The 72,089-nt window shown below is 46.1% G+C and overlaps 1 protein-coding gene across 1 annotated transcript; it reads left to right on the plus strand.

The window, feature by feature from the left end:
• Nucleotides 1-13,394: 13,394 nt before the first annotated feature.
• On the plus strand, nucleotides 13,395-25,243 carry LOC138521708 (trypsin-like). The gene is made up of 4 exons (XM_069634730.1): nucleotides 13,395-13,652; nucleotides 15,907-16,166; nucleotides 17,735-17,871; nucleotides 24,513-25,243. The coding sequence occupies exons 1-4, from the start codon at nucleotides 13,471-13,473 to the stop codon at nucleotides 24,660-24,662; spliced, it is 729 nt and encodes a 242-aa protein (XP_069490831.1). The 5' UTR covers nucleotides 13,395-13,470; the 3' UTR covers nucleotides 24,663-25,243.
• Nucleotides 25,244-72,089: the final 46,846 nt, after the last annotated feature.

Consider the following 72,089-nt stretch of genomic DNA (forward strand, 5'->3'; position numbering starts at 1 on the left):
CATTGCGCAGGGGGCCGAATGTAGATAGCAAATATATGTGGACCGAGAAAAGTTCTCTAGTTACTGGAAATAGACTTGATTTCTGAAACGCTTTGCTGTTGTTTCCATGAGAACTTCCAGTGCACCAAATTAAATACCTTTTCTCATCTAGGAATATACAAAAGAGTTGAAAACTATCCCAGAAAGGAACCTCAAGTAAGGCCTGCACTAGACTGCCATGATTCACTAAAGCCTTTACTGGTAAAAAAGCAGGTAGAAATTCCCTTATAATCCGATGAATAACTCCTGCCACTCCTACTAGCTATGAACTAGAAAATAGTATTCCCATGTAAAGCAGTTGAGGTTTAGTTGAGAACTTATTCAGCATTACAGAATGCCATGAGATTTAATCATCTAATTCATCGTATACATGGAATATATACAAATGTGTGATATACTTGGGAAAAAATATATATTAAGTCGGTACACCATGAGTTGAATCACATGGATTTTTTGTATTTATTATTTTACAGGAGTAAAAAAATGAATATTTGAACATTTCCAGTTGTACAGAATGAAAGTAACAACTTAAACTAGACATAATACAGAGAATGAACAATGCCCATACTTTCAGCAGTCAATTTAAGGAAAAAACTCAAAGAAAAAAAAAAAGAAAAAAGATATCTGATATACATGAGGGCTGAAAATGAAAACATGAAGTTTTTAAAACATAGATGGCGATTTTAAATTTGAAACACAAATAGCAATTTGAATGCTCACACTCTTACACAGTTGCTAGCTTTCCCTGACTAACACGAATATATATGCATACGTTTACATCTTGTTTCCTCCAATCGCCATAAATCGGACAATTTTGGATTATGTTAAACGTGTTAACGGGGGCTGGAACGTAAAACCAAATGAAAGCATCATCAATATTCGATATTGTGTTGCCGGCATGATGCCGGAAGGAGGCTGGAGAATCAGACCAAATTGAAGAGTCATCTACACCAACCACTGTTGTCGAGAAATAGATTAATGGTTTAACGTTAGCGTGATGCGCCAACCGCTATTATAGTAACACAAATATACCAGGAATAGAACAAAAGCATGAGCGGCACAATTGGCCTTTCGGTGGAGTATGTAGTAGGCAAACACCTTCATCAGGAAGAACTGTCTCTGTTCAGCCCCTATAAGAATGCAAAATATGGTACAACATGATGTATTGGGACCAACCGTGGGCCAATTGTCTAATGAATAAATAATTTAGTGCATGTACCATGTATCGAACAACATGTGGATTGCTATCATAGGGTGTGGAGCGAGGGATTTCAGAGTGGGCTACCATAGGGACATGCTCGGTTGCCCGAAACACCCACCTCTGATATGTTTAAAAGAAATAAAGGAATAGAAAGCAAGCCACCGGAATGTGAGTGCTGAGAGTTTAGAATGGGTCTGTTGTGAACAGATCTCTGTGCCGAGTTATGCATAATGTAGTAGTAAAATATTGTGTAGAGAGAAAGAGAACCCGGAATATCTTATCTATTTGGAAACTGACGAATTACATGAACTCGGTCCTTCACTCATTGCAATGGGCCAGGATGATTGGAGTTGGTATTTCAATGGGAGCACAGAAGTGAGAGATGAAAGGACACATTTATGACGAGGAAAGCCCAGGTTAGCTTCCCTACTATGCTCGAATTAATGTCCAAACTCGCCAATGAAATGACCTATTGCTTAGAAAAGCCTAATGAGGGGAGAGGACAAGATGCACCCCAGTAGCGTGTTCCAGGTAGTACACACAGATCACTGCAGCGCTGTAGGTTAAAAGGAAAAACAAATGCTTCAAATGAGATATTGTCGCTGCATTGCCCGGTGCCGTAAAACGAGCGAGTACAGGTGAGAGCGTATCTCTGCTTAGCCCGAATGATGCTGCTAAAAGGCTCACCTGTGCTGCACCCTTCAATGAGGCATCACAGAGAGCACGGATGTGCGTGATCTGTTTGGCCATTCCACATCTAAAGAACTACAGGTCCAGCCGAGCACTAATCAGGATGCAACCACCATCTTGGTAAAGAAAGGGAATGTGGAATGAAGATTGAGACCCCGCTGCTGGTCAGGGGTGAAACCAAAAAAGTATAAAAAAAAAACCCGGGTGGGAATATACTCGCACTCGCCAGTGGGTTAGAATCTCCACAGTCCGAATTCTGCCGCCAGAGAAGGACGTGGTCACTCGTTGAAAGACGGAAGCATGATTGGAACCGGCAGTTCTGCAGCTGTAAAATACAGCGAGAGGAAGGCTTGCGGTCGTGCGTAGCGTGTAGAGCAGCTAGCTAGCTAGCTATGGCCTTTGCATCGCATTTGCTGTGCATATTTAAAAAGGAATTTGGCACTAAGAGCTCCGTTTTGCCTTTCCCTTTCTCATGAAGCACTAACATGGTGGCTGCGCCCCATGAGGGCTGCACAGGCCGCCCTTCCCTATCGCAGCCAACAACTGGTGGTTGATTGGAGACCTGCAATGCCAAAAGTGGGATAAACATCAGAGGAATAACATCAGGACCAGCTGCTTTTTGGATGGTAAAGTTTTAGCAGCATTTCTAAGCCCCAGATTCTGAATGGGGCATGGGAGAACCTCAATTGCATACCCTGGGTGTCGGGTGAGAAATCATTTATGAAAAAGACCCATCAATAGGCCCCAGGTCTACCCAGGAGTCCTGATGGCATAAGACATATCAGCCCCGCCCGCCTTCCATTTCGATGGCAATCGTGAATCTCTCCAGCCGCTGCTCCGAACAAAGTTATTTTTTTAATTACTATTATCACCTTGAGAGTCTGTCTCGGGGTGCTAATGGTAATAATAAGACATTGGTGGGCTTCACCGGCCCCCCCGGTAGCCCCTTACTTCATCAGGCCTATAAATTGGGCCCCTGGGCCATTACCGGCCGGTGAAGCCCACCGAACGCACTATTATTTCCATATTAGCACATAGAATCCACTACAGAGCTTCTCTCAGCCAATCAGAATGCTCAAAATACCGTCTATAATCCATGGTGTAGGCCTCATTCCAAACATTCTGACTTCAGCAGCAGCAGCCTCAAGCATCACAGAAACAATTGTTGTCAGCTGTGTAAAGGCAGAGTGAGACATGTGCGGTTCAATTCCCCAAACTAACAAACAGCAATGACGGACACAATGTGAAATGTTTATTGCTACTAGCTCCATGGTCGTTAATGTCACACTGCAGTTGCACAACCCCATGGGCAAGAATGAACATCTGCACAAGGCAGAACACAATAATGTAACACAAATACAGCTAACATCTCAAGATGCACTTCACAACTAATGCCAATGTGCTTGTGGTCCAAGTATGCAAATCAAAGCATGCTTTAAGGACCAAACAAGACCACAGGCATTTAAGGGGGTAACAGACATAGTCAACAACCGGTATTTGCACATAAAGTAGATCAACGCCAACCTGCAGCAGGACAGCTGAGGTGGAACGACCATGTTTTATTTGCTTAACCGTCCAGCAATGTACCAAGGACACGTCAGCAAAGTGGACTTCGACAACTTGAAAGGCGACCTGGCGAACGGATACATCCCTTTCCTGTTTAAAAGCCTATTTAGGAACATTTCTTTAAAGCTTTACCAAAAGCCCAGTGATGAAGGCGTTCTCGTAGAAAAGGACCAGCCATCCACTTCTGGGCCCAACTATATTGCATGGAATACTAAATCTGAGTCCATGTTGTGCGCTCATTTTCACATGGGGCAGAATATACACAGAAAGGAGTCATGTGTGTGTGATGCTAACCTGCAACACATGCCACCTTTTCCAACTGTGGTGGCAATTTGGCGCATTATGCCGCTGGTAGGCTAGAATAACAAAGCAGCAGAAAGTCTCCATCAACACTACCCTGCATGTATCGTCTCCCCTCTCTGGAAATTGTGTATGTTTGGAGAAAAGTAATGATAATGATGTGTTATTTATATAGCACCTTAAATCCAAAGCGCTTTACAGAGCAGATATTTACATACAATACCACCCAACCGAAATTGGTACTCATTTATCGACCTCGGAAGAATGAAAGGCTGAGTTGGCCTTGCCGGGATTCGAACCTGCGACCTGCAGATCACGCTCAGATCGCAGCAGCGAGCCCTAAACCCACTGAGCAGGGGCGTTGCTAGGGGGTGGCTGAGGGGGCTATAGCCACTGAACTTTTGGTTGTAGCCCCGGATAGCATCTCAGGAGCTACAGCCAAAAGACTAGCTAGCCCCCAGTCCCAACATCAGCTTAGCCCCGGGTCTTTTCCAGACCTAGCAACTCCCCTGCCACTGAGCTATTTTACCGGCGTAAATACTGCAGCAGCATAGCATAGAATGGCATGTGAGTATGTGCCCAGAGGCGCAAGCAAGAATATCACAGTGAAAGTCAGAGGGCATGGACGTGGGTTTGTGGTTCCCAGAAAAAGAAAAGTAGAAAAACTCCCTAAAAACTGATAATGGAGAGGCCACCGGGTGGGGAGCGCGGATGAGCGCACCTTGAAACTAAGCTCCAGTCCACCCTTGAGCCAAAGGGTTTTGAGTCCCCCTCTTGCCCCTGACCTGATCTGACTGCAAGGCTCACTGCACCCCTGGACGAGGCACCTGGTGGCCACTTTCCATCCACATCGGCAAGCAGTCACAACATGGGCGAGACGCAGAGCGGAGGAAGGTTATGGCAGGCCCCAATGCAGAGCTCCACCAACCCCAGGTTGCCGGCGCACGGAAGGCCATGGCTCCACCTGGGCCTTGATCAGCTGGGCAAACAGGTCCGGTCCCAACAAAGAAGCCACCGAGGCTCCGGGCGGGAGCAGTGGGGAGGCCCCCTTGCAGACCCCCATCAACCCCTGGAGGAGGGGACCGCTGAGCTCCTGACCCGGTGAGTGGATTGCCTCCCCCCACCCCCAGCATCAGGATCCCTTCCAGAGGCCTCTCCGCTCTGGCACCGGGGTGGGGGAGTGCAGCCGTCCTGACGGGGCCCTCATCAGTGTGGCTGGTCCGAGAGGACCCCTGATCTTGATAATTCCACGCTGCCAGCTACAAGGATGCCTGCTCAAGGTGCCCATGAGCGGTACCCACCAGGTCCATGGAGCTGGGCAGAGCGGAGCCCTCTGAAGACTATTTTGTGCTGACTGATTGGGTCCTGGCTGGGCCCCTCCTTCCAGTCCCTCCATGGATGGCCTGCACCTGAGGCATTTTTGGTGCACCCTGCAGAGTACAATGTGGTGAAGAGTGCCCCCCCCATTCAAACACTGAAGAGCCCAGTGGGGGGGGGGGGAAATAGCTGGAAGGGGTTACCTGGTGCTGCACACGGCTGTCCACCGATCTAAGGCCAGATATGTTGCAGAGCCCTGGAGGGCGTTAAGTGGGAAACAAAGAAATAACTGGAGCCCTACTGAGGGATGTGATGGAGAACCAGGACCTTGCATAATATGATGCGCTGGGGGTGACCGTGAAGCGCCAGGGCACACACTGCATTTGAAACCTGGGGCAGGCTGAACCCTGACAGACAGTACTTTATTATCAGCCCAGCTCTCCCTGGGTGGTACAGGGAGCACTTGGCCACGCATTTATTTATTTATTTGCTTGTTTATAGTGCGCAGAGCCAGCAGGTATCAAGGTGCAGAAACAAAAGAAGAAGGATGAGGAAGCTGGGTCTAGGTCAAGGATCTAAATATTCAAGTAAGTACCTTTTCAGACGCTTTGTAAAACTCAGGAGGTACGGGTTTGCACGAAGATCTTTAGGCAGTTTATTCCAGGCTCTGTTGGCCTCGGCAGTGAAAGATCTTCCCAAGCCCCTAGTCTGGTTACTTCTAGGAACCACCATACAAATGCCCTTGCTGGATCTGGTGTCTCTCTTCGGAGTGAGGGCTTTTATAATGGTTTTTAGATATGCTGGGACCTGTCCATAATGACATTTATGCACAATGGTGAGTGCCTTAAAGAGGGTCCTGGCTTCAACTGCAAGCCAATGTAGGCTTTTTCTGTGCGCTGATACTGGTTCATGTCTGCACACATTTTTCACGATGCAGACTGCATAATTTTGTAGCACCTGCAGGTGTCCTAAGCCTGCCTTACTAGTGCCAATATGTAAAGCACTACAGTAATCTATCCTAGGCATGATCAATGCCCTCACCAGGGTAGTGCAGTTGGCCACTGAGACGCAGTAGTCTAAGATGATATTGGGTTTTATTGACCACATTTTGAATATGAGCTTCTGAACTCAATGATGCTTCAAAGATAACTCCCAATGTTTTGACCTTGGCAATGATAGGAATAGAATGATTATCGATGATCAAGGCAATATATAACGATCCCCGAGCTTCCCTGGGGCCTGAGAGGAGCAACTCGGTTTTGGCTGCATTTGGGAACATACCGTTATTGGCCATCCAGTTCTGAATTGAATTATATATCAGTGATACTCTCTCTGCATCTTGCCCTTGTACGCCACACAGCTCAATCACCAGCTGTGTGTCATAAGCATAATTCATAAAACTTACTCTCGGTTCATCCAGCAGGATACATAGGGGTTGACAAAAATATTGAACAGGGATGGGGAGAAACATGAATTCTAAGACACACCCACTGGAGGTCTTCCCTACAGCAGATTCACTACTCGCAGACTCCACCCTCAATGTCACAGACCCGTGATAGAACCATGGCGACATAAGTCAGTGACCAAATGTCCACCAAAAGAGACATAGCGTCCTTGATGGAGGAAATAAGGGGCATGAGAGCAGACATAGGGGGAAAGTTGGACAAATTGAACCAACGAGTGGACAATATGGACGGCAGGTTACAACAAATGGAGAACAAACAATCCTCCTTAGATACTCTAGAGACACAAATGGTCATGTGACTAGAGGAGTTGGAAAGGAGAGAGTCAGAAATAAATTTGAAAATGTATGATTTTGAAAACAGAGAAAGGAAAAACAATCTGCGCTTCTTCTGGATGCCGGGAAAGGAGGGTGAAACAGAGAGAGACCTCAGGAGAGCAATATACGAAGTGGCAAAAACACTGTTTGAGGATGATTCAATAGACAAACCTAGAATAGACAGGATACATAGAGCCGGGGGAGCAGCTAGGGGCCCAAGGTCAGTGCTGGTTCACGTTCACCACTACCCTGAGAAAATGAAAATCGTGCACAAGGCACAACAGAAAAGGGCAGTGACCCAGGGAGAAGCAAGGATCACAGTCTTCCAAGACTTCTCATCATACACTCTGACGAGGCGCAGGGCGGGCATCCCACTGACTAAATGGTTCAATGAAAAGGGTATTCGCTACAGATGGGGCTTCCCTCTATTTCGATTTCATTTGAGAATGATGGGTATAAGTATCAGTTGATCACTGAAGAGGACATACAAAGAGTTACAGAGTAATTGGTGGGGTCCAGGAGAAGAGGCCAGATGAGACGGAAAACCAAACCAAGGAAGAGCAGTGGCACATAAAACAATCCAACAAGCATTGCATCCCAGCCTCACACAAGTTTAGGAAGCTCAACAGCGCTCTGAAGGGAACTTCCTGATTACTTAGGGGGTTTGGTTGTTGTTCTTAGCCCTCAGGGTCCTCCATTTTTTCCGATGGGAGGGTGGTGACCCCTCGGCAGAGCCCAACTCATTGTGGGGCAAGAGTCATGGTCGCCTGGCCTGGGTGGGTGGGGGGAGAAGGTAAAGATGATGTCGCTCTAAAGATGATGTTGCTCCACTGAGGGTGCATACCATTATCAATGAGGGGTGCGGGAGGAGGTGGGGTTTTGGGGGTGATGAAGTGCTACCCTGATTAACAAGGGAGGCTTTGGAAGGGGGTGAGTTTGAAACTAAGAAGTGTCAAGTGGTTAACACAGGGATTGTTCTATAATTGTTTTGGTAATAGGAATGTGTCGATTCTAGTTATAGGTAGGGGGGCTCAGAAGTTGAGAGGTGTCCTTGTAAAAGGGGGAACGCCAGGAGCATTGCTGGTGGTCCAGTCGAATCTTGCTTTGTTGGTTGACCTAGCCTGGATGCTTATGCAGAGGGGATCAGAGGGGAAAGAGGGAGTGTAAAGTGATAAAAGTTCAAAGGTGTTATTTTTTAAAAAGTCTCAAGCACCGAGGTGGAGACCATGGGGTTATACAATTGTTATGTTTGATTACAAGGCACTGTCAATGAAGCTTTATGAAGGGAGTTACCAATTACCACAAGAGGACATGCAACGGTTCAGTCATGGATACTGACATAACGATTGTCTCCCTTAATGTACGGGGGGCCAATTATTCCTCTTGCTGAGGGAATTTCAAAGGTCACAGTTAGATGTCATGATGATCCAGAAGACGCATTGGGTATTGGGGGAGGAACCGGCTTTGAAAGCAAATGTTGTGGCGAAGGTCTACAGAGCATCAACAACTGTTAAAAAATGGCGGTGCCGATTGTTCTTTCCAGCCACCTTGATTTTGAGGTGGTGAGGTGGTGGGACAGATGATTGATGAGGGTCTCCTGCCCGAACGTGGGCAAATACAGTTCTGGGAGTGACTCAGAGATAGGATGAAGATCTTTGTGGAGTGTTCCTTCATGGTCGGGGGAGACTTCAATATGGTCCTTGACCCAGTAAGGGATCGCTGCAGATCAGAGACGGAGGAGTGGATCCGGTCGGGTGGGAGGGTCTCAGAAAGATTCCAAAGAGTGAATGAGGAACTAGGGGTGTCTGATTCGCTGATGGAAACTAAGGGGGGTTAAGACCATTTACATACTACTCCCCGATTTATCATTCATATTCAAGAATTGATTTAGTGTTGATTGACGTCACCTTTAAAGGTCAGATCTCTCGTTTGGAGGTTGAAACGGTTCCATGGTCAGACCATGACCTAGTGAAAGTGGTGGTTGGGAACTGAGCAGCTGGGAAACCAAGGGGCAGCTGGATGTGCAATGACTTCCTCCTTAAGGATAAAGAAATAGCGCAAACCCAGGTCTCCAAAGTCAAGGACTACTTTGAATATAAAGATAAGGGGGAAGTAGGGGTCCAATCTCTTTGGGAAGGATTCATGGCTACTATACGGGGTGTACTCATAAAATTGGGTTCCTGTAAGAAGAAGGAACGGTCCCAACAAGAACAGAAACTAAGGGTGAAGATAGCGGGAATTTGGCGAAGAAGCTTAGACGGTATGAAGCCCCATTGAAAATATTACTGGTTTAAGACACTGAAAGTAAATTACTGTTTCTCAAACAGAAATATTATGAGAAAGGTGATAAAGATGATAAAATCTTAGCCTGGTAATTACAGGAGGGATGGAAGAACAGATTGGTGACCAATATTGAGACCAATGGGGGCTGGAGGGTTTACGACACAGGGAGGTTTGGGGAGTAGTTTAGGACCTTTTTTGAATCCATATACACCTCATAATACCAAGGAGATGGCTCCTCTATAACAGAGTTCCTGAGCCAACTGCCCATCCCAAGCCTCCGAGAGGAGACAGCAATTACTCTAGAGGACCTGGTAGATAAAGAGGAGGTGGTGAGAACGATCAAGGTAATGAAGGGGGCACAGCCCCGGGAAGCGATGGATTCTCAGTACGATTCTGTTAAAAATATAGGTCAGTTTTGGTCCCGCACCTGGCGAGAGTATTTAATGCAGCCCTGGTGGGTGGCTCCCTCCCAGAGACAATGATGGGAGCAATTATAGTTGTTCTCCCCAAGGAAGGCAGGGATGTGAAAATCCTAGCCAAACTATTGGGGATTAGATTAGAGGGGGTGTTACAACCCTAATTCACTGGGCTCAAGTGGGCTTTATTAAAAGGAGGGCTAGGCACAGATAACATCAGGAAAACCATAGATCTAATGCATTATGCAGAACAGGGTAGTGGTGAGCTGGGCATAGTTACCATTGACTCTGAGAAAGCCTTTGATTGGGTTGAGTGGCAGTACATGATGGAGTTGTTAAAGAAAGTGGGACTTGGAGCGAACTTTAGAAATTGGGTGGTTGCCCTGTACGGGGCCCCATCGGCTCCCATACAGGTTAATGGGAGGCTGACGGAATTCTTCTGATTGTTTATGGGTACCCGCTAGGACTGCCCCCTCTCCCCATTGTTGTATGCCTTGCCCATGGAGCAATTGGCCATTTCCATTAGGGCAAATCCGAAGATTTAAGGGATCACTCGAAGAGGAACGGAATTCAAACTATCACTCTTCGCACATCACATTTTCGCTTACCTATCTGATATATATACCTCCCTATCTGAACTGGTCTCAAAGATCTCCCAATTTGGAGCCTTGTCAGGCATTAAAATCAATGCGGGCAAATCAAAGGTGATGCCGGCGGGCAAGAGGCAGTCAAGCCTAGACTCAGAGGCTAGGATATGTGGGATGAAGGTGGAGGGAGAAGCATTAAGTACCTGGGGTACACTTAACTAAACATCTGTTGAGCCTATTCTAGTTCAATTACACCCCCATGATGGAAATAATCAAGGCAGATTTGAAATGGTGGGAGCCTTCAGTCCTGTCGTATTATGGTTGAATGACCTCGATAAAAATGAATGTCTTACCCCACCTTCTTTATCTCTTTATAGCGCTCCCGGTCATTCTCCCAGAGGGATTCTTTAAGGCGCTCAATGCAGCAGTGTCCAGGTTCATTTGGGGAAACAACAAAGCGAGACTTAAAATATCGACTCTGACACTTCCAAGGAACAAGGGTGGATTTGTCCTCCCGGACCTCCAGGGATATTACCGGGCTTCAAAGCTGAGGGCTATGTTTGAGCACATGAGAAGTATCAGAGGACTTTCTGGACATTCCTGGAATAACGAGAGGTGCACCCTAGGAAGGTGAGAGATTATCTCTGGGCCCCACCAAGAGAAATCCCACCTAGTCTGAGGAACCATCCGTCCCTGGGGGCCCTTTGGGAAACATGGCAGAGAGGGAAAGCAACTGCCGCCCTGTCTACATGGCCCTCACTGCTGACCTTGGTCTGGGGCCCACAAATAGGCCTTGATGGGCAGAACTTTAAATTCCAGCAGCAATGGTCAGACAGGGGGTTGGAGTGCATGGACCAGCTTTTCAATCTGTGTCTCTTCAAGCCCATAGAGGATCCGCTGGAGGAAATGCTGGTGGTACGGATTTCGATCTTTCATTACCTGAGGTTTAAGGGGATACTAACAGATCCCAAGTGGATGGAACTATTATCTAGGAATCTCACATCTTTTCAGAGGGCACTAAACTCAGCTACAAGTAGGAAAGGGATGGTATCATGACTCTATAAGGTGCTAATTAGGGGGGATTTAGAGGGGAGGCAAATATTTAAGAAACCTTGTGAAGAACTTGCAGATAGGGAAATAGAGCGAGGCAGAATGGGATTGGATATACAAGGCAGCCTTTCACATGAACTTGTTCACAGCAACAATGGAACATAACTTCAAGCTTCTCCCAGGGTGGTATAGGGATGCCCTTAAATTGTCAAAGATGTTCCCTCAGACTTCTCCCAAATGTCCTCGAAGGTGTGGACGGGTGGGGACTTTCTCACACATGTGGTGGGGTTTTCTGAGAGTCAAGGTGATTTGGGCGCTGGTCCTGAGCTGGATCAAAGAGGTTTCTGTGGAACATTTAGATCTGGAGCCCCTTGAGATACTTCTGGGGCTCCTTATTGCTGTCAGGTCAAAATCCAGATTGACAAGACCTCTAGAGACAATGATGAGAGCCACCCAAGAGACAGTGGCTCAGAGATGGAAGGGAGAGTCCACCCCGACAAGACTAGACTGGGAAAAGAAATTTCATGATATGGTAATCATGGAAAAATGACGGCCATAATGAATGATCGGTTGGGGGGTTTTCAGGAGGAATGGGGAGTATGGATGGCCATATGGGAGGCAGAAGGTAGTGGGGAAGGAGACAGGTAAAAGTAACAGGCAACGACTCAGATGTGTGTGGGGGTACTATTCCCCAGGCACACGCTAGCGGTTTTGGGGCGTTGGGTTCCGCTGAGTCCACGATTGACTTTAGGGTATGAAATGGACGTATGAAGAACTCCTGTCAATTCAATCTAAACCGGATATTGACGTTTCTTGTAACCAGTGCTATGAGGCATTGGGCCTCATTACGACCCTGGCGGTAAGGGGTTAACGCCAGCGTTAGCTGCGCCGACCCCTTACCGCCAATTACGAGGTCCCCTAGCGCCATGGTGCTTTTAACACCTGCTTTTAGCAGGTGTTAAAATCCATGGCGCTAAGGGACCATGGAGTTAATTACGCCACCGTAATTTACGGTGGCGTAATTAACGCCTTCCCCACTCCCATTATGCCCTATGGGGCAAAAATGGGAATGGGGAAGGGTAAATGGGGATTGGGGACTTACCGCCCCGCCAAGGTCGGAATGGGGCGGTAAGTCCGCCAACCACCATGGCGTAAACGTAGTTTACGCCATGGTGGTAAAGTCACGGCCCAGGCGGTAACTTACCGCCTGGGTCGTGTAAAGGGGGAGTGTTGTGGAGGGCGATTTAAAAATGGTTGTTGAGATTATGAAGGTTTGTGGTTTGTTTTAAGCTTTAAAAAATGTCAATCAAGAGCACTGTTTAAAAAAAAGACAGATAATGGTTTTTGCTTTCCAAAACGTAAGTGCGCCCAATAGGTATGGCCTTGTAAATACAGAGGGTTACATTTGTTTAAATCCCCAAACAGAGCAAGTCGTACCCTCTACATTTGGAAAGCCACAGCTATTGGCTTTGTGTGTGCTTGTTATTGCAGACACCCACCTGTGGTATGTATATGGATTAAGTCATTATCCTCAGGTTTTGCATTGGAGAAGGTGTTATTGTGTAACCAGGACCCTGGATTTGAATATATATGGAGGCCATGCATTTATTTCTTGCAGGATGTGTATGGTTGTTGAAAGCAGTGGCCGGCTATGATGGAGTAGAGCTGTGTCTGTATCTCACACTGTTTATGCAGACGGTGTGCCTGTATCATTCAGCACCGGGTCATGGTAGTGACCTTTTCTCTGTCCATGGAGTGTGTTTGTACCCCCTCATCAGTTCTTAAGTCGTTTCCATGTCTCTGCAAACGCCCAGTCTTTCCACTGATGACGGTATGTAAGACACCGGTGACAGGAACTACTGAGTGTGACACATGTGGTTCAGTACTTGTGTGCCAGGGACCCAGCTGCCAGCCCAGGTGCCCACCTCCCACTGAGAACCTTGCCATCTCTGGCTGGGAAGGCACAGGTGGCCCTGCAGGGCTGTTTACCCAAGTGTAGGAACACATCCAGCTTGACTCTTGTAAATAGCAGAGTACATCGGTTTCATGATAAGATAAAACACTTAAAGTTACATATTTGTATTATTATGCCAGCTGTCCTCATAGTGCTCCATCCACTGGTAGGAGATGCAGCCCTTCTGGTTCTTCACACTCTTAGGAGCTGCGGGTATGGCCCGGATCCCTCTGGTACCATTACATCTTCGTTGCTAGCAGGGAGGCTGTTTCCAGGGTTACACATGAATGCTCTTTTCTTGTTTTACAGCATCTGCTCCATGGGACGATGATCGGATCATTGGGGGCTATGATTGCACCCCACATTCCCAGCCATGGCAGGTCTACTTCACTTATAATGGGCAGCGTTGGTGTGGAGGAACCCTGATAAATGAGTACTGGATCATATCAGCAGCCCATTGCTACAAACAGTGAGTGGAACAATCTCCTCAAACCTAATCCTCAAACACCAGCAGACCTCATCCTCATAGCCTTCCAAACCTCAGCCTCACACACACCAAATATCTCATCCTCCCTGAACCTCGTCCTAACACCCTCCTGAACGCTCAACCTGGCAGTCCTCACAGACCTCCGATCATATCCTCCCTAAGACTCTTCATTATACCCTACTGCAAACTCACGCCCGCCCTACATCTCATCCTCACGCCTTTCCTTCGTTTCTCATCCCACTCTTCCTAAACCCCATCCAGCGTTAACTGTCTGCCTCTAAGGTGCGTGGAAACATCTTGCATTGCAGCCCTGTTTTTTAGAAAGCAGTTTCTATTGTGAACTGTGAAGCACAATCACTGCTGTTTTAAATAATCTAAGGCTTCCCCCAATTCAACATACACAACAGGAATGCAAGAAAAATCACATAACAAAATTGGAATTGCAGCCAATCAGTCCTTTTTTTCATTTATCATGTTATCACTGGGCCCAAAGCAAATAATGTGACAGCTGTAAGTATTAAGTTACATCATTTCTCTTCCTCATTCACCATAATACAATGCATTGTGTTGTATGTGCATTTTAAATCAATGTTTTTAAAAACTATTGATTTAAACGCTTTGTCCATGATCATAATTCCCTCTGTACGGACATGTTTTGGGACAGATTAATATCTGTTAATGAAGCCTTTCTTACATATGAAGTTATACTGGAGTGCAATTTGTTGGGTACTGGGCCCATTCCGAAGCCCTGGCCATAATTTGAGGTCCATGTTTCCTTCGTATGGTTTTAGTTATGTATTACCTGTGCTCTGTGTTATGCTCTGACTTTTCTTTTCCTTTTTTCTCTTTTTCTTTTTTCTTTCTTTTTCATTCTTGGTGATGATTCTGTATTGATGCGTATTCTTTGTTTTTTTCTCTTCTCTGTTGATGTGTTCTTGTTGATGTTTACTTCTTTGATATATTTGCCTTCGTTTATACTTGGACTGTGTAAAAAGTAATATTTTGGCTAATGCACAATAAAATAAAAAAATATAAAAATAAACTATTTATTAATGGGGGAACTCACAAATCAAATGTTTGCCTCCTCCCCATTTGAATCCCCTTCACCCCCTTGTCATTAATTACATTTTTGAGGGTTTTATTGCTTCACACTTTCCCTTTTTATGTTTTCCACCTTACTATTTATTTTAAGCAAATGTTCCTTTTAGTGTGAATATGCTCCTTTATTTAAGTACAATATATCTTTGTCAATTCAGGGAGTTTGATAAATAGCTCAACGAAGCCTTAATCACATAATCAGGGCAATGAACCTGTGTTGAGTTTGGGTTTTTCATTGGGTTGTAGTTCATTGGAATGCAGTTCAATTACATACATGATTTAGCAGGCGGGATACCAGGATGCATCTGGAATGTAATGTAAATAAGTTAAAGAGAGAAAGAAAGCCCAACTCTAGAGCGCGTTATCCAGTCCAACTACCAATTACGCATTTATGCCAAGAGCTTAGCTATGCATAGTGAGGAAGGTCACATGTCTTTGTATCGATGTCATTTATAACGAATACCCATATATCGAATCTTTTCTCTTGAAAACGTTTACAGTAAATCCATTCTTTTTTTTCCCACCCCCAAAAACCCATCCCACCCGTTATTTAACCCTTTACCCGACCCTAAATACATTCACTATAAAGGTTTTCAAGATAAAAGATTTGATATATGGGTATTCATTATATATTATTCAATATAAACACTGCGTGTTGGTCAGGAAATGATAAAAATGCAGCATTTCGGATAGTGTGTGTTTCGCGCTTATTTTCCGACAGCATTTTTTTCGAAGACATTTCTGACATCGGAATTACTTTGAAAACACTCATCAAAATGTATGGTGGTGAGGGCAAAAATGGGTGGGGATGGGGTTGTGGTAGGAGTCAAACAATAGAGAAAGGTGGGGTTGGTGGCGGACAGCCCAAAATAAAAAGAATTACAAAGTTGACGGTTTTAAAAAACAGTAATTCCAATGTCAGAACGCACTTCGAAAAAAAGTCAGCCTGCAAATGAACATAGAACCATACATTTTACTACCTTGAGGAAGGTTTAGGAGTGCTTACTAGTGAGTATCTCCGTTCTGCACCGTTTTGAAGACACCGGCAATGTCTTGAAGTGGGTGGGTGGAGGCAGAGCTACGCAGCTGACTGACAGTTTCCTTGTTTTACCCATCATGCATTCCATCATGGCGGCAGACCCAAGACACTGGTGGCGCACCTGGGGGAGCACAACGTCCTGGAAGAGGAAGGGACAGAGCAGCACATTCAGGTGGACAAGGCCTACCAGCATTTCTACTACAACGAATACTACATGGACAATGACTTCATGATGGTGAAATTGGACACACCTGCCAAGTTCAACCAGTATGTCCAGCCCATCAAGATGGCCAGCCGGTGCCCCGCAGAGGGAAGCCAGTGCCTGGTCTCTGACTGGGGCAATCTTCTCTCTACAGATGGTGAGAAGCTAAACCAGGGTCTCTAACAAACATGTGGAAATACTTTCAAGTCTAATGATTCATGCCTCGTCATACTCTATATCCACATGTACCTCTCAGACATTCAGTATCCTACAGTATTTATAATGGCCCTGGCACCCATGATCGCCTCTTAATAACCCTATAGCTTCCCGCCCAATGTCTCAAATCCTAAATCCCCGATCATCAAATATGTCAGCAAAGTCCTTCAACAAGCCCCACTAAAGCCTCACACACTTTCAAGTGAATGTCAACATAATGTACTGAATCTCAGAGCTGGGAAGTCATCTCCAGTAAATGGCAATTACCTATTATTTATTTATGTATTTATTTGTGTTTAGTTCGTAGGAACTTTTCACAAAATTATTTCACAATTTCAATTACACATATTACAAAATTGTATCACAAATACAATTAAAATCAATCAAATAAGATATTGCAATACATCAAATACCTAAAAAAAAGTATCAAAACATGATATAATTATGGAATTATTTAAACCATCCACAGACCATTTTAAAACGCATTTAGTTTTTCTATCAATTTCCAAACATTCTACCAAATTCGAAAAAGTGCTATTGTAGGGACAGGGATTCACTGTTGAGGCAGTATGTCCAAAAAGTGGTAGTTTTAATGGAATTGAGATCATTTACATACTTTCCCAAGTTATTCATATGCAGTGGTGGCAATTTCACACATTCAGTGAGCACATGCTTTGCCATCGCTGTCCTCTGCTTCACCCTGCAGTTACCTATTGATATTTGTTCTTCTCCATGGAGAAGAGTCAAGGGCATTTTGTAGTCAATACTGAAGAAATAGGGTGGTTGAAAATGTTTCTGAAAATCCAATCCCCCTATCCCCGACTCATTTTCAGGTACGCCGCAGGCCAGAGCTTGCTCTTCTAGTAAAGGGTTCAATCTGGGATACGCAGTTTAATCCAGTGTACAATGGATTGTACCAATGATCCCCTTTTTGCAACACAAACCATGGTCATGCAGGTCACGATGGGCCTATTAAGTCATGATGGAGGTGTGAGCAGGAAGGAAGCAGGTGTGCCGGTCATCTCATGGAGGCGGGCGCAGTTAGATCTTCTCGTTTTATGCTTGCACTATCTCCATACCTGGAGTGATAGAGCATCTCGTGAGTAACCAATCTAGTATTGTCTGTGGATCACTGTCCGCTTAGACTTTAATCCTCAACATCCAGACTTTTAACTCGTCAAGCATTCAGCATTATTGCACCACTTCCCTTTTGAAGGAGCATGAGGATTGGGGGCTATTTTTTTAGGCCGACCACAGAGAAACTTTGCCCTACTACCAGTTGGTATTGGGAGGGTGGAAGCAAGCAACTCACAGCGGAATACCCTGAACACTGCACACCACACACAGAAAGGAAACCTGCCTTATATGGGAGGGCTAGGTCTGTAACGAGCAGCGCTGAATACAATGATTTCTAAATCCTTTGAATGTTTTGATTGGTCCAGTTCATGGTAAAATCGCCAAGGCTCATTCAACGTACAATCTTTCTGATATTCTTGGTTGCCCCCAAAGTCCAGTATCCAGCGGTCCTCCAGTGCCTGGGTGTTCCTGTCCTGTCTGAAGCCATCTGCAAGGCCTCGTACCCAAGCCAGATCACCAAGAACATGTTCTGCGCTGGATATTTGGAGGGAGGGAAAGACTCTTGCCAGGTAAGGAGAGGTAGCAGAACCCCAATCCCAATGGCCTAATCATTCTCACCATAATGAAGCCTCAGGTGGATGAACACAGCAAATGCAAAGAGCGAGTGTGTGCTTGAGTGGACAGAAGAGTGCGGTTAATCTCACAAATGCAATCTCAGCAACAGATAAGAATTCCCCTCCTTGTGCCAGCGCAAGAACAAAGTTAGACCTTGGTGGCAATATTAATATTAGTATTGTTAATACTTTGTAAAGGGTCAATGTGAGGGGAGCTGTTGTAACTGTAAACTGTAACTGTAATTGGTTATTTATAATGCGCTTGATCTTAATACCCACAGGTTTCTAAGCGCAGACCCGGGGATCGAACCTGTGCTGCTCTGTGTCGTCTTGCTTCCATGACTAGCGTTGCCCTTAAACTATCCTCCCAAAACGATGGTGAGGTACCTCTTCCCTAAAGATGGGCGGCCCAGGTTGGCCTTCTCAACAGAGGCCACAGATGTAATTTTTCCAGTTTGTGAGCGGCACTACAGATGTGCTCACTCCAGCTAAAAGCTCGGGCAGGTCAACGTAGATTCATAGGGAAAAAATACAATCTTCTGTCCCATGCGGACAGCCCTGCTGAGGTGCTGAACCCAAAGAAGTCAAGTCAATTGACCAGCATGTGTTAGAGAAAGGTTGACCAGTCGGGCATTCACAATTTCCTGGCAAATGCTTTGTTCTAGAAAGTTCAATCCCAGATCAGAACATAGGCCCGCAGACATAGAGGTGCGAGGGGAGCAGGTCGTACTTGAGAGCCGTGTGGGATGCCAAACTACCATTGCATGTTAGAAAAATGGACTCCTGTATCCCGAACCGGGTCGCAAAATATCACTCCTTCTGGGGTGTCAAAACGTGCTCTGGCCCTGGTCGGGAGGACTGAGCAGCCGTGGGGTGTGAAGGGATCTCTTTTAAGCATTGGCCCATGAACAAAGCGCAAGCGCATTGATGGGCACGAGTGAGAGAATGGCTGCACGGTCCCTGAGGATGAACACCCCTTCAGCAAACCACGGGGCAGTGCCCAGGCACTTTAAAAGGATCGAACGGCCATGGACTGGGGGTGGAGTTGCACATGTATTCATCCAAGTTCCGTTCACACATACATGCATAGAGAGGAGTCAGGATTGATTGACTATTCTCCGGAGAATAGCTCAGGGGCAACGTACTCGCCTTGGAAGCAAAATGATGCGTAGCCCCCGGGCCGCGCTTAAAAACCACAGGTTCGATCCGCGGCCCGCGCTTAGAAACCTCTGGGTATTAAGCGCATTATAAATAACCTATCACATTAAAGGGTCCTGCAGCCACGTGCTCATGGCAGGGTGTCATTCACAGAGGACACATCAAGTGGTCATGGATTGTGGCTGGCCCTCCACAAGTGCTAGGTCTCAGGCGCATTGAAGGATGGGGGCGAGGGAATGGTTGCGGGGTATGGGTGATGCCCCACAGGTGGCAGAGATCAGGCACATTGACAGAGGAGTGGGGTGGAAGCATCAAGTGGTCATGGGGTGCTAGAGCTCAGGCCTATTGATGGAGGGATCTGAGAGAATTATGGAAGGGCCATGGAGTGAGGTTGGCCCTCCCCAGAGGCTCAAGGGCAGATTGGTGGAGAGGTATGGTGGAATAGTTCTGGACGCCCCGGCTCCCCTGCAGAGTGGCCCCACAGGTCTGGCGGCCGCACAGCTGAGGCACATTCTCAATGACAAGCAGGCATGAGAACACGTGACGCTGATGCTGCCAGTGAGTCAGCCATCTCAGTGGGCCGCCATTAACATACTCACGCTTAAACACATGCATAGGTGAGCACAGCAGCAAGGGATTATTTGAGGACGGTATTGTGTAGTACTGTTCATAAAGGTATTCCATATGAGTGCATGGTATTCAAAATAATTTTATTTGATATTTTCGGGTTATGTGTTAAATTATGTGGTCCTGTTTTATGAAAGTTCATGTTAATTGATGGTTTACATTTTTATGCTATTTCAATGTATTGTATTCTACCATCTCATATTATTTTAAAAGAAAAGGAATATATCAAGTTATGTCTGCTAATGGGATGCTATGTTATATTATCCAGTCCCTTGCATGATCACTGCATGCTGTTCAGTTCTATTAGCTACAACATTATAATATCTCATTGTGGTTCACCATTTTATTTTAGGCCATCTAGTTTGCCGAGATCTCAATAAATATCAATTTTTCTATGGCTTCCAATTATATGTGTCATGTTATGCCATCTCCTAGTGGATTGCCATAGAATGCTAAGTCTCATGTTTTGCCTTTCTATGAAATAGCTGCTCAGTCTATGCCTAGCCCTAGGATAGGCATTCCCAGGGTATGGTATGCCATTTTATGATGGGCCTTGTCATGGTGGGCTTTGCCATGGCTGATCGCTTCCATGTTATGGGAGATAGCTTGTGAGTTGAGTGCTCCCCTTAGACCTAGGGCCAGGCCACGTTTCATGAATTTGAATTCTGCAGCATGGCCAAGGCAGCCCTTCACACTTCCAAGGTAGTTACACTGAGTACTAGTAAATGGGGTAATAGTAACAACACCTGTTATGACAGTGCCTAGAACGTGTAATCCTGCACCATTGCACAAGATCACACATAATTGCAGCACTGTGCATGGTAGGCTTTAGCATGGTAGAACGTTCCATTTGGCTTCTCATGGTATGACTGCTGCCTATAATGCTTTGTTATGGTCAACCTTTTCATAGTATGCCTGCTCTGTGCCTTCCCACAGCAAGCCTTTCTGCCATATTGCCCATCATGTTAGGGTTTTCTATAAGAAGCTTTCCTCTGGTAGGCCTTCTTATAGGTGATCACATAGTTAATCTTCCCATGGTAGTAGTGCTGACATAGTCAGTCTTCCTATGGTAGGAGAGCTGGCATAGTTGGTATTTCTATGGAAGTTGTGCTGGCATAATTAGTCTTCCTATGGGAGTAGTGTTGGCATAGTTGTTCGTCCTATGGTTGTAGTGCTGCCATAGTGTGTCATCTTGTGGTAGTAGTGTTGTAATAGTTGGTCTTCCTATGGTAGTAGTGCTGGCATAGTCGACCTTCGCATGGTAGTAGTGCTGGCATAGTTGCCCTTTCTATGATAGTAGTGCTGGCATATTCGGTCTTCCCATGGTAGTAGTGTTGGCATAGTTGGCCTTTCTATGTTAGTAGTGCTGGCATAGTCGGTTTTCCCATGGTAGTCGTGCTGGCATAGTCGGTCTCCCCATGGTGGTAGTGCTGGCATAGTTGGCCTTTCTATGTTAGTAGTGCTGGAATAGTTGGTCTTCCCATAGTGGCCGTTGACATGATAGGTTTTTCCATGCCACACATTACCCATAGCAGGCAATCCCATTGTAGGCATTCTCGTTTTGTGTGATGGGCAAAGATCTTGCTTGGCTGTTTATCACCATGACCCGCCATACCATGAGATGACATACCATGCTTGCCTAACCATGATGAGGAAGAAACCTGTCCACCCGTGCATTACCATCCTTTTTGCTGCACTGATTTGGACAATGCTAGGAATGTACCCATGTGGTTATATTATATTTGAAACATCTCGTGGCAATTACACATCTCTGAGTCTTCCTTTCACATGTCACCCTAATAAGGGTTGTTTTAACATTTCCTACGGTCCGGACCCCCCCCCCTACCACACTCTGTTCTGAGCACACTGTGAAATATGGTAGATCTGGGACTGTTTTGCTGCTGTCATCGTGTCTGATAGCGAACCCTCAAGTTAAGACTGCCCTTAAGATCCACCTAGAAAATGACCCAGCCACCTACCGTGCAGCACCCATCTCCCACAATGACTCACACCCCAGATGGCACCCTATATGTAGCTAATGTCCCTCCACCAGGTTTTTGTTTAATTCACTGCAAATGGCCATCTGCAAAGCCCTGAGTAGTGAGCTTGCGACAGCTTTCAATTTGACCTCATGTGCAGTGCTGCTCGTCAAAGCGCCCTGTTCTTCAATAAATGAAACCCCAATACATGGCGATTGTGGACTTTGCAGGATCAGGCTGCGTACCGTCTCCCTGGGCCGTGGTGTGGCTCATAACAACACAAAAAGTGATGCCAAAGCATATCATTGTTCTTCACCTAAGGACCTGTTTTCTTCCAGCGACGGCTTTGGAACAGTAGGGGCAGCCATCATGGGAGGATTTTGATTTCACATTGCAGAAAAGAAGTTGGGTGGACTCATCCAACTAAGTCTGGCGCTCTCCGTGGGAGCTCTTGTGGAGCTCATTCGTTAAATTACATGTGTTTTAATGTAAAACTTAATCGAAGTTTTCATCCAACTGAAAATTCATGTGTAAATAAACGGTAGATGTCCAAGGTGGTGTTAGAAACAACTCGAAACTAATCTTCAAAGCAATGGTACTAAGTCTCTAGTTCGTCAACAGCTAGGTATTCTGTCAAGCAAGGAGCAGACTTGTTTAGTTTTATGTATGGTTATTTTAATGCCAATGCATTTCGGAGCGGATCTCCTTCATCAGGGCGTTAACCACACTATTTAATATAGCTTCTTCAATTGTTATAATACATAAACAAGTCAAAAAAGTTTCAACACAAAGCATATGTTGGTTTCATGTTAGAGGAAAATCACAATTCCAATATAATTCAGAAAGTAGATTATAAACATTGACACAGTCATCCATTATAAAGATCATAAATCAACAAATATATAATAAGTAAAGGAAAATCATACATACCCAATAAAGGTAATTCACAATAGTCAGAAGATGGGGTTATGGGGAAGGAAACAACAACAACATGGAGCCCTTGTTAGGTAAATGTTAATACATGGTTGCGCAAATTAACTGCCAAATTCAAAAATGCTATATGTATATGAAATGTATTCAAATTACCTTCGTAGTCTCCTGTGGTGCCTAACACCTTTCTAGAGTAAACAACTCTCTGCGTGCAACAAAACAGCCGGGTATGGTGTTTAGACTCACCCGTTGGAATATGCTTTCGTATGTATTATCTCTGGGTGACCGTTTCTGTTGTGCTCTACCCGTGCAACGTGTAAACTATTCCCGCGAACCGGCGGCCCGTTTTTTGATTTCAGACTTTTACGCAGAGCTCCTCTTTGACGGTCCTACTGGATCTGAATATTAGATCAGATTCTTAGCTTTCTTAGTGGTGTGTTTTTTGCTATGTCACTGTATTCTGTTAACCACTAATAACATACCTCATACCAGCCTAGCTCCGAAGAACCAATATTGTCTTCTTTTATTCTAACAAGACCTAAGATACAAAAACATTTTTTTTCTCAATAATACCACTCGGGATTACATCATTATATGTCACCATGGCATCAAACTGTAATGTTTTAGCTTTAATAAATGACAAGTAAACAGCAAGCCTTGTTTGTTCTCTGTGTAGCTACCAGAAATTGAGCAACTTCGTGAATTTGAAGAAGACACTGTTCTCCTGATACGAGATCATTGTACATTTGGGCTGCTAGTTTTTCCGTAGGTCATTCTAAGAGTATAGGTCTTCTCCTACGCCCCCATCCCGCAGTTCGTAATCTCATGGTATGTCAATAAAAGGCATGTTGCCTCCTTGGATGCCACTCCATGAACGAGTTCTTATGGTAGACTTTCTCAAGGTAGGTTGTCTGACAGGGTATGAAGTTATATTATTGTTAAAACAAAACATTGTTGGAGAAATTGTATTTTTTGCCCACTATCCAGCACTTTCTACATATTCTAGGACTGGAGTTTGTTTATATAATGGTACCAGTCCTAAATAATGTTGGGAATGGTGTTAAGTGGGTCTATAAAAACATTGTTACTCCCAACGATGTATTGTGTTAATGAAAATATCAACTATCCCATGGTAGTTAATCTGATAATAGGAGCTCCCATTCTATTTCATGCTATGTCATCTTATGGTAGGTCCTCTCCCGATATCTCCTCTTGGCGTAGACCATCTAATGTTAAGCCTTTTCATGGTAGAAGTCCTCAAGCTAGGTCTTCCAAATGTAGTCGTTGTGATCGAACGAAATCCCATGTTATGCCAAAATAGGTCATTTTATGGTAAGTCATCTCCCAATGGGTCTTTTCCTGGTAGGCCATCTAATTTTAAGCCTTCTTATGGTAGAGATCTTCAAGACAGGTCTTCCTAACATAGTCAGTCTGATGGAACAAAATCCCGTAATATGCCAAAGTAGGTCATCTTATTGTAGGTCCTCTCCTGATATATCTTCTCATAGTAGGACATCTATTGCTAAGTCTTCTTATAGTGGTCATCCTCAAGATAGATCTTCCTAAGTTAGTCCGTCTGATGTAATGCAATCCAATGGTATGCCATGATAGGTCATCTCATGGTAGGTCTTCTCCCAATATGTCTTCTCATGGTAGGGCATCTAATGTTACCATAGTAGGTGGATCTATACTAGTTCTACCCCCATTGTATGTTGTAGGGGTTTATCATGTAATGGAAGGCCCATCATTAGGTGGCATATCCTGGTAGGCCATCTCTTTGGACCATCAGATATAAAATGCATTTTATGGTACGTTGTCTAGTTGATGATGTGATCGAGAGTGAATCTCCATGCAGTATGAGCAAATGCGAAAGATGTCTTTATTGTTTCTCGTCTCATGCAGGGTGATTCCGGAGGACCCCTGACTTGTGATGGGGAGCTGATGGGAGTAGTCTCTTGGGGAAAAGGCTGTGCTCAGAAGAACTATCCCGGTGTTTATACCAAAATGTGCAATTTTGTCACCTGGGCAGAAAACATTGTAGAAAACTTTTGAATGCGCCAAAATATACATACATAAACCAGAACAGAATCAGTAACTGGTGATAGTTGTGTAAGAAAAACTCACACCACCGGACCTCATGCCTGACCATGAATGTTCACTCATTCCCCACATCACTCAAGTGATTCCACATCACAGATGTCCTATGCTTCAAAGTAGTATTTCTCAGTGCCAAATTACAGGCTTGATAGGGTTCCGTGGAGTCTCACTTAATGCCAAGTCTCTGACGCTATACCCTAAATGCCCCCTCACTAATTACCTCATCTCTGACCCATCCACTTCCAAGGATTCTTCATTGAAGGCCACACCACTGCCCTCACATCTATCCATGGAGTCCAACCACTTCAGCACGCTAGCCTCGCGCACTTGAAGCATCATTGATTGCCTAACATGCCTGGCCTTAATCGTTTCAATTGAATCTTTGTTGCCTGGTAACCCGCCTCCCACGCCTCAGTGGATTTCCTTCCATCCCTTCATTGTTAGCCTCATGCACTTCCATTTCGTGCAACTCCTGTGCATTTGAACCAGTATCACAGTGAATGCCTTTTGACCCATTATAATCAATAAACTGCTTAGAACCAGAAGAATGTGTTTGTGTCTTTGTTAATTATCAATCATACCCTTAGCTGTGCTATGCTGAGTTGCAATGCTTTTTGTTTTTACTATGTTTGCACCTCCAGACTTCATGTGTAACTAGAAGGCTGACTTCCCTGCACCGCTGATAGTTTACCTTAAAACCTTTCTAAACAATGGGCAACTTTCCACAAGACATTTGGCCACTAACATTTGCAACTCAATTTTGGTCTTGCCCATACTATGAACAGCTATCCCTCAGGGTGGGCATGATCTCTAGGACGTTTATCCTGCCACCAGGCGTCTTGTTTTCCGCCCCCACCCAGATGCCATCTCTGCTTGTATTTTTCCTATTAAAAGCAGCCTTCGTATTCCCCTTTTGAGGAGCTTCACCCACCTGGACATCCTTTCGGACCCCCTTTGGGGGCCAGCCCCACAATTTGAAAAACACTGTTCTAGACTGTGTGCAACCCAGTGCTGGGCCTCTAGCCTGTATCATCTACAGCTGCCCTTTACCAGGCCTGTTATCTGTACTATTTGTAGATGCTCTCAATGCGGGTGGATCATTCTCTGGGACCAGGCTTGTTATCCAGACAATCTAGAATCAGCTGGTACACCTCTCTCTACCATGTCCATCTAGCTACCAGACCCCGGGTCTCTAACATGCACAGCTAATCTCCCTCCTTGCTGCCCATAATATGCACAGTCACATCATGGCACAAGCTACTAGAACTACACATGACCTATTGAAGAAATTTTCATTGTTCATACAGATGGTGCAACGTTCAAGACTCTAAAATTCCTGAAATAATCCTCAAATTCGATACTAAGAAATCCTTATTTAGCCCCATAGGTTTCTTGGACAGTGGCATTACCCAGATCCAGCCAGAGCAGCGATTACAATGTGATGGACCTTAAACACCCTTTTCCAAAAATGTGTGAACAGAACGCCAAACCTGATTACTGAACCACTGCACCAGCCAGCCAAAGGAAGACTAACACTTTTCGACAATGCCGTACCCGAACAACAAAAGATTACAATAGACTGGATTAAAACGAGCAACTTTTTTTACTGAATCTCTTCAGTCCTCACCAACAGAACATAAATAACACACATTTCCTTCTTCAGGTCATGTCCCCAGGGAACTCCCATGTGGAGTACCCCTAAAGATCCATTACACCATCTCTCCTTTGTATCATCTGCATGACACAGCTCCTGGAACTTATCAATACATCAGGCCTCACATCACTGAGGATACCCAAGTAATCTACAAGCTCAGAAACACCCCATTTTGACCTCACCTCATGCCTGATACACAATGACTAAAGATGACAACAAATAGACTGAAAGGTTACTCAATGAAAACTGGTCTTATGATTTCCGGCACCTCATCATCGAATCTTGCGATATCCCCAAGGCCTGAAGAAGTGGGATTGTACTCTCTGCCTGAAACAGTCAAAACCCTTGGTGCCCAGATGAACCACAGGTTAAAGCCATTGTAAGCAACAGCTTCTTTCAAATCAGAACAAACTGATGCATCAAGCCTTACCTGACAGAACCGTGACATTGATAGCTCTAATACTCTCACGACAAGACTATGACACAAATATCTACTTGGAGTTGCTGGCTTGCCTAATGAATAGGCTAAAAGAGTTCAAACCTTGGCCACTAGATACATTTTGATACTTCAGAGATAATAATACACCATCCTAGCCCTCCAAACATTCCACTGAATACCAATCAAATGGAGCATTTTCTTCAGAACTCTATTGCCAATCTTGCTTTGTGATGTAGAGACCATGATCCATCACAAGGAAATTGACTATAAACCATCCAACAATGTGGCCCGAGTAATGGTGCCTAGATTTAACTAGAGGTAGCACAGAAGATCTTCCTTCTTCCTCTTCTCAATCAAACTCTGCAATTTGATGTCTCGGAACAGAGGAAAATTCAAACAAATCAAGAAGGATCATCCACTGTTATATGTAGGGACGCCGGCAGTTACAGACCAGTCTGTAGCCAGGTGGCGTTCGAGTAAACGTTAGTGGATGGAAATTCAAGGAGATTTCTACACTCTGGCCCATGGAAATGCTGGCACGTTTTACCCCAGAACTTGACACAAAATGACAGATGCGCAGTACAAAAGGCCACTTTACTTAAGCAGTAACACCTGTGGTGGCCTGCTGGATCACCGAGTAATGGCCCACGGTAAGTGCTAATAGTGTTAAAAAAACGTGCATGTGGGTTGAAGTAAAGCATGCCATATAAATGGAAGAAAGACTTCTGGCAAAGCACGTCCTCCATTTCAATGATACGGAAGTCAGAGAGGGTAGCTGTGCCGAGCATGGAACCAGTGCAGAGGTCAGCGACAATGGTAAGTGAGGGTGTGGCGATGGAGGAAGAGGGGAAGTGAGGTGAGGTGATGGGGAAGGGTGCAGGGAACAGCATATTTCCGTTTTTTTCAGAATGAAATGTGCCAACCTCAGGATGGAACGGCGACTCACACCGTGACATGCAGCCTAGATTCCTGCAAGCCTGATATGCTAGCAATTTCAAGGCAGAGTCAATCCGTAAAATGCAAAAAAAAAATGATGCCACTCCTCAGAGACTTGCTGAAGAAAATGAGTCTGTGCATGAAAACATCAACCTGCCAGCAACACAGCTGATGGCAGGCCCTCCTTGGTAAACCAGAATTACGTTGGCAAAACCCTCAAAGAAAAATCTTGAATCCAAACTCCATACACTGCGTGCAACATTTCAAGGCTGGCCTATTAAGTGAGTGCCCTGCTCTGTCAAACACCAATTCCAGCAGACCAAAATTAGAACAACGCTGCTTTCACGACAGAAGTATCCTATAGACACTCAAAAACAGACCCGCCCAACACAACCTATCGCAAGATCGGAGTGATCGATGCCTCACAGCAGCCAGACATGCTATGGAAATCCACAAACTAATTGAGGAACAAATGTTCTTCTTTGGTCTTACGGCGGGACCTGGTCCTCCATTAGCTCACCTACCACCAAAGACAAGCTTTTGCTTCTATGCAACAAAACCATATTTAAGAGGGAGGAGGAGATGGGAGGCACTAGAGCCCTGCAGCAAGATGGCCATACTTACCTAAGTTTACTTGAACCTAGTGGTCCCCGGTGCCTCTCCAGCAATATCCTATGCTTGTCAAGAGCAGCTAGGTGACCCACGGACGATGATTAGACACTGCTGCTCACGCGGCGCATGGCAGTGAAGTGTTTTGAGCTGGTTCAGTGCTCGATCTATCCAGGTGACTTACCATGCAGTGAGGGGGTGCTGAGTGGCCATGGGGGTCCTCCAGGGACTGGGACCAGTGGTGGGCTTGTGGCTGCTTGGTCTGTGCAGGGGCACGACCATGAACCCCCACTTCTGTGGGTAGGTGCTCAGGTCTGGCCCCATGGTCGGTGTGACCACTTACCTCCTGGTGGTCCGTGGTGCAGCTGACCCTCACCCCTACTACTGCCTTAGAAGAGTGAGCGGGTGTTGGTGATGTTGCTGAACAGGTAGCCTTGGGCTGCTTTGGGGCATGACCTGGTGTGTTCCATTCACTTTGAGGCCCTTGGTGGTGGTGGGGGCGTGACTGCAGAAGAAGACACGCCTCTATCCTCCCTTCAAAAAAACAGAGCTCAACCAAACACAACTTCCTGGATAGCCCTAACAAGTGACTGATGTCTGCTATCCTGGCTGGAAAAATACCATCTGATGTGGGGTGGTGCTACTGTTCTACAGAACAGATTTCACTCACTTAGATACCTCTGATTACAGCAGTGCTGTGATCATTTGGTGCTGTAAGAAAATGCTTCATGGACTGGAGGCCTACAACAGGTGGTCAATAGTCATAGCCTGAAGCCCTGGCTGAGATTTGTCCATTGATTTGGTGTGTAGCGTTCATCCTATCTTGATGTCTCGGGTGGTAAGGGTGTAACTGGTTGGAACAATGTTTTGATTACCTTGATGTTGCATGAGAGGTGCATTACCACAGGTATAGGGAAGTCAGACAAGGGGCAACCCAAATTGTCCTTCAATGTGTAGAGGAGGTCCCAGACATGGCCTGCACCCCCGCCCCTCATTTCGAGGTCCTGGAAAGTACTCGCAGAGGTATGTGACGTATGAGGAGCAGATGAACCAACAAAGAGCTGCACTGGGACTTTGGCAAGTGTACATTAGAAGAGCTGTACCTGTTGAAGCACCCATAATCAGACAGCCCTGGGCAGTACGGTACCCCATCAGACAACCATACCAGCCGCTGATACGAAACGATGAGTATTTACAGACTGTCCACGAAGAAACACAACGAGCCCTGATGGAAAGCAAGTGGTAATGAAACACGGGCATGGACTGACTCGCACATGGACAAAGGTAACAGCCATTCAATATAACTACAAGAGACACGAAAGACAAAACAATTCTGAACCATAAAAGAAACATAGCTGTGAAACCAGAAGGAAGAATCGAACCAGCTAATGTGTGTAAATAGGCTTGGAACGCATCGATACTGCTTGCAATGCTTAGTAGAAGAATAGAGTGGCAAGCGCCATTCATATATCTATCTCAAATAAGGCACGCTATATAAGTGCAACTCCATTTTGTAAAAGCAGATGTATGCCCTGGTGGCCGAGGCCTAATAGGCTAGGTTTCACATGCCAGCCAGCCTGGAGAAAGAGCGGAATCGAAACTCAACAAAGGGCAGCTTATGCCTGGGAAATCGAGGTCTACCTAAGAAAGGGAAGAGAGCTTCAGCGAAGAAGAATTGAAACTTCAGAGCATACCAGCCTGCCCCGTGAAGGTCAAGATAAGGAGGCCCAGGCAGGTGGTGGGGCCAAAAGGAGAATTAAATACACTAAAAGCTAGAAACTGAAGCAGATTCATGGTGAACTAACACGTGACCAGCCAGGGGCAAAGAAGTACCAACGTCTGATGTCATCCAGAACACAGGATGCCATAACTTTTCCCGATAAGAGACTACAGTTTCGAGGCCATCCTCAGCCAACTAATTGACACATCGCCTTAAAACACTGATTGATGGAAAGGAGGCAGGGTGAATCCTGGGGCACTAGGCACCTGGGTGTCCATTCTGCATGCTGCTAATTAAAGTGGAGATTTATGTTTAGGGGTGTAACTTGCCCAATCACAATGGACCATGTAATCTAGGGTCCTATAGACACTGTAACCAATAGGACGTCGTACTCGTAGTGATGTCAATCACGTGTGATGTAGAGGGTTGGGCGTAGACACCCACCCGATAAGAATTAACCAATCCGCATGCTCTGTTGTCATATACAGATATAGCACATATACTTAAGTTACCTTTCCTAACCAATTATATTGCATGATGATTTTTTATAGAATTAGACGTCAGTGATGACGAGTTTTGCCTATAATAATGGCTGTTTGACTGAAGTTCGAGGAAGTTGGAGTGAGAATGGTGATCGCAATGCTGCTGATTTCCATTTGTTTCCCTGTTTGATCTACATGTCATTAAACGGACTTCCCTTTGCCAAATTACTGAGTCCTCCTTATTGAATCGTGTTGGAGTAAGTGAATCCTGCACCCCCTGTCCTCACATGATGCAGCTATCTTGTTTTACAGGTACCAGAGGGTGAGCACTGATCTATGGGCCTGTCAGTGTAATTACGCCCCTCTGTACACTTGGTAGCGTGAGGATGGTTTCGGCCATTGATTATTGATTAGATCATTCTAAGACACCTTTAGACCGGCGGCACGAAGTAACTCTAGGCCTTTGGCAATATCACAAGTCCTTTTGCCATTCCAGCTGAGTAGACTGAGAAGCTTCCCGTGGACAATGATAGAGTAAAACTTCAAAAACTGAGGTGGGTCTGAAGCAACCTGCCTTCCAAGCATAACCCTTCTCATTCCCACGGGCAGCCAATCGGACGAAAAAACCTTAAAAGGCTGGAAGAGGAAGGGGCGGTGATCCCGAAGTTCCAGAGAGGAAAAGATGCGAGCGGTGAGTGAAACAATAAACTTGTTACTTTGGCAAATGTCCTGTAGGCATTAGAGCAAGTAATTGGGAAAGGTAACGGTGGGTGGCGGAGAAAAAATACAAAAATAGTTAGAAGTAGAGAAGACTGTATATATATATAAGAGTTTAATGACTCGAGTATAAGATAAAAAGTGTTGCCGGGGGGACACCCGAGATAAAACGAAGGATTACCAGGAGGCCACCTGAGATAAAAACGTAAGGATTACCGGGGGGGGACACCCGAGATAAAAACGAAGGATTACCAGGAGGGCACCTGAGATAAAAACGTAAGGATTTGCCTTATTCCTGTGCTTTAATACAGCGGTCAGAAGAAACGTGAACTCATAGCCCACAGAGGGGGGACAATTAGACTACGGTGACGTTTAAAGACAGCACAAGGGAGTTCCTTTAAACTCCATGATGGGGTATTTATTAGAAGGCAGGTATACGTATGACCAGCTGGTGTCTGTCTAGTCTGTCAAGTGTCTGTCAGCTGTGCCCTGTTGTATGTCAAATGTGAAATAATTGTATCATTGATTGTTTGAAATGCAATTTGGCTTTACGCGATTCTGTAATTAAGAGGGAATCGCCAATGAATTGATGGTTTTTGAGTAAATTGATAGTATAAATTTTGGCGGGAAAAGATTGGATTGGAGCTTGCGTATTTGGTGCTCGCTCATACTAGTGGAAGGTTAAGGAACTGTATAAATACTGTTAGTGACGAAATTAAGAATAGAGGAAGATTCCCCACTTGCACATTTGTGCATGCAGCTCCCCGAGCATGCACCAAAACTGAAGAAGTATAGCACAGAGTGGTTTAAGGGTACCGCAAATAAGATGTTTATGCCTTGGCCACAGAATGGGTCCCTTTCTAAAGCCGTCTTACAACACATGACGACTTTCCTCCATGCCACATATACCGGCAAGAAGTTAGAAAAACACATTGCTGTCCTCGAACTTTGGAAAATGTCTGAGCAGACAAAGGAGGAAGAACCACCACAGATTGGATATTAAACATATGTACGGAGGGGGGTGAGACGCCTACCGCGCCACTTGCCCCACCTGAGCCAGTCATCGAGGGAAGTAAGTCAGAGGGACTCTACCCGCTAAGTGAACTCAAGGCAGCCACGGGGTATAGCAACCCTGCATATGAGTCACCTACATACAGTAGTGACGAGACCAAAGAGAAGGGGCAGGAAATTAATCTGGCCTCCATGGTCCCGAGAGACAAGGAGAGACGCGATGATGGAAGAAAAGATCAGGCACAGACTAGTGCACCTATCGATAAAGAGAGAGAGGGAAAGAAGTGGAAAGGAAGTGATGAGTTAGCATTCGCAAAAGACAAATGGATGGGAGGACAGATACTATTGAAATTAGACGGAAAGGGAAGAGATGATGTAAGGCCGAGAGAAAGGCCTGATGAAACACAAAGAAAGGAGAAGGAAATGAGGGACGAATGGATAAGGAGAAAGGATAGGCTGAGGCGAGAACAACTATATCGCAAAGAGCAAGGAATACCGCTCAGTCGCACACAATACGCAGCATATGAAAAGTACAGGCAGAACATGCTAAAGTAAGAGGAAGAACAAAGAGTGCATGAAAGGAAAGTAAAGAAGCGAGAAGATGAGGAAATTAGAAGGGCAAAGGAACGTAGGAATGAACGAGTGAAGGAAGTAGATAAGGCTGGAGAAGAAGCAAGAAAGCGCAAGGAAATATACGAGGAAATAGAACGTAACCGGAGACAAACGGCAAGAGATCTTGAATATTTGGAGCGGGAAGTCATAAAACCCAATCCTACAGTAGAATGGGAAGACATAGAAGAATTCTTTCCTGCAAGCGATGCGGTACCAGGTACAAGCGGGACGAATATTGAAGATAACTTCGAGACCAGAAGCATCAGGGAGATGATTGATAAAATATATGACGCGATGGGGCTGGAGCAAATTTCCCAAGGGGGAAGGGAAGACGAGCACTTAGAGAGCACTCAGCTATATGACACTGAGGATGTCACTCAAAGTAGTGGGAGCAGAGGACTGTCCCTAGAGAGGCTGGAGACCAGGCAAAACGAAGACGATGCAAGGAGTTGTGCAAACTGAAGAAGGGAGGCGGTGCGAAAAAAAGCCGATCCGAAGGGGCCAGCTTCAATGCTAGCTAATCTGAGCCCAGGACATCAAAACCTGCCACGGTGCATGGCCAAAATGAGGGAACTCCCCACGATCAGAGCGGGGAGCCAGTATCTACCTATGCAGGTAAATTAAGGGCATTGCCTGGTAGACGGCAAGGCGGGAATGCTGCCCCAGCGGTAGACAGGAGTGCTATGGGAAGAGGAATGGAAGACTGTGCGTTTCAATTCCCGCTGCTAGAAAAGGGGGGAGCAAGACCACAATATATTCCATGGCCACACATGGACCGAGAAACTTTGAAAAACAAGCTTCCATTGCTGACATCGGGAGCTGGGAAGTGGATATACGAGTTAGAGAAAATGACGGGGGGAGTCACCTTAGCTATAGGGGACATTAAAGGCATTCTGATCGCCATACTTGGTGAAAGGGCTGACGATGTATGGAAGCGGGCCGGTTACCCAAGGGTAACAATAACTAATACCGCCCATGATGGAGCGCCATTCAATAATTGTAGAGCAGCAGTGTGGAAAGCGCTGCGAACGCTCTACCTAGACACTTCTGATATGGGAGCTATATTGACTCAGAAAATGAAAGAATCCGGGGATCCGTTGATTTATATCCAGAATTTTCTAGATGCGTAGGTGCTCGAACGCACAAGTCATGGTCAAAATCTATCCCTGTATTCTACCACATATTGTGCCAAGGGTTGCCTGAACCAGTGCAAAAACATCTCAAGAAGTTGGTGGGAACAGAAGTCAAACCGTGGGCCGAAATCCAACTGACAATTGCTCACTAGTGCAGATTGTTGCAAGAAAAGAACCGGAAAAAGGGGGCAACTCGTAAAGGGGAGGAAGCAAAGCTGGTGCAAAAGAAGCTCTCGAAGTATACTCGCGAGGGAGCCATGTTGACCAGCCCAGCTGAACCAAGCGCGCAGCAAGCGAATAACCCATCGCAGAATAAGCAGGGTAATGCAGGAGTTTACCCGAGGGGTAGAGGATTTAGAGGAAGAGGATGGCAGAGTAACCAGGGAGGTTTTCAGAGTAACCAGGGAGGTTTTCAGAGTAACCAAGGTGGATTTCAAAATGTACAGATGGGCAGTCCAGCCATGACAGATGGGCAGATGGTCCGACCTCCGCCAGTATGTTGGTTGTGCGGAATGACAGGACATGTGGCGCGCATGTGCAGAAACCAAGGTATGTGGCAAAATGGCCAAGAAGTGGGAGCAGGTATGGTGAATCAGCCTACTGCCCCACAACAAGGCGGTACACAAGGTCACAGTTCAGCAGCAGGCGACAGGCTTGCAGCAAGGTGCACAGCAAGGGTTTCTACCCTCCAACATGGGGAACTTGCAACAGGGGCATCCCCAACATACAACGCCGCCAATGCCCCAGGGAACGAACACTTGAGGGGAGTCAACCCTGGGAATGAGGGTACTCCACAAGCGTACCATGAGCCGAACCTATATTTGAAATAGGACAGCTCACGGGGAACTCGGATGTGCTCTATCCTATCAGTGACACCAGACCCTAACAGGGAACCTAGGGTGAAAGTCGCAATAGGGGGTAAAGAATATTCCTTCTTAGTTGACACGGGTGCGACGCGCTCGTGCATATGAGAAGGCAGATTTTCTTTGTCCGGCGAGGCCATATATACTCAGAGTTTCACAGGAGCTCACAGTAGAGTTCCCTTTACGGACGCGCTCCCAGTCTCTGTAGGAGAGTGTGAGATGAATGTACCCTTATTGTATTCTCGTTAGACTGCAGTAAACATCCTGTGTCGGGACTTGATGACAAAACTGAATATGACAATCTCGTTTACCGAGAATGGTATAGTGTGCTCCACTCCAGGAATGCATTATTCAAACGTGTGCAAAATAATCAGAGCGTACTCAGGACGTATAGCCATGAGAGCTATACCGTTAGAGCCAGAAGTCTTCGCATATGGCGTGCATGTGCTTATGGCGGGATTGCCAGGCCTCGCTGATAGAACCATGAGGACACCTGATGAGTTCCTATTCAGACCAAGAAAATACCTATGCATGAAGAAGAGGGACAAGAATTTCCCTTAACGATGCAATCTGCCGCAGTGCGAGGGAAAATAGCACTGGTTGAAGGGTATGATGACGAAGGCAGACAATGGTGCGCGATTATCGCCATTGAGGAAGGGTATCGAGTGACTGACGTCACCGATGATGATCTGTGGAAGAGACGAGGGTGGAAGTAAGTCTCATATTCTGGGTCAAAATGATCAAACGAGAAGTGCCACAGAGAATAATGTTGGTGCTGGTACGTCATAAATACTTTGAGGATGACATGGCCCAGGTGCCTGACACAGTATGGACTACTGGACCTTATGATGTAGGAATCCTGAAAGGGGCAGGAGAAGTGAAAATCAAGCTAAAACCAGGAGCAATGCTACCAAGAGCGCAACAATATCCCATGTCAAGAGAAGCGGGTGAAGGGATCGCGAAGACAATTTCCGCCATGATGGAGCAGGGCATCCTAGTGACGTCAGAATCACCCTGTAACACAGTGATTTACCCTGTCAAGAAATCGAAGGGAGGGTCTTGGCATTTCATCCAAGATTTAAGGGCATTAAACAATATTGTTGAAGCAGAGTTCCCTCTAGTCCCTAACCCATCAACAATTCTATGCAATATACCCACTGAGGCAAAATATTTCACGGTGATCGATTTGAAAAATGCATTCTTCTCAATCCCGTTGCACCATGACTCGCAAGATCTGACATCATTTACTGTCAGACAAATGCGCCTGAAAAGCACGAGATTGCCACAGGGGTATTGTGAGTCTCCATCCATTTTTAACAGAGTCCTGCAAATGGACCTAAGCAATATTGCGGTGGACAGTGTTGTTTTGCAGTATGTAGATGACATTCTGATCTGCAGCACCACTGAAGAGCAATGCAGGCACGACTCTGTGCAGCTACTAACTATACTGGCTGAGAAGGGATACAAAGTTGATAAGGAAAAGTTGCAGTACTGTCAACAGGAAGTGTTGTACATAGGGCAAATAATCTCTCATGAAGGGAAAAAGGTAACCCCAGAGAGGGCTGAAGCTATCATGAACATGGCTAAGCTGCTCACGATAAAACAAATGCAAAGCTTCTTAGGCCTGTGCAATTATGTCAGAGCATGGGTCTTCGATTACAGCTCGTATACCAAGCCCTTACTCCAGGCCTTAAAGAAAGCCCATGCAACTAAAGAGAAAATTGAATGGACTGAAGAGATGGAAAAGGGGTTTGCGGAACTCAAAGGGGCGATTTGTAAGGCCCCAGTTCTCGCAATTCCTAATTATGCAGAGGAATCCTACCTGTTCTCGCATACCGATGGCAATTTTATGACGACAGTACTCGCTCAACGAACATCACTGGGGTACAATCCCCTAGCATATTACAGCGGGAGTCTGGACCCGGTCATGAGGGGCCACTTCCCATGCGAACAAAATCTAGCTGCTGCCTCGTTCGCCATCGAGAAGGCGTCATCCATTGTGATGGGGTGCTCCATGACATTGAACGTTGAGCATTCGTTATTCGCCATACTAGAGAAGCCAAAAGGCAGAAGCTCACTGTCTCCCGAGCCCTGGTTCTCTCGAAGCTGGACTACTGTAACAGCCTCTATCTTAATCTGCCTGCCTCCACTCTCCGCCCCCTGCAACTCATCCAGAACAGAACTGTGAGACTTGTCCTTGGCCTCAAGCCCAGGGACCGTATCTCTCCAGGACTGAAATCTCTACACTGGCTCCCAGTGGCTGCGAGGATTAAGTTCAAAACCCTCTGCATTGTCCACAAGGCCTTCTGGGGCCTGGGGCCTAAATACCTTCAACTCTCTCTTCCTAAATATCTTCCTTCCCGAGCCCTTCGCTCATACATCTCCAACTCCCTCAGGGTCAGCCGCTTCTCGAAGGAACGAGCTGGGGGTAGATCTCTCGCTGTGGCAGGGGCCTCCCTCTGGAACAGCCTTCCTGCCTCCCTGAAACTTGAGGAGAACCATCTCCGGTTCAGGAAGCACCTCAAAACCTTCCTCTTTGCTTCTGCTTTCTCTCTCCCTCTCCCCTGCTAATTTCTCGACTGAATCTGCACCTAATCTGCAACTGGGCCACTCTCACCGACCTCGGTCCTGGGCCCAGCCACTCTCCTCTTGCACTGCCTCCCTGGCAACCCCTGCACTGAGGGACTGTTTCTGTATCCCTACAGCCCCCCCTTTCCCAGCACTTGTCTGCACTTACCTTGCACTTGCCACCAGCTGGCCCTATTTATTTACTTTAATCTACTTACTTGTACTGCACTTCCCCCCTCCCCTTCCCCTTGCACTTTTCCCTCCCCCCCCTGCACTTGCGCGGTCTGAATGACACCTGGCCTAGTAGGATCGTTGTCTGTCTTCCCCTTGTTCCCCCCTGCCTGCCTCGTCGCGCCTTGAAACACTTGTGTATAGGTGCGTTACAAATGCCATATCATATCATATCATATCACGCTGACATCACAGAGAGCATCTGCCTATGAGTTGATTATCTCCAACCCATCGATCAAAATAGTTTGATGTAAAACGGTAAATCCAGCTACGTTCATAGCTGAGCCAGTCACTGAAGGAGAACCGATACATGACTGTGCGAACTACGAGGAATTCTATGATGAAATCCCCAGGGTAAAAGAAAATGCCCTGGCAGGGGGTGAGATCGTCTTCATTGACGGATCTTCGATAATCGACCAAGAAGACGGTCAAAGATATACAGGTGTGGCCGTAGTGAAACACCTGGCGAATGGGGAGTTTCAGGTACTCGTCAGTGCGCGAATACCATCTCACTATTCAGCTGAAGCTGCAGAACTAGTGGCGTTTATACTCGTCATTGAGAATCGTGTAGATCAGGAAGTTACAGTGTACTGTGACTCTGCCTATGTGACCTCTACCGTACACGCAGGCTTATCATGCTGGAAAAGGAGGGGTTACCTCTGAGCAGACGGCACACCAGTGCAACTTGCAGCCTTATTGGACAGGCTGATAAAAGCACTACAGCTCCCAGTGGGCATAGCGGTCGTGAAATGAGCCACCCACACCAAAGGGACAGATTTTGTGTCACGCGGAAACCATGAAGCGGACACGGAAGCCAAGCGCATGGCAACCAAGAATGAAACAATCATGGACATGGAGGTAGCACGTACCCATGAGGGGATGATGGCAGCACGAGCCACACCCGAGGCCTATAGTAACATGGGCCAGACTCAGGTGCCTCCCCTTGGAGTTAATGGAACTCCAAGGGCACCTCAGGAGGAGATGAATTTGTGGAAGCTTCGAGGGTGTTCTTTAAACCCCTCTGATGGGTTGTGGAGGCAAGACAGCACTGGTAAACCAGTAATGCCTGTCGCCCTGCTAAAGGTGGCATTAGAGAAAGTGCAATACCCGATTCATTTGTCAAAAGAAAATCTCGCTGCAACGCTCGTAGAAGACTGGTTCACGCCGAATTTAGCAGAGCACGTTGCATTTTTCATGGTGAACTGCATAATCTGCCAGCAATTCACCACTGGGCACACATTAAAAGTAATGAGAGGAGTTATCTCCAGGCCAAATGGACCATTTCAGCACTTACACATCGATTATGTCATTATGATTCAAGTGTGCAATGGGTACAGGTATTTAATTGTGGTGGTGTGTCCATTCTCTAGATGGATAGAAGCAGGTCCCTGTACACACCCCAACACTACCTGTACTGCCAAGTTCCTGGTGAAGAAAGTGTTCCCTAGATGGGGGGTGTGCGAGGTAATGAGATCAGATAATGAGGCCCATTTTGTGAATTCAGTTTTTGAACAGATCAGCTTGTTGCTTGGTATAAAGCATTAGTTCTCGTCTTCTTATCATCCTGAGGGGAATAGCATATGTGAGAGGATCAACGGCTTGCTAAAAGAGAGGATAGCCAAGTTGAAGCTCACATTAAAAAAGGGATGGCTGCACTGTCTACCACTGGCATTGTATGCACTTCGGAACCAACCCGGCTCCGACCATCATCTCACGCCGCACTAGATAGTTACAGGTAGAAGGATGAGAACCCCTCTTACCCCCCGAGATAGAGCTAGATGTGATGCCCAGCCGACTACAGAGGTTCTGGGAACAGAGATGCAGGAGTACCTTAATTGTATGACATCCAGCGCCTCTGTCATTTCAGGCCAGCTGCAGCGACAGCGAAAAGGGGACAGCGCAGCACAAAACACATCAGGAAGTGCTGAAGCAGACACCGCGCAAAGTCTACATGTGCCCCTCGTCTTCCCTGGCGACAATGTGCTCGTGAAGAACTTTAACAGGAAAAGGTGGGATGAGCCACGATTCAATGGCCCTTTCATTGTAGAGGACTGCAACCCTTCCGCGTTAAGCTCCAAGGCAGAAGGGCATTGATCTTCATAAATGACATTAAACCTTATATAGGGGAGAGCCCTCCTGCTGCATCCATCTGCGAAGAAACCACAGACAACAGGGAAGAACCTCAGCACGTGCAGACAAGATCTATGGCGAGGAAGAAGGACACATGAGCAGCAACATCAAGGCAAAGAAACTATGCTTCAAGATTGTGGCGTTCAAAACCAGACAGGCTCTTGAGAAAGGAGAAGTGAGAAAAGGTGATAACGGACAAGAAATGGTCACTCTGTGCATCCTAGTTGCAGGGTAAAGAAAAGTGCATCCGCAGCCACAGCAACATTGATAACCTGAACTTTTTGAGTCAAGTCGCAAGCAGTGTAAAAAACTAAGACTCTGAAAAAACTACAGACAAGACATTTCTTAGAATCCAACACAGTATCCTGAAGCAACCAGTATCGAGACTTTGTTCACAGAACTTAAGGTAAATTCCAGCAGAAGTCTAAAGTGGGACGTACTCACCTATTTTCAACTTGTGGTGTTATCCTATCCGTCACTCATAGGGAGAGAAGCCAGTGTCACAGACTTTATTCAAGCTCCAGCTAACAAAAAAGTAATCAAGCGACTGCTGACCGTCATCACAGAGGTCTTCACTGAGTTACCCGAGCATAGTGAAAAAGACACAAATGCTTCCACCTTAAACAGATGTTGAAGAACTCACCTTCACATTGTTCTTCCGCATAATCGAAAGTTTCCCAGGACTCGTTGGAAGAACGACAGATACCCATACTTTCATTAGGGACCCAAGACATAGCAAACGATTAAACCAACTGTGGACCAAACTACACTATCTAGTGGCAATCCACGCAGCAGGCAAGTGTAGAGACTGTTCGAATCAAAAGAAAAGTTTGTGATCGGGACCCAGCAAAACAAGACGAATGTCCCTGTCACCCGAGGACACCCAGCTGGCGCCCAATGTTTTATTCAGACTAGTCACAGACTATCCAGAAATGGTGGGAAGGCCTGCAGATTTTGACATCATCACTTTTCTTTAGAGACCCAGCCAACACCACACACATAGGCACTCTCCTGCACGGAATCATGCTCCAGATGGAGCTATCTACCTTCCAGCGAGAGTACCTAAGGAGGTTCCAGTGAGACTTTCTGCCGTGGGTCAGATCAAGGAGACAAAGACACAGTTCTTCAACTTTCGCCGAAGGACAAGATCGAGAAGAGCAGAAACGAGAACTACACCATCTTATTTTTTCGTCCTGTTTTTCAATTTTTCTTATTTTTTCTTATTTTTGCATGTTTACTTTTATTTTTATTTTTGTTTTTATTTTTACAGCATTCTATTTTTGTGTGATTTTTAGCAGTTCCATCTTTTCATTCCTTCGCATTGAACAGATTCCAGCATGTCCTCAGGACAAAGACAAATTCGAGGCATGCACTGGGACTTCACCAACTATCGATATGCATAATGAATGTGGTGTACCAAAGTTTCTAGTCTAACCTTTTTTCCATAGCCTAGCAAAGGAACTGTACTCCCTACCCAGAGACTACCTGCATCAACCGCAAGAGGGGGGACACTTGAAATGCACAAGTCACTTTAAGTAGTAATAAACTCTTGAGCTGCGAGATCCGAATAAGTAAAGAGACAAACCACTGACTATGGACTTGATCGAAATGGGGGCCCAGAACAGTAACTTGGTTTTGCCACCAGCAGAGGGGCGCCCCCGCTTCCCTGGGAGAAGATGCTGCCAGTTGTCTCTCAAAACCATAATGTGTATTTGTATAGTAATTATCGCTGTGTTTTTGTCCTTAACTATCAGAACTGCATTTTTTATTGGTGCACGAAGTGTCCCAATGTCAGTACACCCACCAGATAATGAACGCCTGGGTCCCACGTAAGCACCCAGACCATATATAGTAATCCCTGTTCCAAGGAAAGCTGATGGTAAAGCAACTGAATTGAAATTGAATGTAATTAGCAGTGGTACATACACACTTGAGGTAATGAATGGAGAGAAAATCTGGAGACAGGGTCAGCACGGAATGAATGATAATGTAGCACTGACCACAACACGCACCCACACACTGAGTGCACACGAACAAGGGCAAGTGTCAATGGCTACAGGGCCTCGAACCAAAACAACAGTAAAAGAAAAACTACCTACAGAATGAACAGCTCCAGAAAATAGTGGAAGTAATTAAGAGGAGCCAAGCGAGAAACCAAACAGAGAGGGCATAGCAAAATCCCTCAAAAGAACGGAAGAAGCCACAAAGGAACTCACTGAGAAAACAACAGAGAAAACACACACGCTAGTTGATTATTTGTTCCCACTCATTAGTTAGAGTGAAGATGCTACATGAGGAGCTGAACAATAAAACCTCAGAGACTGTAATAACGAGCATGCCAGCCCCAACGCAAGGAACATGCACCAGGCCCACGACACAGCCACTTGTTGGGAAGATGGTGAGCCAATGGTGGTTGGAGGAAGTCTACAAAAGACTGCATAAGGGAAGGAAAATTAACACAAAGCCTTCTCCTACTACCTCGGTACAGGCAATGAAACCTGCTCCACCGAAGATCGTACCTGAGAAACTACCAGAGCGGAAAAGCAGCACAGACGCATTCAGAGACATAGTCATAGCAAATTATAGAAAAACATTAAGGATCAAGAGAAGCCCGCATGAAACTGACAATGAACTAAACGATAACCTGGACAGTACAACCCATCTCGGAAATAATATTTGGTACCAACACATGAAAGAAGTAGGACGAAGGCAATCGGAAGGAGAATGCTTCGTCTGTGCGCTCCTACCGTACAGCATGGGAAAATCTTAAGATTGTAGCAGTAGAGATTGATGTTCCCACAGCACACTGTATGTCACACGTAGCAATGTGCAACACCAGGGGACAGTTTATGGGAAGAAATGCCTCACTAATATGGGCCAACGAAAAGGACTACCCAGATGAAGGTGGGTTCGTCCAGGACATTAAAACAAGAAACAGGGCGCACACCAAGAATCATGTGATTAGATATGAGAACCCTGACGTCAAAGGATCAGGAGTAAGATGGGAAATAAACCCGAGACTGAATGTTCAAGGAAAAACTGCAGAAGAAGCTCAAATCTGGAAAAACAGAGGTCAAATGAAGATCTGGGGATCAGTAGCCTCCCCAAATGGATGGGAAGAAGGAGTAGTAATCTGCTGAGCTTGGATGGTCATTGGAGCGTGCCAAGATGCAATAGAGAATTCACAGAGGTTATAAAAGCCTCTATGGCCAAAATTGGTAAAGCTGCTGACATGGACCCCCGCAAATAGTACCACTGGAAAACCCGAAGCTATGCTTCAGAAGCAATGGCACGAGAAAGATGGGAGAGAATCAAAACTGCGGACGAATATATGAAGCCCCAGGAATGACACAAGGAACCGCAGTCATAATGGAACATTACTGGGCATGTGGGTCCAAGGCCTACATAAGACTACCAAAGAACTGGGGAGGCATATGCATACTGGTGAATGTCCACGTTCCTGCACTTGTGATCCCAAAAATGTCCTGAATTTGGACAGTTTCCCAAAAGCAGATGCTCATCTAAGGAAAAGGAGATCTGTGGAACTGATATCCAGGATGAAGAGAGAAAATTACTTTTCTGCCAAATCAGAGGAAGACTTTTGTGCAAACCCCTACAAACACAGCTTGTTTAGCCTAACCTCATCAGTATTCACAACAATACCCTTGCCGCACATCCAAGTTGGTGCAAACACCAAATGGTTGCAGATAACCAGATGGGAACTGCTGCAGACCATCAATACCACCCTAAAAGGATTCAACGCGATCAAAGAAGAACTGAGAGCAGTCCGGCTGATGACCCTCCAGAACAGATATGTGCTTGACATGATCACTGCAATGGATGGGGGTGTTTGCGCAAAAATCTGAGAATCGTGTTGCACATTTGTACCATCGCACGATGAAGAAAATGGAACCCTAACAGAGGCCATAAGCATGCTGACAAATCTAAAGAACCAGATGATCGATGAAACGGATGAAGTGGACGATGACAGCTGGTTTGGGAACCTGTTCTCATGGGTCCCACAATGGATGGCTGATATATTCAGGTTTCTGGGAGCCCTGCTAGTAATGATACTACTAGGTTTCTGTGCTATCAAAATAATCATCACACAGAGCCAGAAAACTGCGAAAAAGCCATTGGGATGAAAATCATGGTCGATGTCGAACCAGGGTGGAAGACCAGAGACCTGACAGTGAAGAAATAAGAGACTTTGTGAAAGCCAGTGAATTTGCACCAGAAGGAACAAAGTTCACATATCCTAAGAAACGAAGAATGTATGAAGGAAAATGGATCGACTGCAGTCCAAATGGACAATGCCAGCTAATGTCTTGGAACAAAGACGAACATGTAAAAACAGCAGGAAGTTTGAAAGGTGTGATAAAAATATGGACTCCAAAGATGCACACATTCACACCATCTTGTACAAACCCAGAAGACATTGAAGAATCAAAGAAAATAAATACAAAAGAGGAAGCAGAAGTGGTTGATGAACCGACCAGAGGGGGGAGTGTAGAGGAGGTCCAGACATGGCCTGCACCCCCACCCCTCATTTCGAGGTACCTGGAAAGTACTCGCCAAGGTATGTGACGTATGAGGAGCAGATGAACCAACAAAGAGCTGCACTGGGACTTTGCCCAGTGTACATTAGAAGAGCTGTACCTGTTGAAGCACCCATAATCAGACAACCCTGGGCAGCACGGTACCCCATCAGACAACCATACCAGCCGCTGATGCGAAATGATGAGTATTTACAGACTGTCCACGAAGAAACACAACGAGCCCTGATGGAAAGCAAGTGGTAATGAAACGCGGGCATGGACTGACTCGCACATGGACAAAGGTAACACACCAGCGCGAGCAGCCATTAAATATAACTACAAGAGACACGAAAGACAAAACAATGCTGAACCATAAAAGAAACATAGCTGTGAAACCAGATGGAAGAATCGAACCAGCTAATGTGTGTAAATAGGCTTGGAACGCAAGAAGCTAAAGAAATCGATACTGCTTGCAATGCTTAGTAGAACAATAGAGCGGCAAGCGCCATTCATATATCTATCTCATATAAGGCACACTATACAAGTGCGACTCCATTTTGTAAAAGCAGAAGTATGCCCAGACGGCCAAGGCCTAACAGGCTAGGTTTCACATCCCAGCCAGCCTGGAGAATGAGCGGAATCGAAACTCAACAAAGGGCAGCTTATGCCTAGGAAATCGAGGTCAACCTAAGAAAGGGAGGAGAGCTTCAGCGAAGAAGAATTGAAACTTCAGAGCATACCAGCCTGCCCGTGAAGGTCAAGATAAGGAGGCCTAGGCAGGTGGTGGGGCCAAAAGGAGAATTAAATACACTAAAAGCTGGAAACTGAAGCAAATTCATGGTGAACTAATATGTGACCAGCCAGGGGTGAAGAAGTACCACCATCTGATGTCATCCAGAACACAGGATGCCATAACTTTTCCCGATAAGAGACTCCTCAGCCAACTAATTGACACTTCGCCCTAAAACACTGATTGATGGAAAGGAGGCAGGGTGAATCCTGGGGCACTAGGCACCTGGGTGTCCATTCTGCATGCTGCTAATTAAAGTGGAGATTTATGTTTAGGGGTGTAACTTGCCCAATCACAAGGGACCAAGAAATCTAGGGTCCTATAGACACTGTAACCAATAGGACGTCGTACTCGTAGTGGTGTCAATCACGTGTGATATAGAGGGTTGGGTGTAGACGCCCACCCGATAAGAGTTAACCAATCCGCATGCTCTGTTGTCATAAACAGATATAGCATCTATACTTAAGTTACCTTTCCTAACCAATTATATTGCTTGATGATTTTTTATAGAATTAGACGTCAGTGATGACGAGTTTTGCCTATAATAATGACTGTTTGACTGAAGTTCAAGGAAGTTGGAGCGAGACAGGTGATCGCAATGCTGCTGATTTCCATTTGTTTCCCTGTTTGATGTACATGTCATTAAACAGACTTCCCTTTGCCAAATTACTGAGTCCTCCTTATTGAGTCGTGTTGGAGTAAGTGACTCCTACACCCCCTGTCCTCACATGGTGCAGCTATCTTGTCTTACAGGTACCAGAGGGTACGCACTGATCTATGGGCCCGTCAGTGTAATTACGCCCCTCTGTACAAATGGATAGAACAAGAAGCAAGGAGAAACAGATATGTCTTTTTGAGGGAGCCCTGACACACAGACTGGGAAAACATGCTGCCAAACTGACGAATAATAGACCTGGAGTATCAGAGAGATGCTTACCGACCTTAAGATGGTCATTAATAATAGTGGCTCAAAGTTGGACCGCTTGGCCTGTAGGGTGGATTTTTTGCAGACTCACTTAGGTCGCCTCAATACTTAAACATCAAAGCGAGAGGTCCTCTTGAATTAGGAAGCAAAATATGTTGTTATTGATTGATTGATTGATTGATTGATTGATTTATAGAGAGCTTTACACCAAGGCGCTGCACATTGGTACAACAAAATACAGAGTAATAACAATAACTTTATGAGCAAATTGCAACTTGAATCGTTCAGCAAAACAGTGCAAAGAGCAATTGACTGAGAGGGGGGGAGTGGAGTGGGAACAGGAGTGTTGGGGGAGGGGCAGGGGAAGGATTGAATAAATGTAACAGGAGGGGAGGAAGAATGTAAAGGTAGAAGGGAGAGAGGAATTAAAAGAGGGGAAAAAAGAACAAGGGGGTAAAGAGGGCAGGGGGGTGCTTCAAGGTGGGGAGTGGAGGAGGAGGGATTTAAGGGAAGTGCGAAATGAGGTGAGGGAAGTGGAAGAGCCGATTGAGAGGGGGAGAAAGTTCCAATGCAGAGGAGCAAGAAGTTGGAAGGAGCGGAACCGGGAGGAAGCACAGGGGGAAGGAGGAACAGTGAGAAGGAAGTGGTCAGCAGAACGAAGGGGGCAAGAGGGAGAGTGGAAGGAGAGAAAGGAGGAGAGATAGGGAGGAGCAAGACCATGGAGGGTTTTGAAAACAAGGCAGGGAAAGTGGAATTTAAGTTGTAGGTGGAAAGGTAGCCAACCAAGGTGAGAGAGCGAAGCGGAGATGGAGTCACGGGAGGTAAGGAAACAGAGGGTATGAATAGCAGAGTGGTAAATAGATTTGTGAGGGGTAAGCCTAGATGAGGGAAGACCGACGATTAGAGAGGAGCAATAGAAGAGGCGGGAAAGGATGACAGAGGAGATTAGTAGTTTGGTAGCATGGAATGTGAGGGAGGGACGGATTTTGCGAATATTGCAGAGGTGGTGTCTGCAGGAGTGGGAGGTGAGTGAAATGTGTTGCGAGAAGGTGAGAGAGGAGTCAAAGAGAATACCTAGATTGCGAGCATGAGTGGAGATAGGGAGATTGGAAGGAGGAAAGTGTATGAAAGGGGGAGGAGAGGGGGCAGGAAGAGTATTAGAGGGGAAGAAAAGGACTCCGGTTTTATCGGTGTTAAGTGAGAGAAACCGGGAGGACATCCAGTTCTTAATGGCTGTGAGACAAGAGGAGAGTTTAAGGTGGAGGTCAGGTGTGAAGGAGGAGAAAGAGAGAAAGAGTTGAGTATCGTCGGCATAGAAATGATGGGAGATGCCAAAGGAGGAGATAACGGGCAATGAGGGAGGTGTAGAGAGAGAAGAGGAAAGGACAAAGTACAGAGCCTTGAGGAACACCGTAACTAAGTGGGAAGGAAGGAGAGGTCTGGCCTCCCCATGAGACAGCAAAGGAACGAGAGCAAAGGTAAGAGGATAGCCATTTTAGGACAGGGCCTTTGAACCCGAAGGAGGAGAGAGTGTGGAGCAGGAGTGGGTGATCGACAGTGTAAAAAGCAGCAGAGAGATCAAGGAGAATAAGGATAGAGGATTGCTTCGCATGACGAGCGGAGAGGAGGGAGTTGAGAACAGAGGTGAGGGCAGTTTCGGTGGAATGTTTGGGACGGAAGCCAGATTGGAAAGGAGGAAGGAGGGAGGAAGAAGAGACAAAGGAAGAGAGTTGAGAGTAGACAAGGCATTCAAGGAGTTTAGAAAGAAAAGGCAGAAGAGAAATAGGTCTGTAGTTAGCAGTGAGCAGTGGATCAGCTGAGGGTTTCTTGGGAATAGGAATAATCGTTGCATGTTTGAAAGCAGAAGGGAAGGTAGATGAGGAGAGGCAAGAGTTGAAGAAAGTGGTAAGGTAAGAGATAAGAAGAGGGTAGATCATAGGGATGAGAACAGAGGGGAGAGGGTCAGAGGGGGCGGGTGTGGGGTGGGCTTTGGATAGAAGCGAGGAGACATCAGAAGGGGAAACAGATGAGAAGACAGATATGATAGAAGAGGGAGGAGAGGGGGGAGGAGGAGAGAGGGAGTCAGAGAGGGAGTTAATTTTTTGCCAGAGTGTGATGATTTTGGAGAAAAAGTAGTTGGCAAAGTCAGAGGGAGAAAGTGTGGAATTGGATGAGGGATCAAGAGTGGGAGGGGAGAGAAGGTAGGAAAGAGTTTGAAAAATCTGACGAGGATGGGAGGCTTGAGATTGAAGAAGTTTAGAGTAGTAGGAGGATTTGGCCGTTGCAAGACAAGAGTTGTAAAGTGGTAAGAGAAGTAAGAGGTTTGATTGGAAAGCGAGGGAGTTTTGAGCCAAAGTCTCTCTAGTCGCCTGAAAAGGCGCCGCATAGAGCGCAGATGGGAAGTAAGCCAGGGTTGAGGAGGTTTCTGAGTAGGGCGGAAGAGAGAAAGGGGATAGAGTTGGTCGAGGGTAGTGGAGATAGAAGATGAAAGGGAAGAGAGAGCATCATCGGGAGAGAGTAGTGCAAAGTCTTGGTGAGATGGAAGAGAAGAAGAGCAAGTGTCAGAGAAGAGGGTAGTGTCGAAATCACGCAGGTCACGACGTGAGAAGATTGGAGGGGAGGGATTAGTAATAGTGGAGGAGGAGAGAGGAGAGAGGGAGAACGAGAGTAAGGCATGGTCAGAGAGATAGACAGGAAGAGAAGAGACAGGGGAGGAGGGATAGGAGGAGTTGAAGATGAGGTCAAGAGTGGAACCAGAGGAGTGAGTAGGGGATGAGGGAATGGGGGAGAGGAGGTAGGAATCAAGGATAGAGAGTAGGGGAGAAGAATGGGGGGAGAAGGAAGATGGATGTTAAAGTTGCCAAGTACAGTTAGAGGAGATGGGGAGGGAGAAATAAGTGAGAGGAGGTGATCCAGGTCTTCAAAGAAGGAGGAGAGAGGACCAGGGAGACGATAGATGATCAGGAAGTAAATAGGGTGGGGAGAAGAGAAAGATTTGTAGAGGAATTCAAAGGAAGAGAAAGAGGGGAGAGTTGGAGAAGAGGAGGAGGAGATGTATTTAGGGTGGTACAGGAGACCGACGCCTCCACCACGTCCAGAGGGGTGGGGGGTATGGAGCAAAGAAGAAGAAGAGGTTGTCAAGGAATCGGGGACAGAGATGTTATGAGGGGAATCCAGGTTTCAGTTAGGCAGAGGAAATGAAGGTTAAGACGAAAGAATAGATCAAGGGTAGCAGCGGTTTTGGTTACAGATGGATCTAGCGTTCCAAAGAGCAGCATTCATGAGGGCAGCATGGTTGGAAGTGGGGGGGTAAAGAAGGTAAGGGTGGTGAGAAAGGGAAGGAGGGAGGCTGTGGGAGTGGGGGAGAGGATAGTGGAGGGGACAAGGCATAAGGAGAAACGAGGAGAGTAGAAGGGAGAGGAGGAGGGGGAAGGGAGGGGGGAGAGAGTGAGGTGGAAGGTAGATATGGCGGATCGCATAGGGTCAGGGGGAGTAGGTACTGGGGGATTCAAGTTGGTGAGTCCAAGGGAGGATGGTGCCAAGGGTGGACTCAAGACAATGGTGAGAGTCAGCCGGAAAGGGCCAAAAGAGTTAGAGGGTGTAGGTTCTCGAGACAGAGGTTGGAGGAGTCCAGGTGCTTGAGGCAGGAAAGTGAGGTGGTAATTCTGACTTGCAGTAAGGGGGTCATGAGTCTAGTGCTGAAGGATTACCGGCAGGACCCAATAGGGTCAGAGGGAGTAAGCACTCAAGGACGTGGTTGGAGGAGAACTAGTGCCTGGGGTAAGAAAGAGTGTATCCGATTCGGGCCGCTGTACTTGAGTGTGAGCAGATAGGTTACCCGGTGGTTACAGGACCAATGCAGAGAGATGATCAGCAGGAGCCCAGAGAGTCATAGGAGTAAGTACTCAAAGTGATGGCTGGGGGAGACCAGCGGCCAGCTGTGGGTGGTATCAGAGTAGAATGACCACAGCGCAGGTCCGAAGTTCGTACTACCACTCAGGAGGACCTGAAGCTGATTCCAGGTGTGGCTGGAGGCTCCCCAGGGCTCAGTGTAATGGAGAAGGGGGCTGTCAAGGAGGCAGGGTGCCTCAGAACCACGGAGGGGACTCCCAGAGCTGACCCGTCACTGCCCGGGCGTGGAAGGTGGAGGTCCCAGAGGATCCAAAGATTGATCCAGGTACAACTGCAGGTTTGCCAGTATTGGTGTAGAGAAGGAGGGGGCCGACAAGGAAGTGGAGCACTTCAGAGCTACAGAGGGATGCACAATGCCACCCCTGTTCTGTTGGTGACTGGAGAGGTGTGGATTAATGCTGGGAAAGTCTGATTCCCCCCCAGTGCGTTCCACTTTCAATCTTTTTTTGTTATAGTTGTACTTGTGGGTGATGAAGGCACTGCTCTGTTGGGTGTGTGGGGGGTGGGTACTGGGGATAGGTTCACAGTTTTTGTTAAACTTGGGGTTGAAAGTGCTTCTTCTAATTCTGTTGGTGGTTGGTGGTGTTGATGGGGTGGATGTTTGCTGGCAATCTATTTCCAGTGACAAGTGCAGTTACATGCAATGTGAAACTGGTGTCCTGGAATGTGCAAGGGCTTAAAGATCAGGTTACAAGAAGAAAATTGTGGCCTTTTCAGAGCAACACAAGATTAATGTCACCATGCTCCAAGAAACACATTTAGCTCCTGGAGACCACTGTATGTTGGCAAAGAAGTGGGGATGGCATAGGTACTTTTCCTCTTTTGATCCAGGCATAGGGGTGGCATCTCTAAGTCATGGATTGCTTAGTTGTAATGTACACAGGGCAGTTCAGAATGTACACAGTAGGGCCTTGCTACCAGCGGTGTTGGGGGCAACCTAGTGTTCCACTGTTTAATGTACCCTCTCCCAACATGACTGTCCCAGAGTGTTATGGTTGGGTGGTTGAACATCGGCCTGGTCATTCTGACTCAGTGGTCATCTGGGGAGTGGGGTGATTTTAACACCACCCTTAGTTTCAATCTGGATAGATCTTAGTGTAGATCCAGCATGATTTCCTGATAGGCAGGAGTGATTTTTCAGATCCTAGAGCAGTTTAGGCTGAGGTGTGTGTGAAGACGTAGCCATCGAGGGTAGAAAGGGTTCATATTCTACTGCTTTGTGCATAATACCGCTTCTGGGATCAGCTATTTTCCCGGATTTACAACGGCCCTTGCATTGGGTGACCAAATGTACCCTGCTTCCCCGGACTCTTCTCTGATTATTCACCAGTGCTCCTTGCCCTACTAATGCCGGAGTCTCTTATTAAACTGAGGGGTTGGCGGTTTAAGCCGATGCTTTGGCCAATCTGGTGTTCCTTACCATGCTCCAGAACGAGATAGTAGAGTTTTTTTATAGGAATATGGGTTAGGTGTCATCCAGGAGGACACTTTGGGAAGGTTTCAAGATAAACATGCGTGTGGTGTGTATCAGCTATGAGGCTGGGGTCCTCTGGGCCCTCAGGAACCAATTGGTTTGGGTGGAGGGCATTTTAAGGGATCTAGAGATAGGCGATCAGGTAATTCTTGCAAATAGTCAGACTTCACTGGAGAAGTTTAGGGAGGTTGCAGGTTCAGAAGTACTTCAGAAGAGGAGTGAGAGAACAGAGATATGGGGAAAGGGAACTCTGTGGTAGGACCTTGGCCTGGCTGGTCCGAGGGTAGAGGGGGAGCGCTGATATTCATAAGGTAAGAATGCCAAATGGTACGATGTATTCGCCTGATGAAGATGTCAAGGAGATGGTTAGAGATTTGTATGCCTCACTCTGTTCACCTAAACTGTAGTCGATATGGACCATCTCATGAGCAGTGTAGAATGGATTGCCTTGGAAAGAGCAGAGGATGAATTCTAGGAACCCCTGAAGGTCCCACTTCCAGCAGGACAGGTCCCTTGTGAGATTGGATATCTGGTGGGAGGTAAGGACCCATGCCCTATCGATTGAATTTGATAAGGCCTATGCCAATCTGCTTCTTCCTCATATTGTAGCCATGTACGCAGAGACTATTGAACAGGCATCACTTCAAAATTTCACCCAGAAGTCTCTGACAACATTAATACTTAAGAGAGGCAATCAGCCCAAAGAATGTGCCTCTTATCCACCCATTTCCTTAATTAACCCACGTAGTAAAATGATCGCAAAGGTGATTGATAAAAAACTTGCCCCCTCATGCGATCCCTGGTTATCCTGGACCAGTCAGGGCTTATTGCACGAGGGTGCACTGCATGTAACCTGTGAGGCTTGTTCTCAGTGCTGTATTGCCACTGTGGTTCTGCTAAGCAACGGAAAGGCCTTTGGATCCATAGGATGGCCTTTTCTCTTTGCAATGTTGTGGAAAATGGGACTGGGGTGCTATTTTTTCTCTCTGCTTTACCAGGTCCTGGGGCTAAAGTGTTCACCAATGGCCGAGTGTCCACATTGTTTATGATGGGCAGGGGCACCAGGCAGAAGTACCCTCGCTCTCCTCTGCTGTTCATGCTCACAATTGAGCCACTGGCGAAGTGGGTGAGGGCATCCCATGAGGCCAGGAGATTGTATCTATTTCCGCAATGGGTAATCATTTTTCTTTATGCAGAAGACCTATTAGGTGCACGTCCAACACTCGTTGGATAACATGACCCATATCATGCCGGATGTGGAGATGTTCTGGGAGTATTTTGGAATGAGAGTGATATGCTACAAGTTAGACATCTTTCCCATTATTCGGTGTGGGGAGAAGGGGTTTCAGGTCCCTATGTTCAAGTGATGTAGTGACTAGGCTAAATATCTTGGGGTGGTGATTTGTAGACATGTGGAACCACTCATCCAGTAGATATTTGAGGTGGCATATGATAGAAATGAGGAAGCAATGGAAAAGTGGAGTAAGCTGTCACTTTCCATAATTGGAAGGATTTCTATCATTAAAAGGATCACATTGCCTAAGTTTATCTATCTCTTCACAATATACCTGTAAGCTTACGGAGGGGCTTCTTTGTAAAGGCATGGGCAGCGCTTATGCATTTGTTATGGGCACCGAAGCAGGTGTGGGTCAGTTGGTACACGCTCGCATTGCCCTATGATAGAGGAGGCCTGCCAGTGCTGGACCTTGAGAGTTACTGCTGGTTGTTGAGGTTCATTACATAACATAACTGGTTCTCGTTGGGCCCCAAGTGTTGGCATGCTTATCTTGAGCATGCTGTGGTCACACCAGCCTTGCTTCAGACTTGCGCAATGATCGACATCATTCAAACCTTGTGTTATGCCTGGGAGCGATTGGCGAGGATTGCTGGTGGGTGGATGCCATTCTCATCTCTTCTGTCTTCTCGCTGTGGCGTTGATCTGTGGTCTACTCTTACTTTCGAAAGAATATTCTAGAAGACTATGACTAAAACTGAGATATGTGCTTTTGGAGGCCTGTTTCCTTGGCAGAGTTTTATCTATTTGCACTCCTTTAAGGAAAAAGAAGGTTCATCTATGTTAAACATGTTCCTATGTTTTCGATTGCGGGTTGCACTGAGCAAAATTTTGCTTGACTTCCCTAACTGGCTAAAAACCTTCATAGCACTAGATGAAATGATGAAAATGCAGGCAACGGTAGGATCATCTCGCTATCATATTCAGCACGGGAGACAGTGCAGACTAATGTTCCCTCAAGGTACGTGAGGCATGTCTAGGTACTCCAAGTGATGGTAGCCAATGGGTATTGGTATGTTGACTGGTATGTTGACTGGTATGTCGACAGACCCGGAAGGTCTGCTTTAATTACAGGTTTAGACTCCTGCACTTTACATCTCTGCATCAGTTTTATAACAGACCTGCAAGACTACAGGAGATGTGCACTGGATGGCACGGCTCCTGTAGTCGTGGAACAGGTTGCAGATTTACTTTATTTTGCAAGGCGTGGCCGATTATTAGGGATTATTCGGAGGAGGTCTTTGATGTAATGTGTGCAATGGTTAATGTGAGGCTGGCACCGTCGCCTGCAATGACGTGGTTGGGATGTACCAGGGAGATTCCCAGAAATTATAGAAGATTGTTAAGCCTAATTTCACTCTTTGATGGAAGGTAAGCGGCTATGCTAGGGTTCAGAGCAGGGGTGGCTCCTCGATAAAAGGTGACAGGCTCCGACCCACCTGTTGCTTGTTATGTTTAAGCCAAAGCCAGCCAGACTCATCGACACCCCTAAGTCTGACTGTGGCAGGGGCAATATTCCCATTGCACAGGGGAATGAGACAGATCTAGGGACTTCATTGATATTACATAAGTACAACGTTCGGAGTGCGGCATAATTGGAATCCCTCTTTTTTGATGCAGTTATAGCTTCATAACGTTTTCCAGGTCCAGTGACAGTGCTAATGTCCAAGTGGTACTGCAATAAATCCACAGGGGCCATGATTGCATTAATGCCCCCATGGCACAGGCAGAATCTTTGGGGGTCAGTAACAGCGTTAATGTACCGTGGCAGCTGATCTGTATACGTGCCCTTACCTCATTATCAACGGTGCAAGAGAATAAAGATCTATGCATTGCAACACTACTCACTGAATTGCCCCAGGGCACTTCCAGGTGGGTAACTGTGAAGGCCCCATGTAGAGTCGGTCTAGGAATGTGTCTGCTTTAAAGTCTCTGTGGTAAAGGTATAAAGCCTCAAAGAAACACGCTGCATTCTCCCCGTGGGGCAGGTGTACAACATTGGGGACAATAAGTCCATGAATGTGATGGTGGATCAGGTGAAAGTCCCTGAGGTGGGGACAGTCATACTGTCAAGGTGGCTCAAGTAAAATCCAAGAGGAGAGAAGCAGTGTACATGGACTCACAGTACAGAGACAAACTACTAGGGACAATGATTCCAGTAGGATAGCTTGGAGGCAACGTGTTTGTCTTGGAAGCAAGACACCGCAGAGCAGTACCGGTTTGAATCCCCGTCCCACCTTAGAGACTGGTCTCCGATATTAAGCACACTATAAAAGATGAATTAATCAGTTATTGATTCCATTAATGCACTCTGAATTCGGTGTACAGGGTGCTTATATGAGTGTAGTCACTGAGGGTCAGTGAGAGCCGGGCACGATCCCCACCCATCAAAAAACTCATGAATGCCCAAATCCGCCAAGTACTGATACAATTTAAGCATGCCTTCATCACCTCCCCTATGTAAGAACCCACATGCTGATCCAGAGACTGTAGCAAACCACTGCCCACTCACTAGTCTCTCTTGAGTCCTTAGCATCCTTGAATTAATGTGCACCTCACAACTCTCTTCCTTTCTGGAGCAAGACATCTGCCTCTCCAAGGTCTAATCTGGCTCATGCCATGGGACCAACGTGATGCTTGTGACCACGGAGTTGAGTGCCTCGCTGACCGGGACCTGCAACAGGCGTGTGCATTGATCCGCCCAACCTCGCAGCAGCTATCATCCCAGTCGATCATGACACCCTCCTACCAATAACTTGTATGACAGAAGCTACAGACTGACTCTCTCCAGTCTTTTCTATGAAACCAGACCAAACCAAACGAAGCCAGATCCTTAAGGTCAAACTGGGACTTTTCCTCCCGTAGACTGGAAACATCCATTGTGTAGTCTCACCGTGGTCATCCCTGGTGTCTCCTTTACTTAAAACATACATGGCTCTTCCAGCAACAATCCTCAAAAGCAAAAGCTCCATGTGTACACTGGTGGCATACAGCTGTTCACTGAGGTCTCAAAACAGCCATAGGAACCAGATGGAGTGAACAATGGCTTCCGTCACTTCCAAATCCAAATAGAAACAAACCAGCTCTGTCCCAACGAATCAAAAAGGGGAGGACTGCTAGTGAGTTCAATGTACCCACTTCACTACCAGTCGACTGGCACCCTCCAATGGGCCCTCCTTCCATTCCATCTCACAGGATACATCATGTGCGTATTATCTTTGACAGTGAACTGTTATTCATATCTCAACAAGCAATGTCATCAAGTCTCCCCTTGCACTTTATGAGGGACTATTCTTCTCCTAAAACGGCCAGGTGCATTTCCATAATATCAGCACAGTAGCCCTCTCATACACACAATGGTGCCGCTCGATCCATGGCTGGCTCTCTGACAGGTATACCTCCAAGATACTGAGGGCGCAGAACATCACAGCCTGCTTTCTTCTAGGACTAAAGCCTCCAGGACATGTCACAGCAGCTCTGAAAAGCTCCACTGGATGCAAGTCAAATGGAGGATAATCACCCAATGCACCTGCGTATCTATAAAGCTCTCCTAAAGCCAATGACAGAAGATGCATAGAACCTGAGGGTGTCATTTCATCCGACCAGACGCCTAAGTTCAGAGACCAAAATCCATTGTGTCTGCAGCAAGGCGTTACCACCATGAAACTCTCTAACTCTTCATCGAAAGCGGACTTGATCAAAAGTCTTATTTCTTTTCTCCATCAAGTGAATTATTCTTGTAAATTAATCCCCAGGACCAGCGACTGCACTGATGCTCCATCCTCAAGCCATTGAAATAAACCACAAGAATCAATCACCACCCCATCCCCCCCATGGCATGCATCCGCCCATCTGTCTGCCCCCGCAAGACCACCTGACACCGTCAAACACAACCTATCCCTGCTCCTCCTTGATAGCCACTGCCATACTGTCCCGGAGGGGCAAGTAAAAACGGCTCCGTGAACTCCCTCACTGCATCACCGGCACATATTTGCCCACTTCCGCCTTCAATTTGAGTTTAGGGCAATGCATGAAAACTAGGCCAGATACCGCTGGTACTAATATATCTTGAATAACACAAACACACTGCATACAGAGTTAGTGCAAGCAACATTGCAGCCCTCACTAATGTTACATGCATTAAATGCAGGTGTTAATTAATACATAACACTTCCGAGTACATGGCAAAAAGGTAAAACCAAGATCATTTACCAAGGAATATGATCACTACCTCAAACGAGGCCTTAATCAAAGAAAATATCAGATGAGAAAGACAAATATGCATAGCAACATGGAGGCACAAGGAGCACTTACCATATTGCTAAGGCAATTAACCAATACTATCTGTAGCGACCAGTCAGAAAAAAGAGGCGGGTCAGAGGAGCAAGAGCCCTCAGAGGATTATGACAAATAATGCATAAGGGATGATTATGTCACCAACCAACATGTTACCACACTATGTACTAGTAAAAGGACACCTTCAATGCCGTAACGGCAGAGATCCAGGAGTTCCCACAAAGAAACATGAAAATCGGAGAGGCCATACCTCCTCTCCTTAAGCACTGTGTCGTATCTTGCCTTTCCCTGCACCCTGCCCTATGTGCATGGTATGTTGTGAGTGACTGACATGGGATGCTGTGTGTGAGAATGTGAAGTTCTGAATGGTTCTGTGAATGTCAGTTGAGAAGACGGGTGGACTGAGAGAGGATGGCGGTGGATGTTCTGTCCCTATAACTTACCTGATGTGACCTAATGCCTCCCTGTACTCTGTACCTGGAGCTAGAACTCAGTAAAGATGTTATTTGTTCCTACAATGGTGTCATGTCATCTTTGGCCAGGAACCCAACTTAACATACTGGCAGTCATGCACATTCCAGAACAGAACTGTATTGGCCCAAACTCAAATGTTCTTAAATGTTCACGAAAGTCCTGGAATTTTCTCCGACATGTGGACGAACTTATCATCTTTCCAGCCTGCTAATAGACACTTAATGATGGGAAAGTGAGCTTCTACACAATAGCTAACTTTCTAAACGTTGTTGGGCCCTGGACTGCAGACACACCCGGTTCCCCTATAGAGGATGCTCAAATCAGGATTGTGCCACACACCATTGCTAGATAGATTGCCACTACTGATGCAATAGCAGAGCATCCCACACTGATAAGCAAGAATGCAATGATCTACACCTGACACCATAGTACCGTGGAGGTTACGTCACACTGCGCAGCTACGACCCACACAGCTCGATGCAGCTAAGCACAAATGCAGAACATCACAAGCACTGCCACACACATAAAATCATGTTATGCTGCATATATCTTTAAAAGCATGGGCAAGGCATGGGGCAACTTTGCCAACAGATGCACATGAATAACGCAAAGGACCCAACAGCCTCAAGGGAATTTTCCTCACTTTACTCTTGACCCGTACTGCACCCTCCTTTAATTTGATGTGATGTGCGTACCCTTTCAAGGGGCCTACCCTTCACGAGAATAAGGGGAAATTTCTCCACCAATTCCTGTTGCTTCAAATCACAGACAATGGGCCTCATTACAACGAGTGCGGCCACGGAATGAACGGTGCCGGTAAGCGACCAGCACCGTTCATTCCGGGCCACCTCATTACAAGGTCTGTAGCGGGCCCCGCTGAGGACGTCTGGTCAGACCAGGCATCCTTAGCGGGACCCGCTAGCAGACTAGGATGCCAACAACGGGCCCGTCATTAAAGGGCCCGTTGTTAGCGTCCTCCCCATTCCCATGGCGCCCTATGGGGGCTCAAATGGGAATGGGGATGTACCAGGTCCGGGTCCCGGGAAAGGGAATTACCGGTCCCTCCAAGATCAGAATGGCCAGGTAATTCCCTATTCCTGGAACCCGTAGCCGGTACCCGGTTTGGGGGAAGCCATGCCGCTAAAAGTGGCATGGCTACCTCCAAACTCGTAATGAGGCCCAATGGCTGTTATTTGCTCAAAGGATCCAGGTTTCAACTCCATACCAAATTCTGCTTGGTGTCTCCAACTCAGGATGGGTGGTTCCTTATCCAGCACATTCACTTTTCCCATTATTTCCCTATCTTTGAACTTAGTCTTTTCATGAACCAGTCAATCTTTCCCAAGTGATGCCCTGAATATGCACAGGGCCGTTTTGTGACAGGATTCAGATTTTTCACAAGTTGTTTCACTTTGTCCTTTGTGCATTTCATGTGGATTCATGGTGTGTAAAGAGCCAGAGTGAGCCATTAATTGCATCTTTACCCATGCAACCCTGAAAACCCATTGGAATCCTCGTCTGGATCCCAAAGCATGAGTGCATCCCTTCTATGTACATTCTCTTTGGGTGGTAACTCTCTATCCACCTCATCCTGACCATGGTCATCTTCATCTATTAGTACCACTTCCTCCCTCTCACTCAAGGTATTCAGTTTGTAAAACTTGTTTCTACATGTTTTCGCAAGGAGTCCAATTCTTCCACACATGTTGCATGTTTTCCCAATTGCAGGACAGTGTTTTGGGGTCCTTAGCGGCACACCTGAAGCATCTGACATTAAAAGGAACCTTCTCCTTCATTATTTTGTGCTGGTTGTTGCTTAATTCCATTCTGTTGTGTGTAGCACATACTATGTTGTCCGCACTCTTTTCTTTCGCTAGTTTCTTAAAAGCTTCTATGGATCTCTCTATGTTTTTGCAATCCATATAACCTCATCTAAGGTAGGATCCGATTCTTCCCATATGCGCTCACGAATTTGGTTGCTAACCTGAACCCACACGTGCACAGCACAATGGATAAGCATCCCATCCTTGTCGCCAATTGTAGTATTCCCATGCAGTACATGAAGAACAAAGTCCACACTGACAACATAGTTTCCAAGGTTTATTCCACATAAGTTGTAAAGTTCAGGTTTGTGCAAATGCAGCTACAGTCCTCCTCCTCTCTTGACACTTTTCATCTACCACACCATTCCAGAACCCTCAGCTCTTTCTTCATCATAACATTCTGGCATCAAAAGCAGAACATAAAAAGACCTCACAGCAGACCTCCAGATGGGGCCTTTTTAACACTATGTCAAGGGTGGCTTCTATCTAATGTCTTCTCCACACTAGACCCATTCAAGGAAGCCACAGAGCGGTTTAGTCATCACAATGCATCCCCGTGTCAGGGTCTCCCTCTGATGTACCTGTTTGTGCTCAACCTAACCAACCGGGCAAAGGCTATCACAGGTTTCCCCCCTTCTCACCGGTCTATGTTGTCTGTTGTCCTCTTTAGGCGGAGTCTTCTTCCGTATGGTTCGGGACTTGAATAAGCCCGCTCGGCCGTCCTCGGCTTCCAGATTACGTTCAGCGTCTATGTCCAGGATCACGGGAAACTCCGGGAGTATTCAAGAAGGAGTAGGGGGGCACGCGGAAGCGACGCTGGGATTCCGGGAAGGTAGGAAAGAAGGAAGGAGTCGGGAGAAAGGAATCCAGGGGCCAGGGAATAGAAGTAGCACTAGAGAAGGTTCGGAGCACGCGTCCGATCACAGCTAGTAGCAGCGTTGAGACGCGCAGGGCCGCGGGGGTGTGGTTTCTTTATAGAGGACGCTACGTAGAACGTGAAGACTGGTGAGCAGCGTTCTGAACTTGCCGCCATGTTGGTAGTATCACGGAGTGTAAGGCCCGACGTGTCATGGACCAGGAGGACCAGAAGGGGCGAGTTTGATGGTTCTTGACAAAGGCTGGTGCCTTGGCAGGTGATGCCAATGCAGCACAGCTGTTTTCAACACTGTGTGGTGTTCAACGCTTAGTTGGATTTAAAAGTAACATTGAGTAACTGCTGGCTTTTTTTATGGACAGATGTTTCAAAGTAAAAGGAGCTGTTTTTCTTTCACACTTCTCAGTGGATGAGGACTCACAGAAAAGATCACTTGAAAGGAAACACTGTGCAAGTGTGCCCACAGAGTCAATTGGCGAACAAACAGTGGCGTAACACCAAATTTGGAGGGCCCAGCAGCAAGCCATGCTGATGGCCCCACACCCCCAAGCACCTCAACAAAGCATGGGGCACGGCACTCTCTGGGCCGGCCTGGACCACCACGCATGCACAATGCCAATTATGATCATGCCACTGCAGGGGCACACACACGCTCTGCTAGATGTTAATGTTAAAGGATATTTATACGGCGCACTATCCCCACCGTAGCGGTCCCTTGGTGCTCTGGCGGATCTGAAAGAAAGAGGGGTAGTTTAGGGTACGTTAGTAGGATAATGTTTGGAGAAAGAACAAAGGAGCTATGATGTGCTGTTGGCATCTTTAGTTTGATTAACACTGTTCGCTGAGCTTTTTGGTGTGGTATCCGGTCAGTGTCCATCGTGTGCTGTTGTGTAAGGCTCTGTCTGGTGTGTTTGTTGTTGTGGTGTAGTGAAGTGTGTTACATTGAAGGTATAGGATAGCACAGATTACTCTGGAGCATCAGGTGACATAGACAGCTTTACTGGGTTTGTAGGTTACAGGTAAGTACAATAGGAGAAGGAAAAAGTATATTCAAAACAAGTTCTTAATATGAGAGACGAGTTCTTAATCTAAGAGACATCCACCGGTCCCCCTGTGCTCAAACTCCAAGTCCCAACTGAATCTGTGGAATCCCAGAGGCTTTACATAATAAGATTCTACACATAGCCAACACTCCATGCTCAACACTCTATGCTCAGACACACACATCAGAAACAACCAGATCAGGTATAACATAACAAAGTGCTTGCGGGTTGCTGTGGTTTAAGAGGTATGGTTATGTTTAGTTAGGGTTTGAGAGGTGTATGAAGGGAGGTGAAGTTTTAGTAGGGTTGGTTATTAGCATTGTTGTCTATAGAGACGCACGCTCATTTGTGTGTCTTTCAAGTTTTAGATGAATAACTTCCTTACAGTGATCTTGTTTCAGCATGACATAAGGCTGTCTCTCACCTCTCTGTCCATATGTTCCACTAGTCAGTCTCTACAATTCTATCTTTGTTGTTATTTCAGGCCAGCCCTTACATCCCAGTCTGTGCCTGATGCAAAATGGTCTGTGTGGATCTATCTATTTGTGACCTATGCCCATACCCATAGCTCTATCTGTGTACAACACGGTTCAGTTCAGTCCTTACCACCGTGTCAAGATTGACGCAAGGGAATCATCATACCTATGTCTCAGTTGAATTTTGTTGTGTGTGTCAGATTAGTCGTTTCGGATATCAGTCCATCTCCAGGAATTCTGCTAGGGTTTTGTGTATGTCGGTCTAGTGCATTTCATCTTCTACTTACTAGCTTGGGTGTGGGTTTCTTAGTGTAGCACTAGTGGTCTCGTTTAGACTGGCAAGTTAGTTTATATGGAGGGGTTGGTTTGAAGATGGTTGTCTTGTAAGCGTGAGGTAATAGTTGAATAATGTGGATGCAAAGTTTTATTGGCTTGGCGGTTTACACATGGGGTCCTGTTGTCATGTCTGTCAGAGGGATGCTTGGTAGTGGGAAAGGTTGATAGTTGTTTCTGTTGTTTGTGTCAGCCTTGTTAGCTATTGCTCTGTCGTGATTCGATTGTCGCTCGTGGTCGGTTCAGCATTGCGTAGTACTTTTTTTTTAGTTCTTACGATTGGTCCCCTTCTCTGTTGGTTCTCGTGTTATCTGTACCATCATGGGTTTTTGTCAACTGGCTCTCTTTGCATTTTCGGTTTTATTGTTTCAGTTGTGAAACATGTATATGTGTTTTAATCAAAGCTCAAGTCTTTCACTTAGCTTAGAAACAAGGGGGTGTTGCCTGGCCCTATGTGCCCAAATGTACCAGCCACTAGTGGTGGCTGGTGAATTATTTAATTGTAGGGGTGTAAATATTTGCCACAAGTATGGAAGCCTGAACCAAAGAAACAGGGTTCATGGAGGAGGTGCCGGGGGTTCTTCCAGAAGACAATTCTTTGAATAATGGGTTAAAAGGGTGCATTATACAGCACACATTCTATGAAAAATGTGGTAAAAATCTAGACAATTCTGCAAGCGGTTTTGTTGGGCCTCTCATGATAAACATTCAATAGATGCAAGTCACCAACAGTGCACAGGAGCATTTCCGAACACATTTGCATGCCTTTCCCCGCAATATATGCCAGTATAGAAACATTGTGATGCTGGCTGTGCCCATACATTTCCATGCTGGCTGCAACAATATATGCCAGTATTCCTGTATAAGAAAATACTCACTTTTGCTTTACACACAATGCCAGTAATGATACTGTAAGAAAACATGTTCAATCTGTCTCTGCCGATGTATGCAGGTACCCCCAGGGAAGAACATACTCCTGTGAACTTTGCCATTAAAAAATGCCACAATAAGAAAACATGTCCAAACTGGCACCAATGTTGGCCAATCTAGAAACATAAGAACACGTATCATGCTTGCTTTATCAGAAATGTCATGTAAGAAATGTCATCCCACTGTAAGAAATGGCTAGAGTGGCTGCACCTAAATGTAAGTCTCGTCGTGTAATAACACTTATAATGCTTGTTTGCTTCATCATAATGCACAGTAAAAAATGCCATGACCCAGAAATAAATGGCTATACTACCTGCACCAAAATGCCAGTCTAGCCACGTAATAACATTTGTCATGCTTGCTTTATCATAGAAGCTGAGTAAAAAATGTCATGCTAGAGCAAGCAATGGCAAGACCGGATGCACCAAAATGCTAGTCTACACGTGATAATAGTCATCAAGGTTGCCTTTGCACATAAATGCAAGTCAAATATGCCATGCCACTTTAAGGAAATGTCAAAAATGCTCCAATGCCTCCCAGGAATCCCAGTGCTTTGCACATACACATTATCACATTCATACCCATTCACCCATCAGTCACTCACCCATACACGGATGCAGGGTTGTTTTGTGGAACATCTAGTTGAGAAATTGATAATTGCAGTACTGACTGAGAGGCCGTGGCTATTTTCTGTCTTACACATAAAGTTGTCTATTGTGTTGGTAATGTCGTTTTAATCTTTGTCTCGTTTCATGTTGATTCCACCACTTTTCAAAATGTCTCATATTCTTCCACAGGGCACAGCCACTCCTTAAACCTCTCAGAATTGTGTACAGGGCACAGCCACCTACAAAGGTTCTCAGGTTTTTTACAGAGCACAGCCACCCAATAAAGATCTCGGGTTCGCTCACAAGGCACAGCCACCCTTTAAGAGATTCTCAGGTTCTCCCACAGGGCACAGCCACCCCTTACATTTTCACTTTTTTGTACAGTGCACAGCTACCCTCCTAATGCTCCCAGGTTTTCTTTTTTTTTAACAGAGCACAGCCACCTAGAAAAGGTCTTAGGTTCTCTCATAGGACACAGGCACCGCTAATGGTTATCGAATTATCTTGCAGGACGCAGCAACCCCTTATGTTTCAGAGCCACCAACTAATTTTCTTTTTTTTGTCACAGGCACATGCAACAAATAAGGTTCCATGTTTTTCACAGGGCACAGCTACCAACTACGTTTCTTGGGTTCGTTCACAGGGCATAGGTACCTCTTAAAGTTCTGATGGTCTCCCACAAGTGTATGGCTGAAGGGGCTATGGCCTTGGGTCTTTTGGTTGTAGCCCCGGATAGACACTCAGGGGCTACAGCCAAAAGGCTAGCTAGCCCCAAGTCCAGACAGTTCCGACATTAGCGTAGCCCCGGATCTTTTCCAGACCTAGCAACATCCCTGACAGTCACCAACTAAGTCTCTTGGGTTTTTTCAAAGTGCACAGCCACTTACTACAGTTCTTTGGGTTCTCTCGCGTGGCACATGTACCCCTTAAGATTTTGAAGTTCTCTGAAGGGGTGAACGCACCCCTTAAAGTTCTCATCTAATTTCGTAGGGCACCGCCACCCACTAACGTTCTCATGATATTTTCACAGGGCATAGCCACCCACCAAAGGTCTTGATTTCCCTCATAGAGCACAGGGCCCCTTTCATAAAGAAGGCTCCTTGAGGCATCAGTTAAGTTCTTCTCATGTTCCTTTTATTAATTTACATCAAGTGGGAGGTGGGAGATTAGGAACAGGACAGGAGCCCTAAGAGGGACCCGGGAGGGACCCACTCTCTCCCACCACCCAGGCTTACATCTCCAACTGCCTGGCCTGGAACCTTCTTCACACATAAACATTCCAGTCACCCACACAGCATTCTCACTGACATCACACACTCCATGCATCTACAAAGGCACTATATAACACACTTCTCTTCCTTCGACAGATACAACAGAAGAAGCACGCACAGCACATTCTCACTGACATGATACTTTGCATTCAACCAGGACAGCACTCACCCTCATCTGCAGAATGCATAGACAGGGTCTTCGTATCCTCATTAAACAACGTAACTAACCACTAACAGCACACCCGATCCACAAGACTACAAGCTAAAACACCAGGGGAAACTTAAACACCTTATATCCAAGACTGCCACTGTAGAATCTTAGGCCTGCCATACCTAAACACAACCTGCCCCACCATGGGCCAACAAAATTACACTGAACAAATCTCCTTTTACCTGAGTCCACCACCCACAAGTCACGTGCCTGCCACGCTTGAGTGCAAATCTGAAACATTGGGGTCCGCCAGGGGCGTTGCTAGGGGGGGGGCTAAAGGGGCTATAGCCCCTGATCTTTTGGCTGTAGCCCCGGATAGAATCTCAGGAGGTACAGCCAAAAGGTCAGCTAGCCCCCAGTCCCAACAGCTCCGACATCAGCTTAGCCCCAGGTCTTTTCCAGACCTACCAACTCTCCTGGGGTCCGCAAACCCTGGCTTCGGCCATACTGCACACACATAGGCTAATCCAACCAATAAAAGAACTTGACGCACGCTCAAGGTGGAAAAACGTGCAGAATACCTGCCAACCTAGTTGTGATGCTGGAAATGCATCGGAGGGACAGGGCCTCTGTGTCATTGTCCTTTACTGCTTTTTATCATGTGTTCTGTCGTGTTTTCCGAGCAGGAGTTCATGTGGGACTCATGGAGGTGCAGCTCTCTCTTTTGGTTTTGGTGAACAGACCCATGGGATACCCTTATGGCACCCATGGGTGGGGATACAACCCTGTGCTCCTAGTGTATGTTTTTGGGCACCTGTGGGTGGCCCAAAGAGCAGGGTACGGGCTCGTGGCAGCTCCGTGCTGAAATGACTGGTGCCCGAGCGTCGTCCATTTTGGGATGCCCAGGCCCTGTCATTGGAATCAGTAGATTCCTAATGGAGACAAGATGGCCCCTGTGGCCTCTTGCCTTCCATCGCCTATTACCTTGATCTTCCCGAAGTCCCGGGAAGCCCTGACTCTGTCCCTTCCCCCTGACTGGCTGTTGGGTGGAAGTTCCATATATGGTAGTGTGGGAAGTGCCAACCAGACTGGCTGGAGCCTTCCCAATGACCGTATGTTGTGGGTGCACCTGTGGATGGGACCTGGGTGAATGGAGTGTGTGACAAATATGCACTTCTTATTGTGGATGTCTAGGTTCTGGTTTTTGACACAATGACTGAGACAGCCCTGCCCAAAACTGGTATGAATGCAGCGTTTTGTGTTGAATGGCGTGGTACTTGTCCGAATACACATAACTTGTTGTGAGTGTCTGGAGAGAAGTGAATGGCCTGAATGCACCGTGCACCTGATTGGCTGACGACTGCTGAATGCCCTTCGTAGTGATTGGATGCTCGAGTGTGACCCAGCTGAATGAATGGGAGATCAACAGTATATCTGGGGACCTCTCACTACTAGGAATCGTGTTCAAAAGTGTTCAGAGCTGAAGTCCAAATTACGACGAGTAACTGGAGTGAATCTGATGCTTGACCTTGAAGCCCTGCTGGAAGAGAAGAATTACGTTGCTCTCCTTCATCAATCTGAAAGTGGCTTTGTCTCCAAGGACTGACCCAGAGAGGACCTGGTAAGGCGCCCTCTTCCCGAGCTACGAGGGACCATCGTGCACCAGCTGATCTTTGCCAAAGCTCCCTGGTGGACAGACCTACGACAGGCTGCCGACCGGAGACGGGGACTGGCCCGGAATCCCAAAAAGAAGCGCCCGGACTGTTGTCTGCCACTATCGACGACCACCGTTGCCGACCAGAGCCGCCGTGCTCCCGTTGCCTAAGAACATTTGATCCAAGGACGGTCTCATCTGCATCATCGACCGTCTGATCCCGCTGGAGAAGGCCAGGCCGTCGATGCGCTGAGAAGCATCCGCCGGTGGGTTTCACACCACCCAAAGACCACAGAGACGCTGACGACTCGACACCCTTGCTGGGCCACAGTTCATCAAACTCTTTGCGGTCCAGAACTATCAACATGAGGTGCCCCACACGCCTCTTCCTTGTAGGACGTTAACGCTCCCCCGTCGACGAGCACCGCTAGGAACAAAGCTGCCACTTCACCGCTGTAGTTCACCCTGTTCTCCATCGGACGTTCGACGACCCGTGACTCCTGCCTTAAAGGGAGGACACTGAAGAAGGGCCATTGATTCCCCGACAAGGAATGCTACGCCAGGTACTTTGGGGTTGCAGAACTATTGGAAAGTCTCTTGTGAACAATATATGGACTGGGCTTGTGATACATCTTTATTCTACAGGTTGCCCAGGTGGGGGGATCTCCACACAGAACTGTGTCTAGGTATCAGGGCCAGTATTCTGCCAATTGTTCTAACCAACTGCTTTCCTCTTATATCTATTGTTGGTTTCCTTTACAAACTGATTTGTGTGACATTTAACCATACAGTTGATGCACTTTAAAGAGATCCAATAGTAATTGCGGTACCACGTAGAACTGTATATTTGCCATTATAGATAGCCGAGTACAAATTGAGTTATTGTGATATTGTACATAACCTTGAATATTAATTATACAAAGACTGTGTTTTAACTGATACAGTGTGCGGACATTCCTTTGTGGGTGCTTGGGGACTACACTGTACTTAAGGCCCAGCCTGCATCACCTACTGAGAAGCTAGGCCTTGATTGCTCGACCACATACCAATAATAGAGAATCTTGGCAGGGGTCCTCTGTGCCTCTCCTCTACCATATAGAGAGCAGAAGTACAGACCCCCCACTCCGGCGTCTTCACACGAGGCAGCACACATCACCCCCTCAACACACTTACAACCAGCAAAACAGGTGACAATGCAAAGCACACAACGATAATCACCTGGTGCTAGGAACCAAGGGGGTCCACTCTCATAAGAAAGACAGAACTAAACCTCATTCAAAAATCAATTTGCAGTGACACCCATATACGGCATATATCATAATTGAAGACCCTACAAATCCATTGCTGGTGAAGAAGGACTAACCTGAAAATCCCCCTGACCCCCAAACAAATGTGTACAAGCTAATATAAATCGTTGAAGTATTAACATGTTGTCAATATTTTCACACATCCTCGTGGCAGCACAATCATGCACTGTGAAGGCAACGATCAGTAAATTCAGATTTAGGGCCTGATTCATAGAGTCTTTTCCAATGGGATTGCGCCATTATAAACTGCTTCTGTGAATCAGGCACTTAATGCTGATTAAAGTGCTATGTATATGCGCACATTTAAATAACACCAAAGTGTTAATATAACAGCTGTTGCAACCAACATAAACTCAGTCTTTCATCAGTAGCTCACAGTGTCCCCCTAGCAGTGGGATGTATCCTGCGTCACTATGCACCTACTATCTCGGTGCCTTCGATGCATTGAGCATCAGTTGCAAGTATTTTGTTGGTGGCAGGACAGCGCCTCCCAGTGCCCTTCTGGCATGTGGACTGGCCTATAGGGAACTCTGGAGATTTCCCGGTGGGCCTCTGCACCCTGGGCCTCTTTTGTGGGGCATTTCCAAATTTTCTCATAGGAAAAGCATTGGGCTTGCTGAAAATGTGTCATATGAGGCCACTTTGAACTTTATTTCCAGGGCCTCTTTTAGTTCCCAGTCCACCCCTGCGAGTGGCACCAACATTACCTGACATAATTGCGCACAGGAAGTCATCAAGACACGTCCTATCACAGGCCCTCTTCCGGCATTACAACTTCCTCATAACGGAAGGGCACGTTACTAGGTCCTTTCATTTAACTCAAAAAGGACTTTCTCCGGAAAACCTGACGGAACCGAACTCCAACAGACGTTCCTGCGTTCGAAGTACACCAGCCCAAACAGCGGCAGCAATGATGTCATCACAACTGACCAAGACACAAGCCGAAGAGAGCCCCGGCCCGCCAACCGCTCCAATGGACACCGTTGCAAAGTGAAGCAATCGGAGTACAGCCTGCAAAACTAAGTAGACTGGAGGCAGCACACGCCAAATTATCTTCCCTGCAGACTGCAGATGCCTGCCTCGAAGCACCGGTATGCTCCAGGCAGGTTAATACTGGTCTAACACTGCTTCATCATCCATACAGCAGGGATGCTCACAGCAGCGTCTCGCTTGTCAGCAGCCCTCTGAGACTGAGGGGGCACTTTGAGTTTTCTGGGGCACCCCTCAATAATCTGTCCTGCGTGCCTTCCAGGAGCCTCTCTTCACCAGCTGTACCATGAGGCACGCCTCTCCTTATCCCTTGTCTCTTCAAGAAGACTCTCCTTTCCCTGCAGCCTCTCCTGCAGGCACCCTGGGTGCGGCTTGCAAAGCAATGGGTGCTTTTCAAGCAGCATCTTGGCAGGCTGCAGCCTCACAACATTGGCAGGCCCCCTGGATGCCCCTTGTGCCTCTCTCCTTCCATTGTTCCACCTTGGGTGGTGGGTTTTCACTATTGGGGGCAGTTGAGTGGGAGATTAGGAACAGGACAGGAGCCCCACAAGGGATCCGAGAGGGACACACTGACTCACACCACCTGGGTTTACATCTCCAACTGCTTGGACTGGAACCTCCTTCACACATAAACATTTTTTTTTTTATTTTTTTTATTGAATTTAGCTGAGAAACTCAATTTTTATCAAATGCAGAGCTTAATTCATTATATCTTCATTTCAAAGAACAGTACAATTACCAAAAAAGAAATTTTACAAATTACTAGATCAAAGACTAAATAAGCACATATTAAAAAGAGGACGACATGTCCAAGCTTTAGATATTAACATAACATGAAACATCAATACGTTAAAAGTAAGATAAAGTGAAGGTAGACTAACACAATTGATTAATGCTAGACACCTATACCCACGCTAAGTAATATAAAAGAGTCTCTGAGCATGAGAATAAAATTGGGGATGTGCTTGAATTAAAGTATCAATAGTATTTGCATACTAGTTCGTCGTTACTGACAAACCACTTGCGAACAGACAATGGTTTCTCTTATTTTCCTCCCTTCTTTTTCTCTTCTTTTTCTTTTTTTTTTTTTTTTTTTTTTTCCAAGTTTAAAAAGACACCGCAACCAACATATTTTCGCTGTGCAATTCACAACCTTACATTTAGATCAGTATTCAATTTTAAGGCATTCAAAAAGTTATATGTGGCAATGCGGATACTAATGATTCTTGTAGCTAGGATAGTAGTCCATCTGTGCTCTTCTGCCATCCAGCCAAAAAGGGTTAGATGTTTCCAAAAACACTTGGCTCTGAGATCTATTAAAGCTGGACATTCTACTATTAGATGTTCTAATGATTCTTTAATGTTTTTATTTGTGCAGAATCTACAAAAATTCAGCTCATTCTCAATTTGTCGCCTCCTTAGCAACACATCTCTTGTTGGAAACAAATTAAAGCGGAGACGTAAGATGCAAGATCGCACTTGCGGCGTTGGAGACCTGAATAAATAACTTTCTAGTTCTCCCAACTTTTTATTAGAAAAGGCACTGATGTTGAAGTCCTTATATCTAAGGCAGAGATTTTGGGTCTTAATCCAATCCCTCTTATGGATTTTGTCTTTAGCCTTGGTTGGATTCATAACAAGGAGCTCTATGCTTATGTCAGCATTGGCCAAGATTCGCAAAATGTATTTTGTCCAGGTAGTCGCAAATTTGTGAGACGATGTTAACATATACTTGGACAAGATGGTTAGATTATCCGTGTGTGTGTGTGTACCCAACATTTGCGAAACAGGGCACATAATCGCCACTCATATTCCGCTAACAGCGACGTGAGGCCCAACTCGTGTCTCACCCATGGGCCTGGAACGCATGAAGGTAAACGTGACACGGCTCTCCAGAATTTAAATTCCAAAGTTGTTAGGAAGGCAGATTTAATTATGTTCAACGTTTCCAGACCATACAATAGTTTGGGCAACACTTTTTGTCTCCAGAAAACAATTACACAACTGATTGAGAACTTACCATATTTATATAGTAGAATTCTGGACTGAGAAATTGCTGACACCAATTCATTCTCAAGAGCTCTCATCTGAGAATCCATTTGTGTGGTTCCATCAACCAAAATGCCCAAATATGGATAGTTCACAACCACCTCAACACTAATACCCTTAATCATCCAGTTCATTCTCGTTCTTTTAGTCACTCTGGGTGCATAATACACAATTTGTGTTTTCTTCATATTTATAATCAATTCATTATCATCCAAATATGAACCCACAGCGGTTAACAGACGTTGTAGACCTATCGGTGTTTTAGAAATTAAGACTAAATCATCAGCATACCATAAGGCCCTTAAAGCAAAGCCGTTCAACTTCGGTGAATCAGATGGAACATGATTAATGGTGTGCATCACATCATGTATAAAAAAGTTGAAAAGGGCCGATGCAAGAATACAACCTTGCTTTAAGCCTCTGAAGGTATGAATGGCAGCTCACAACAAGCCTAGCACCGATAGCCTCACCTTAATGGATGTCTGGGAGTGTAGATCAAAAATAATATCGCACAAAGTAGCGGGACAATTTGCAGCTTGAAGTTTTTCAAAAAGCTTAACACGAGACACAGAGTCAAAGGCTGAGCTGAGATCAACAAATGCAAAATAAATGGGTTGATTAAGGGTTTGAGCCTGCGTCTTCAAAGCATTCAGTGTTAGTAAATTTACCGCCGTACCCAAGCCCGCAACAAAACCTGTCTGGCTCGGATCACGATGATGGAAATCTAACGTCCATTTGACAAAGTCTCTTAAGACTAGCCGAGAGAAGATGTTTCCCGGGGCGTCAAGAAGAGTAATAGGACGATAACTAGATGGAGAGCCTCTATCTCCCTTTTTAAAAATTGGCACAATCAAAGAAGTTTTCCAAGAAGTTGGAACTTCCCTGGAAAGTAAGATTTTTTGAAAGATATTATTCAAAATGGCGGCCCATCTCGATGGATTGTGCTTAAACATGGCATTACTCAAGCCATCTGGGCCTACTGCTCTAGAGGAAGAAGATTTTCTGATAAGATCTTCAACTATATTCTCAGAACACTCTAATTGCCATGAAACTGAGCACTGTTTC

Source organism: Ambystoma mexicanum, chromosome 1q (assembly GCF_040938575.1).
Source record: "Ambystoma mexicanum isolate Mex_15411 chromosome 1q, UKY_AmexF1_1, whole genome shotgun sequence".
Lineage (NCBI taxonomy): Eukaryota > Metazoa > Chordata > Amphibia > Caudata > Ambystomatidae > Ambystoma > Ambystoma mexicanum.

Coding starts and splice junctions, on each gene's coding strand:
- LOC138521708 (XM_069634730.1), top strand. CDS start 13,471: ATGCTCTTTTCTTGTTTTACAGCATCTGCTCCATGGGACGATGATCGG. Junction 13,653..15,906: donor GCAGCCCATTGCTACAAACA/GTGAGTGGAACA, acceptor TCATGGCGGCAG/ACCCAAGACACTGGTGGCGC. Junction 16,167..17,734: donor CAATCTTCTCTCTACAGATG/GTGAGAAGCTAA, acceptor TTGCCCCCAAAG/TCCAGTATCCAGCGGTCCTC.